The sequence below is a fragment of the Aplidium turbinatum genome, chromosome 7 (genome assembly GCF_918807975.1).
Source record: "Aplidium turbinatum chromosome 7, kaAplTurb1.1, whole genome shotgun sequence".
NCBI lineage: Eukaryota > Metazoa > Chordata > Ascidiacea > Aplousobranchia > Polyclinidae > Aplidium > Aplidium turbinatum.
In genome coordinates, this window is record NC_137478.1 from 9,584,801 (window position 1) to 9,645,605 (window position 60,805).

Sequence of the window (60,805 nt, forward strand, 5' to 3'; positions counted from 1 at the left end):
TTTCATTGTATCTGTGTGCAAATGGAACAAGAAAACTTAGAAATTGTCATATGCTACTGGCTTCATTTGTTCGTGTTTTCAAAATCCAACTTGTGAAAATTGATTTGAAGGAAATTCAAAAGTGATTTATGCCAAGCGTATTCAGTGTTGACGTGAATGTTCAATATATGCTACTCACGTTTAGTTAATGATTACATTTGTGTAAGTTTTGTAAAAAGATCGAGTAAAAATCGATCGAAAGAAAAAATCAGGAAAAAGTAGAAGTAATTCGATTGGATAACGCGTTAAAAATCGGCAGTAAAAAAACTGGTAATCCTAGTCACTAGTGTTACGGACATGGGAAGTAACCAGCTCGATGACTACTGCTACAGTTTTCCGCTGCTTTTGATCTGTTGAAAACTTAAGTTTTCTTATGTTGCTATTTTTTGTTCTTTTGTATTGATTGCTTGTACTGTGCTATTTTCTCAACAGACAGAAACACAGTTTTTTTCTCGCTTTCTTCAAATGCAATGAAGAAAGAAGTGCCTAGTTGATGTTAACGATGCAATCGAGTGGTCAGTGGATTACAACACGATAACCGTGATAGAATGGCTCACACTGAATTTACTGTACTTTAGCTACTAAGTATGCATGTCTTTTTTTTTGTTAGCAGGTGATCAAATGTGAGCTACGATTGAACAAATAATTGATATGATGCCCCATGCATTGTTGTGTTTACAACATTTAAAAATTTACTTAGGTTATCACCTATTGTTACCATGGGAGACCAGTTAAATAAGCAAGGTGCGAATGAAAACACAAAGTTTGTGTCAGAATGTTGGTATCAAATGACTTTCTACCTTTGAGGATACAGTAGCTAACTGCTCTTGGCTGATGCTGAGCTGTGTCGGAGTCTGCCTCGCTTTCTGACCTAGTCTTATTCTGAAACGATCCCTGTTCCATATCTAGAAAGCTAAAACCTCAATTGCTAAGGTAACAGGGATCAGTTCTCAGTAGATGTTACAGAAAATATATTTCGCACTTATTCAGTGCATCGTCAGTTCTGATAAAGGGCAGTTAAAACCTACAAGTAATGTTTTAAATAACATTACAGTGACGCAATAATGTCAAAACATGAGCGTAAAAAATTGAAAAAGCATAAGCTTTTTAAATAAATAAATAAATAAAAATAAATAAATAAATAAATAAATAAATAAATAAAGCTTTGAGGATACAGTGTACAAACAGGAATTATATTAAAACATAACAAAAATGTACGATGCTTTACAATATATTGCGTTGCTTATTGGGAACAATATCACAAGAGCTACTTGTAAAAATCGATACTGTGTGTAGCCTACCAAACTTGAGCATATCGTTGATTTTTTTTACTGAATTTTTAATTTTAGGTTGATTAACATTTGCAGACGTTAAAAGAACGTAAAATTACCTTAAAAGTTCAGAAACGCTTTGTTTATTTTTAAATGTAAACGAAACCAAACAGGGTAGCGTAAATAGGTTCATTGCCAACAGTTTCAGAGAAAGATATGACATGTTAAGTTTAGAATTGGACGACACAGTGACAACTCGGTCTATGGTATTTTCAGCTGTTTTTGATATCAGGACAGTTGGCAATCTTTGTTCCATGCGTCGGAGTGGTCACAAATTTGCATTTAGGTCGATTCTATTACCGCATAAAAAAGTGAGAAAGAAGATAGAAAACCTATCAGGCTCCTCTTTTACCTTCTGAGATACCAAGGCTTATTGATCTTGCTTGAAGGCTAGTATTGATTTTTTAGCAGTTCATGCAAGGCAGGAGTTATGCTTGTAGAGATTCAGGATGGCAAATATCGAGTGCGATTTGCTAGATTAGTCATGTGATTCCAAACGCTTTTTTGTACGAATACAATTAAGCAAAAGCTAAATCTTTTTTGTCATGACAAATCGCAATGCTCAGCTAAACACTTTGATTACTACTATTGCGTCAAAATGGTAGATGCGAACGATGCTGTGCATTCTAATTGATTGCCTCCGGCCATGGCCTTCTTATGCCTCCGGCTAATTTTACCATCACTCCCAAGACAATCAGTTGTGGAAACATTTGAATACAAACACCCCGCAGGTAGAAGAGGGCGTAATGATTACAAATTCATCGAAAACTTTTTTATTTGTCGTTCGACAGAGTGCTGTTGTTGCTTATTTGGTATATCTGGTAAGACAAAGGTGTTAAGACTAACCTAAACAGACAGACTATAACACTTTTTAATTACAATATTAGCCTGCAACTGTAGATATAAAGAAAGCTTCATATAAATTAAAGGAAGCATTACAAGTATTACATTAATAAGCATTGTCTGACTGGATAGTTCAGTGCATACATATTCGGTTCTGCAGTGAACAAACCTTTACTGTAGATAAACACCAAACAGTCTCTATACAAAGTCACCTTCGTCAACCGAGCCACTGCCATTGGTTTACAGCCTCTGCAAGACTCATACAGAATAGAAAACATTCAGGGTTAAACTTTCAACAAATATCTTCAGTCTATGAAAAAAGAATCTCACGTGATAAATCAAATCCCTCAGTACATATACAGACACAGTACATATGGGCATATTCTTAAGTACAGAGCTAGCAAATTAAGTTCTATGAGAAACGCATTTAACTACAAGAAAAATAACTTTATTTGTTCAGCTGGTCATAGCTCAGCAGTAGCATACTATAGCATTTATTGATATTGCTGACAATGCATGCAATATTACTGATGGAAAACAAGTGACCTAACTATCTTTCTTGAAAGGTCGCGCTCCACTTAGAAAGTCGTAGACTAAGGTATTTCACGTTTAACTGATGATTCATTTACGTCATACTATAGCGTAAAACCTTTTTTTTTATATTGCAGGTACTGTGTTGGAAAGTTTTTAGTTGAATTAATGCTTACATTCCAATGTTGAACAGCATTGCAAAAAATTTGAAAAAAATATTTTTGGCCGAAAAAATCCTGTTTTGCCATGACAACAAAGTATTTTTGTGTTACCTTAATTGTTTTTTCTGGAAGTATATCATACATTCTTATAGCAGCTCTCTTTCCTTATGGAATCCGAAGATCGTGAGTAGATTTGCACATTTGTCTCATCTAAACTTGGTTGTGCCTTTATCAATAAATTTTCATTGCTTCACCTTTTAATGTTTAATTTTATTTCAATTATAGCTTACTGGGCAAGACGGAAAATGTCCTGGGCAAGACGGCAAACTGCATTCAGTGTAAAGGCTCTAGTTTAGGAATCTTAGAGTTTTGGTAAAATTGTAGCTGCTTCTAATTTACATTACTTCCAGGCCCAGTCTGGTCGAGAGTGGTAGCACCTGTTAGGATCCTAACTACGTGTAAAATAGACAGCGATGATTTCTCAATAAACAGTCACCCTCCATTCTGTATTGGGCCAGTAGTGAGGTTTATGGCTCAACACTCCCCAAATGAACTATATCAATAAAAACATTACCTACCGTTCCGGTATATCTACAGAAGGAGGTCCATCCTCAGTACCTACAGTGCACAGGGGTGCTGTGTGCAAAGATAGGGACTGATCAAAAAAACATAAACAAAAGCTCTGTATTGCAACCTCCAATGTGAGAACTCTTTCTGAAGAGGTAACATCTTACTAATCTACTGGAGAAAATTAAAATTTTTAACTGGCATGTAACTGGTTCTTCGAAGTCAAAAGAACAGAGAAAAACTTACTGGAGGGTCACCTATTTTTCCACAAAAGACGAGAAAATATCGAGCAAAGTGGTGTAGGATTTCTCGTTCTCAAAAGTCTAAGGAGTAATGCAAAAGAATTCCACAGAGAGTCAGACTGGATAGGCAGCATAAATGTAAAGTTTCGAAACGATATGACCTTAGAATCATTCAAATATATGGCCCAACAGCACATAGCTCACAAGATAAGAAAATATTGAACTTTCTGATGACTTGCAAAAACACGTTAGACTGTCCAAAAAGTCATTTTATTATAATAATGGGAAATTCTAATGTAAAGATTGGTAAAGGAAAAGAAATTTGCCTTGGTCAGAATTCATATGGAACAAAAAAACGAACGTGGAAAAAAGTTAATCAATTTTTACTTGAGCAACAAATAATACCACTTCCAAAATTGGGAGACCTATTACTTGAGGTTAATTACTGTACAAATACACTAACTCATTAAACCATGCTGAAAATTTATATGGATGATTTTGTGATTTTGAGCAACTGACTGGTGTTCTACATCAAATCTTTGTGTATCAGTTTATTAAATCAGTCATTTAGTTACTTAATAAGAGCTAACATGAGTAGGCCTATGGCCGAAATCGTTTGTAATTTTTAGTTTATTTTCATGTTATTATAACTTATTATGTTAAACGCCATGTGGTTGTTAGGTTTTATTTGTCTATGGTTGAAGAAAATCTCATCTTGACCAACATTGTTTTGAAAAAAACAAAGTCGCAAATTTTCATATCGCAGTAGCCTGCGCTGTGACTATACGGCTGATATTTGACAATATTTTGATTTTCGACTTTAAAGTGTACAGTAGGGTGGGTCGTTTTTGACCTTTTTTTTTAATTCAAAAACGGATAGTCATAAAAAGTGACACATGCATAAAAAAGTTACGTGTGCAAATTTTCATCAGTTTGGGAGTGCATCTTCTGCCCCAGTAAGGAGTCAAACTTTCAATTTTTCGAAAAAAAGGGGAAATTTCACTTTCCGTTTTAACATAATTTTTTTTTTTAAATTTTTCTACTGGCTAGTTATAAATTGTAAGTGGGATGTACCCAGAACTTTCCTATGTAAAGACATGTTCGAAGCTTAAGGTTTACTGCCCCCGCATCAACGACCAAAATGCTGAATTTTTACCAATTTGAGATGCAATTTTGTCATTGCTCCATAAACAAACTTGTCGCAAAAGGGCGAGATGGTGTTAACGCAGTACGCTCATTTATATTCTGTCCATTAATTTTGCATAATGATGCGAATGAGGTACATCAGTTCACTTGGTCACGTTACTCTTGTTGGACTGTGTTGCTTTGCTTTGCTGACAAACTTTGCTGACTGGGTTGATTCGTAGTTACGAACTGAGATAAAAGAGATAAGCAATAGCAAGTTTGATCAGTTGCAGCTATAAAACGCAACTTATAAATTACAGTGGTCGGTTTGTTCAGATACTTTACTTCAGAATAAAAGCTATATGAACTGCAGGTTCCGTAAATACAGTGTAAACTTACGATAATCTATGAGGCTAGCAGACTAGTTAGGCTTAATATTGCCATGTGACATAGAAATAAGTCATGCAAAAAGCATAGGTTTTTTTTGATCATTTACAATATTTATTCCAGAACTTCTTTTGTGAATAAAGTGACTTGCGTTCTTCTAGTGACTAAAGGCTGATAGGTTACCTCCTAATGTTAAAGATGATACCTAGTTTTTATTACCGACCGACGTTTTTTCAGTCAGCACGACTGACTCCATCAAGTGGGATGAAACAGATAAACACAACCTGTGCAATAACAAAATGGCACAACACAAAAACATACTGACGAAATGAATAGCGTAAAGTAGCAAGAATCAGAGTTAAAAAACGCAACAATTTCACCGCTCAGTATAATTGATTAATTTCTCAGTGATGCCTAAAAACAGTAGGCTATCCGGCAGCGTATATTTATCTCTTCAACGTTGAAAATTGAATAGCACATTACTTTACTTGAAGAGCCAAGTTCTCATTTCATTGGTCATTTTACTGCAGCCAACAGATCTAATGTGTCAATAGCTACCGGGATTAATAGCAATTGGATGCAATGGAACCGCAGTAAATACAGGTCAAAAAGGTAACGTGATAAAGCTCTTGGAAGATCATTTCCAAAAGCCCCTTCAATGGTTAATATGCCTACTCCACGGTAATGAATTGCATCTTAGGCATCTTATAAAATAACTGAATGGCAATACTAGCGGACCTGATAATTTCACTGGGCCCATTGAAAAGCAGCTAGCCACTGTCACACAACTATATGTTGTAAAATATATAGCAGTTCCGGCACCAGAGATTGAAATTGAGGAAAATGACCTCAGCACTGACCTAAAATATCTTCTACACATGCACAGAGCAGTGAAAAGTGGAGAAATATCAATTCATTTCGCATTTAGGAGTCCAGGTATGATAAACCACTGAAGATGATTGACCACAGCCAATAGAATTCTACGTTGATATGTTGCATCTAACGAACCGTCAGCTGTATTAGTGGAGCTTGTGGACTATATTATGAATGTTTACATTCCAGTATGGCTTGCCATTAAAAAGGAAAGCAATTTCACTAATGGCCCAAAACATTTCTTTAAAATTCTACATTCTGTTCAGAAGCTATCGAATAAAGCTCGCATTATCGACAACAAAGTACTAAAGAGGAATGCGTTTTATGCCCATCCTGATTGCAATAATATGTGATACCGAAGAGTATGTAAGGGAACTTTTTCAATTCAAGAATATTATCATCTCACAGCATTCGTCAGCGAAAATTCACCCTGCCAATATTGCAGTTCAGTTCCGAACGTTACTTTGAGATGATGGACTGGCAAAATATTCCAGCTATGGAACCCCCGTGATGCGTGGTGTTGACAGTAGTGTGATAGAAGAGCACATCAAAACAAAGATGCCTACACAACAGTTGTGTCCTATGTTTCTCTGCCACATACAAGCCGTTGAGAGAGCCATTAAACTCGTGACAGATGCCTTTTCACATGTGGTAGACAGCATTAAAAGAGATGGGTACATTAAAGCAATGTTACTATCAAGGAAAAAACTTTCCTCAGTTTCAGTCGAAACAAGATTATATGATTCATTAGACTTAAACCAGAACTAAGTTTGAACAAAAATCTGGTGAACTGGTTAAAAGTCCTTGTTGTTTGTTGTATTTTTGACACAATTTCGTTTTTTTTTTTGTTTTTTTGTTAACACGAATTCATTTTTATCGTTACATTGCTGTCAAACCAAGTTTACTTTTGTATGTGGTTTTTATAGTAGTCTATCAAGTGAACGTTTAAATTTGGTTTGTAAATGACAAATTTGTGTAAACAAAATCATGATAACAATTCACGTCGAAACTGTACAGTACATTCCATTTACGGAAAATGCAGATCATATTGCTTTTATTCTGAAGTAAATTATAGGTTGCGTTTTATAGCTGCAACTGATCAAGCTTACTGTTGAATTTAATTTAAGCAAGACTACGTCTTACTAGTTTGCCAATTTGTATCATCCTGCAAAGTTAGTGGACAGAACATAAATGAGGGTACCGCGTTAACACCATCTCGCCCTTTTGCGCCAAGTTTGTTTATTGAGCAATGACAAAATTGCATCTCAACTTGGTGAAAATTCAGCATTTTGGTCGTCGGTGCGGAGGCAGTAAATTTTAAGCTTCAAACATGTCTTTAGATAGGAAAGTTCTGGGTACATCCCACTTACAATTTATAACTAGCCAGAAGAAAAATTTAAAAAAAAAATTATGTTAAAACGGAAAGTTTAATTTCCCCTTTTTTTCGAAAAATTGAAAGTTTGACCTCCCTGTGGGGACAGAAGATGCACCCCCAAACTGATGAAATTTTGCACACGTAACTTTTTTATGCATGTGTCACTTTTTATGACTAGCCGTTTTTGAATTTCGACAAAAAAGTCAAAAACGACCCACCCTAGTGTACAGTGTACACAATAGCGAAAAGATCCGGTTAGGACCCAAAATCGAATTATGTCACCTGTCAATCTTTTCTTCTAGCATTATTAAGCAATTTTCTGATCATTTACTAAAAAAGACGCCCAGATTAAAATTGAACTTTTTTTACAAGAAAGTTAAGTGCAAGTATCTTGACTGCGTTATATGTGTAAAAAAGTAGCCCATACGGAAAATTAAAATTTTAAATTGCAAGAAAACCTGTTGTCGTAGAGAAAAACTGATTGCATTTATAGATTCAGCGCCCTCAGATTACCTCAAAACCGTTTTCAAAGTAAAATTAACTAGAAAAAGTTATTTTTATAAACCAGTGTAATAATTAGAATATACAATAGAGATTAATTTTTATTTGCTTTGTTCATAACATGCGTCTGGACACCCAGGTGGTGGTGACATGACAATATCACGGCCTTTCAAAAAGGCACTTCAGCAGTTGGTAGTAAACAAGTACGAGTACATTGTGTGCTGGATATGTGGTCAGTTGTTGTGAGTGCTTATAAATTATGCAATTTCACTCGGTGTGATCAGGCGTGGAAAGGCTGACAGTGCACTAGTTTAAAACTTCATTGATTGTTTCGTTTAACAGCAATGGTTTAAAATATTAATACAACTGTGGTTTTTGAAGATTTCAATAGCGCGGTAGAATCAGTACAGAAATTGACAGTAGCCTACCAGTACCAAATTACTTTTATATTGAATTAGCCTACTGTACAGAACTATTTTTTGGATACAATACCGGCTGCAGCATGTTTAGTACCATTTGTATCTATCATTTTCGAGTTTTGATACCAAATTAGTTTAACTTTAACAAAATTGATACTTCTGGTAAGCGCTTTTGTCTTTCTTAACAACATAGCATGTTGACTTTATAGCCTGCTTTCTGTTGTTTGTGGAATGAATAAAGATCCATGTTAATCTTCTTAAACAGACATCTTAAGGCTTAGTAGGCTATAGTGCTTGATAACGTTTTGTGTTCTTGCAGATATTCGTACGAACCTTTACTGATGGCGTTTGTTGACCCACGGCCACCGAACACTTACCTACGAGAACCCAAAAGGTTACTTGCTGGCTTGTGTGATAAAGAACATTGTCTGAAAGAAAAAAGTAAACTTTTGGTTTTATCTTTTTTCTATGCAAAAAGTGATATCTATATACAAAAAGAATATATACTTTTGAACAAAACATATCGTCAGACTAATAAAGTAATGGCGTAACTCACTTTTTGACGAAATTGAGATATTAGTGTTTAGTAGGTCCCTAAAATGTAGCGCATCTGCCATATAATTTTCTAAGACCTACGTTAACGAGAAAGTGGTATTTTCGTAAAAATGTCAAATGGCCTAACTCAAACGCATGACTTAGGCCATTTTACAAATCTTTTTAATCGTTTTGCTGGAAATAAAGCTTTCCTGCAACAGAGCAGATGGTCAGAAGACGACGATCTAACTTGTATAGAAATAGAGCTTCCACCTCATCACAAGTCTAGACAATTAATTTAGCACAAAATAATTATGTTTTTTTCTATTCTATGTATCGCAATCTTGGCCATTTCCAAGTAACTACCCTACTTAAATCAATTTGTTTTCTTTCTGTTCTTTTGAGAAGCTTCATTTTCCTAGCACTCTAGTAGTTTGACTTATCACCTCACACTGTGATACAGGTCAAATCTTCTCAATGCACCGTTTCTCGGAGTCTTCTTGCACCCATGGCAGGTTTTTGTAGAAAGCCATTGTTGGATACTTAATTAATTCTCAGCTTAATATCACACTTAGCAACTTTATAAGCTCATTTCTGGTTTATCGCCATCATTCTTGTGTTCCACTGATGCAGGGGTTCTTAACCTTTTTTGTCTCGTTTACCCCTTGCCGAATGAAAAAAGTAAAATTTGCCCCCACTTTTTTGGTGGCCCCTTGTGATGTCATCGCGTCGAATTGAAAGAAACTATCCATTTTTTCCAGAACATTAACCGCTTTGGTAGCCGTCTTTAAACTTTCACACATCAAGAATTCCTTATTCAACTCACCAGCCAGGGGCACCGGAAGCGAGGGGGAGGGGGGCGGCCGCCCCCCTGCCCTCAATTTTTTTTGCAGATGGAGGGGCAGGGGGGGGCAAAGGTGCCCTTTTAAATTCATGTGTAAGCTACTGCACATTTTGCAATATAACAATTTCTGCTATTCGCTTTTAGCCTAATTATAATCATTCATTTTTGCCTCAAAATAATATATACGGCACAAAATTTTGCAACAGAGTACAGGGCTTAAAACTCGTTTTTTTTTCGGCAGTTATCGTAGCCTACCGGGAGCTCCTTCTCGGCGCCAAATCTGCGTGCTTGGAGGCCAAAATAAAAATAACGATAGCACAAGTAAATAGAACTAAACTTGAAACAATGCAAAAATGATCGCTTAGCGTTGTTGAAGTCTGGGCCTGGGCGACGTCCTACAATAGAATCGTTGCACCACGCAATAACTGCTTTATCGGGATTGTAATCCAATACAGCGGGACTATCTAACGACACTCGCATGAGTGTCTCCAATGTGGCTAATTTTAAAAAAGTTCGCCACTCCCATAGAATTCTCTTTAGCAACGAAAAATAACGTTCGACATGTGTTGACGATGACGGCAAGGAAATAATATAAGTATTTCAATAATGTGAAAGACATTACTAAAAGAAGCATAATTTTTGCAAAATATGATCAAAAAATGTTTTCTCCTCGGATGTCAACTAACCTAGTTCTCCTTTCTAACTAACCTAGTTCTCCTTTTTAATGTCTGACAACATCGAATCGACATAAAAACGACAATATTGCCAGCTGATGTAAATTAGCACTTCGGATTAAGACTTTGTTAAAATAAACGTCGGGAATTACAAACAAGACTTACAGCGCTGGTGATCGCAGATGGATATATTACATCAATAACAAATATTCCTGCACAATGCAACAGTGGCGATTATGACGCGCTGACCTAATTTTGCGTCACTCTTTGATACTGCATATTTTCGACAGTTAATCCACGATCATTCTATTGCGAAATTAAAGAATTGGCTAGAAGAGACCGGCAGCCAAACTTGGCCGATTGAGGAGGTAGCACCGGCGGTCATTCAAGCGCTACTTAGCGGCCATGGCCGCAGGCTGCTTTAAGGCTTGACAGTAGGTGACATCATTATAACATAGCATGACGCCCTTCTGTGTATACCGGACACTTGTAGGCTATCATTACTCAATAGTGAGCTGATAGATGAGCATTGTCGCTATATCTTATCTTAAAAGTTTAAAAAAAATTGGCCTTTTAGTAAACAAAAGTGCCCTTTTTTCGTAATCTTGCCCCCCCAATCAAAAATCGTTTCGGCGCCCCTGTCACCAAAATGCACATATAGATAGTAAACCAACAAATATGCAACAGTTCGACACGTCAGTTTACTCGTATAGCTGAAGACCAATAGGCCTACTTGCCTTACTAGCTCGAATTTCGTCTGCTACCTGATTTAAAATATCCTGGTAGCCTACATGTCACTTATACGACAACGTACTGTATCGTTTGACAAAGAAATTTTCTCAGTTTTTTTTTTTTTTGTTCTACTCCACAAACAAGTTCAACCATGTCAATAGTGGACAAGTTTATAAGTCGTTCACAAATTGTATGTGGCTTCTTTTCTTTTGCTATTCTATAAGCAACACGATGCGATGCTTCCAATCCTGATTTGTCTTCGGAACAGAATCCTAACTTAGGTAGTCGTCGTCGTCGTCGTCTGAGCTTCTGGGGCCGAGGGTCTATCCTTTTACCACCCCAGATTCACGATGTTCCCGGACTACACTGGAAGGCTGCTAGAGAGCAGCCAGTCTTTAGTTTCATCATCCATGACGCGCAAACCTTCCACTCCGTTAGGTGGCTTGAAGATGGTACAGTCATTGATGATGTGGTCTGCGGTCTGTTCCTCGGCACCACATTCACAGGAGGAGGATGAAGCCATTCCCCATTGGTGCATGGTTGAGCGGAAAATCCCGACGCCCGTACGGAGACGGTTGAGGCGCACCCATGCCTGTCTCTGTAGTGTCAGGCCGATGGGGCGTGTGTCGGCGTCGGGGATGAATGAATGGAGTCTGGTGGTGCTTGACCTCCATTCAGAATTCCATTTATGGTCCGCCCAAGTAGCCGCAGAGATGTCTTGTTCATCAGCTTCGTTGATCAGAAGCCGAGCGGCTGGCACGAATGGGTGTCTTGATTTCAGTCGGCGGGGGTGCCCGTTTGGGAAGGTAGAGATCTTGTGGTGGAGAAGATGGTTAGGCTCCAGTGCCCGTCGACCGAGAGACAGAGTGGCTTCTTCGCGACGAAGCTCAGCAGGTTGGATGCCAGCAAGAATGGGGAGATTGTCCAATGGTGTGGGACGCAGGCATCTGGTCACTGTGCGCAGGGCGCTGTTTATGGCAGTGTCGATGTTGTGGCAGTGAGCACTGCGGCACCAGACAGGTGCACAGTACTCTGCAGAAGAGTAGAACTACTTAGGCAGTGTTCCTGCAGCACGAAATCGAGCACGTTTACCCAGCAAAGACATGATCGTCATGCACATGTTTGGAATGGCATGAAGTGAAATGAGCTTTTAATTTATAATTGACGACTTCATGGAACTATTACCAAGCATTTGCGAGCAAAAGATACACTGAGGTTTTTGAACGCCATCTATCGTAATGAAGTCGAACCAAAAGTCAACATATGATTCTAAATAAGTTCGTTTCTTCGACATGATAACTGTAGATTGTTTAACTTATTTACTCACTTCAAAATAATTCATTTGCGAAAGACGTTCACTGTGCAGTGTGCAATCTGTCCAACTTCCTCTAATGAAGTATGAGACTAATTGAGCTATGCCACGTTTTGACCGTTGCGAAAACAATGCACTTTATTGCGCAATAAAGGAAGTTGCAATCTTCGCAGAGTTGCAATCCACTTAGTCCTAATTAGGTTGTGTACAGTAAAAATGTAGCACACATACGCTGCTGAAATGAAACTGGTAGTCTACTTGCGTGGAGATAAAATAAAAAGACGAAAGCTTTAAGCATAAATTTGAACCAAAATCGAGTGCAACACTACTAGTTTTTTAATAACTGAAAAAATGAAGTTTACTTTACTTTATGATTCAGTAAATTTACCCCCTCGGTAGGTGAAATTTACCCCCAGGGGATAAATTTACCCCCGGTTAAGAACCCCTGCACTGATGGGAGGAGAACATAGGAAAACATAGATTTCAAAACGTTTGAATTGACTTTTATGTGTAAGTAAATGTGTTAAAATGAGAAAAGAGGAAAATCACCTTTTCGCGAAATTTCTCAATGACTTGCCTACTGTAGATTCCCATTAATGTAGAAAGGTCACAATGTACAAAAAGAAGAAGTTTTTGTACCTTGGAACTACCATAATCCAACGTCATCGGCAATACAAAGAGCTTGCTGAATCATCAGGAATACGATCATTGAGCACAGCCTATTTTAGTGAAGTATTTCATAAATCCAGTTAAGCGCGTCGTTTATTTGTTGGGTCTGTTCGCCCAGTGTGTAATTATTTTTTGCGAAACGCAGCAAGCTGTAGGCGTGTAGTATCGCGCAGTAAGACGCATTTAAATGTTTATGTACAATGATGACAAAAGTGTCTGTCATACGCAGTACCAATGTAAAACGTCTGTGTCATATGCACTGATGCAATGAATTTCCATGACATTGATCAGTGTCATACGCAATGGCGGGTGAAAACACCATGACTCAAATGAGTGTCATACGCGCTTAACTGGATAATGAGAACTTCTCCGTCTTCATCGTCGGCTCCAGCTCGTGTCCGAGCATTGGTTTGTCTTCAAATTGAATTTGGCTTTGGATGGTGATGTCGTATGTGGCTTTGGAGGCCCAGTCTATGACGGAAAAGACGTAGGCAAAAGGCACTGGGAGACAATCATCATAGATCCGCCGCCAATGTGTGAAACCGTGCTGGAGGCTTCCAACTCTTCCAAGCTTGCCCCTGTTACCTGTGATATCATCGCCATTGGGCTTTGTTTGGTCCAGGTCCAAATTGAGACAAAGGCCATTCGCTTGTATGGTTGTTTAAAGTGGTCGTAACTACACGAGGGCTACGCACACACTCTTGGCCAGCTCCATGTCCACTGCAGTCCAATAAGATCGAAACGTGCAGCTTCAGGGGAACTGGTTGCAATGGGCTGCCGGGTGCTCTATTCATACCACGTAAGGATCAGTGCGACGTGTGTTTCATTCAAACACAGTAATATTACCAAGGAACAATAGAATGACCATATCAAGTTGAAAAATGAAGCTTGAGATGAGGACGAAAGACAAAGAGTCTGCTAGCACAGTAAATTCCGTATGGACAATGGATTCACAGGCTGTACTTCTGTGTCCCAAAACTAAGGAAAGCAGTACGTACTATAAAACCAAGCTGCAGGTGCACCATTTTACACTATTCAATCTTGAATCAAAAGATGCTTATTGCTCTATTTGGAATGAAACAGAAGGTGATTTACGCAGTGAAGTATTGGCTTTCTTGCAGTTTAATAATTTCGAACGGATAATTTCTGGAAGCCCCGGTCTGGAGGAGATAGTTATTTGAAGTGATGGGTGTGGATATCAATGTAGAAACTCTAATGTTTCTAGTGCCTACTGTGCCCTTGCATGGAAGCATGGCATCACTATTACTCAGAAGTATCTCGTGGCTGGTCACACTCAAATGGAGTGCCATAGCATGCACAGTACTATCGAGCGAAAATTGGTAAACGACATTTTTACGACGAGAGATTACGAAATTGGAAATTATCATCCAGAATGCCAGGATCAGACCGCATCCCAACAATGTACAGAGGATGCAACACAGTGATTTTATGAAAATCGATGGATGATGCTTGTTGAGTATCAGACCTGGAAAGAAAGCTGTAGATTCCACGGTTCATGATCTTAAAGGCCTGGATCATGAAAGCAGTGGAAAGGTATTGTACAAGGTCCCATTATGTGAGGCTGCACAGTGGGAGGATCTGCCACAGCTGTCACAAACAAACTTAGGCGACACTACATGAATTCCTATTTTTTCAAGCCATCTTCCAATCAAATTGAGGAAACACAATGATCTCCAATCTATGAAACATGTTGTGCCAACAGGGTGCCTCTCTTTTTTTGATAATTTGCCTCATCACTGATAATTTATTCAGCTTGTCTTGCCAACTCTGAACTGTTTTTGGGCAAAATATGCAGTCTAGCATGAAATACAACTCCTATCGTTAGATTGGAGTTGCTATTAGGGATTTTCCTGTTAATTCTAGTTGTATTATTACTGTCATTATGTCACCGTTAGAAAACTCATATTGATAAACTCAAAATATCAAATGGCCTAAGTCATGTCTGTGCATTCGGAAAATGGCCTAAGTCATCCCAGCACATTATGGGATGCAAAATGAAGCAAATCAAAGTATACATGCTCATTGTACTTGTGTCGATATGCCATTTTCGTTTAACTGTACAATAAATACGATAAAAACAACTGTGTATACAGTTTTTTTCGATTATCTCAAAACAAGAAATAATGAGTTACGCCATTATTTTACTAGTCTGACAATATTTATTGTTTTTTTACAGTAGTGTTGCTTTGCTCTGCACTTCACGATTTTATGCCGTAGAATTCAGGGCTACTCAACTGGCGGAATGCGGTCCGAATCCGGACTTTCTGGGTTTTGATGGTGACCTTGAGCTTTTGAAAGAATAACCTCATTGCCACGTTTCAGGGCTTCTTTAAACAGATTTCTACTGGGAGGAAGCAATTTTTACTGTGATTATCCTAGTTGCTGGGGGGCTTCGACTCCCAGACTCCCCAACAATCACTCCCAGATAGTTTAACTTTCGTGGTTGCGTATGAAATAACTTATTTACCTGACCGCTAAAAATATTCAACTTGTTAAACTAGACCTTTGTTAAGACTAGTTGAGTAACCCTGCCGTAGATAACTCTTAGCTCTGTAAAACATGGTTTTCAAATGCCAAAAACAAAGTAGCCTATTCAGTATTCATTATGTATGTATAGTTGTATACTGAAAAGTGTTTTCATCGGTCTTTGGGGGACATCCCTAAGACGAAAATACCGTCTTCCATGTATAAGTTGTTAATCAGCTGATTGGCTTCCATTTATGCATGTTTTCAAGCCGACTGTTACTTCACTGCTGCGTTTCTTCGATGCTAACTGGATTAACAAAGCTTTGCTTCTACATATTGTTTTGCTCATTATTTGTTTCCTCAGCTGCAGCAGGAGCCTAATAACGTTTTTTTTTTACTTTGTTGCTTTGGCACAAGTAACAACTAGTTGGTTGTTTTCTTTCCAAAAAGATAAAAACTTAATCGACTGCTATGTAGTGGCGCACCCAAACATTTAGCTCAGTGTGCATCTTCTTGTTGCAATTGCGTGTCAGGCCGTGTGTGGTATCATTAGTGACTAGATCGTTATATACTTTCATCTGAATCATTGTACAATTGATTAAGTTGGTAGAAGGGATGTTTTTTTATCAAAGAAAACTGATTTTCACCTCAGTACTTTAATTTCTATTTAAAACGTTTTACCAGACAAACCATGTTACAAAGTGGAAGGAAGATTCCTACATCATGTATAGGCTATTGGTGGAAATAAGTTAAGCTACAAATGCAATATCAGAAAAACCAGTTTCCAAAGAAACATATCCTTCGTAAACAAAGCTTAGAACACTACGAAGCATACATTAAAACAGTGCAAAGACAGTGGCCAACTGCTATGAGTTGAACGATATCACATCCATTTGTGACAGCATGGATTTCAAAACATTAAGCAGGGTATCTTTTTTTCTGATTTAAAATTTTGTCTATTGTTTTTGACATGGTTTTAAACAACTAGATTTCATTTTAAGAGATTATTTTTCTTGCTACTAAGCACTACGTATAACCAAAGATTTCTTTTTTTAACATAAAAGTAAGTAAAAAGGTAAAGGTGCTCCCGTATTTGACACCAAGCATCAGATGATAAGGTTTAAACAGCCAATCCCCCGGCACACCCACTAGTTGGGGATCACCTTTTTCATCTTATTACAACCTGGGCAGAAGTGAACGTTGTTTTTCCAACACCCAGCTTACGCCGGAAATTGAACCAAGATCACATAATTGGAAAAGTGAGCACTTACACCATTCCCCGGCCATCATTTCGCTAGTAGGTTACTGAACCGCAATATAGCAATTAAAACAAAATTAGGTTATTTTAACCAAACATGAAAAATGCATGAATTAAATTATACTATTGATTTTCCTTTGTTCCCATGGTTCTAATCAAAAAGATGCAAAACGAATCTATTTTTCCCAGTAACAAAAATATGCCAAACGTTTTTCTGATTGTTTCGATGATATCAATGCACTTTGTAGATTAGCATAAAAGTAAAATTGATTTTCAATGATTATTTTCAAGTCTTCATTGAATGAATGTCCAACATACTGTACAGTAAGGTTAGACTTTTACTTGATATTACTTTACATTATTTATAACAATACATAGTGCTGAAATATCTGGTGATGTTATTGTTAACCAGTGAATCGGTCTTTTTTACATTTGCTTTATGTTAAAGTATTTAGGCTACTGATTAAATTAACGTTACCTGACGCTTGCTAAAGATCTAGTGATTCAGCTAACACAATAGCACTGTACCACCAGCATAACGTAAATTTATTATCTTTGAACCGCCAGCTTATACTCTTTTCATATTCATTCAGTTATACAGTATTTGTTTATGCACCAAAGACACAGTAGCAGCAAAACATTCCAGTTTAGACTAACTCAATAAGGTGCTGTAGGCTACTGTATTTCTGCGATACACCCATCTCAGCGGTATTGACACTAGACAGGGGTACATGAAACTATAGGCCTACTGTCTCAAGTCAGTTGCTTCCCTGTTAATTTAGATTTCGATGTTGAATCACAGTAATACTACACACGCACACACACACACATACACAGTAAAAAAGAAAGCAATATTAACATATTGCAAATACGAAACAAGCGTAGTAACATTTTTCCTGGTTAAAAATGCGAGTCATAAAGGAAGCAACTGACAGTTATAGTCCAGTCGTTGAAGGGTTTTACCTTGACTTAATTGGTGTAAAGCTGAAACTTTATACATTGGTTCTGTTCATTATGTACAATGACCAAAAAAAAATTCCCGTCAAAATTTTTTGGTGAAAAAAAGTTATCCGCTATTTTCGAAATTCCGCCATTTTTTTCAAAATGGCGGATATACAAATACTGAATTATTCAATTTTTATGAAATTATTGTTAGTGTTGGTGCTCATTTAAAAGTAAATTTCATAGTGCAATCATTTCACACTGGCAAAGTTTTGGTCCACCGTGATTGCCGGAGGAAGTTTACGGATATACGGAAAAAGGGTTCAGAAAAAATGCCTGCAAAGAAATTACGATCTGTGACAAGGAAATTCAAGCTTCTGAAGCCTCCAGTAGGCTATACTGCGTCAAAAGGGTGCTAATAGGATTAATGCTGCCAGTACTAATAGAGGGGACAACACTGTTGCGACAGCTGGTCGAAAAGTACACATAGACTGTCGTAAACGTTACACCAACCCAATCGATATACACTACAGCTTAAGAAGAACAGAGAGGAAAGTGGGTCCTGCGTCACGAGGAAACAAAGTGTTTGAATTCTTGATGGCAATTTCCACAGTAAGACTCATTGTTTGTTTTGTGGGACTCGAGGTCTCACGGACAGACCTGGCTTTAGTTTTGTTAAAACATATGTTTTTGCAAGGACTATATTAGAGTGTTGTGAGAGACGTTCTGACGATTGGTCATGTGCCGTGAAAGGTCGTATTGAATCTTAAGGTAGCGATTTGCATGCTGCAGACTGTTTATACCATCATTCTTGTAGTGTTAATTTTGTATGTGGATTTAACGTACCCTTGCAATGCGCCAGAGTACCTGAGGCAAAACGTCTAAAATCTGGGCGACCGAAGGATGAGAAACAGGATCAGGCATTTCTAAAGATGTGTTCCCATCTTGAACGGAATGATGAAGAACAGTTAACGATATCAGACCTCAGATCTAAAATGAAGGAGTTTTTAGCAAATGATGATTGCCTTCCTTAAGGATCAAAATATCTGAAGACTCAATTATAGAAACAGTGCGGTGAATCTATTTATATAGCTGAAGGTCAGGGCCTTCATTGCATTGTCACTATGAGAGAGAAGACATCCGAAATCCTCCGATCTCATTATCTAAAAACAAGACATGAGGATGATGAAGAGTCACAAAAGAGAGAAATAATTAAAACTTCGGCAAGGCTCATCAATAATGGTGTTCCATCTGTTAATGATCACTATCCAAGCACAGACGCACTCCTAAATAATAATAATAATCGTGTTTTATTTGCGCCCAATGCGATACATAACATACAGTAACACTGCGATCACAGATGTGATAGCCTACAACAGACGACAGGAAGCAGCGAAGTGACATATAGGCCTAGTCTTCGAGTCAGCTTCTCCCCTTATTTTGGCTTTGCCATTAAGTGTCTGTGCCCAGACACAGCCGCGTGCTCTGGAGCGGTGTCGAACCCACGTCTTTCGAACGTCGCGCAGACGTTCTCACCACTTCGCTACGCAACCGACACTCAATCTCGGTCCTGAAGACGCAGAAGACATCCTGAAGCGCAGAAGACATCACTGGCTGGTTATGTACCTTTTTCTCAGGATCAAACCCTGAAGAATATTGTGAATGGTGTTGTGGCCGAGGATGACGTTAATGTATAGGCATAAACAAACGAAAAAATGATTGACTTGATCAGTAAAAACACTTCGGGGTAGTCTAAAGGCTGCGAAGTGATCAATGCCCCAGGGGATGCTGAGGTTCCGATTGTGAAGGCTACTGTTGTTAATGTAGTGTCATACTCGACAACGTTGATTGGAGAAGACACAGATCTGTTGGTCCTGCTTCTTCATTATGCGCAACAAGCAAACAAAGATCTATATTTACGTTCCGACAAGGAAAATGCTGACAAAGTGTATCATATAAACGAACTGAAAATGGTGATGGGTGAAGAATTATGTTCCCAATTACTTTTTCTACATGCCTACACTGGATGTGACACAACATCAAGAATCTTTGGTGTTGGTAAGAAATCTGTCTTTCACAAGCTGGTAGCCTAAAGGGTGCCGCTACTCTGAAAGACTGTGCCAATTACTTCCTTCTTCCAAAGCAGACAGCAGCATCCATTGTGAACAAAGATTGTCAAGCGATGGTTGTGATTTTTGGGGGCACGCGGACGGATTCCCTCTCGTCATTGCACTACAGAGTACTAATAAAAAAGTAGTCTCTTCCCAATCATTTGTGACACCAGAACGCCTACCACCTACTGAGTCATCGACAAAATTTTACTGTCTAAGGGTTTACTGCCAAATAATGGTCTGGCCAGGACAGGAGGTGATATGGAAACTTACGGGTGGGGTTGGAAACTGGAAGGCAGTCAGTTTGTGACAACAGAGTCGGACATGGATGCTGACCCAGATTCCCTCTTATAGAACCCACAGCAACTGTAGCACTGCCAGGTGGAGCTGTAGGCAGAATAATCTACCCTGTACCGCAGCATGTGGACAGTGCAACTTGATGCCTGTAACAATACGTAGCCTACGATCAGTCATTACTGGATGAAGATGATGACCAGGACTAATTGATGGAGATTTTTACGTAATTTAACGTGGAAAGTAACCGCTCACACATCATTGGCCAGTTTTTAAAATATTATCTGTTATTTTTTCTTGCCTTCAACTGCACTGCAGTATATAACCTTGTGAAGTTTTACTTTGTATGTTATTCGCTCTGAGGATGTGCATTGTCATGATGCGCGAAACGTCAGTGAAGCAATAAACCATCCTGTTTGTTGTTGCTTTTACTTTCAATTTCATCAGATGAACGTTGCAACTAGTACTAGAAGAGATAATTGTTCTAATGAACACCCAAACTTTTCAGTATTCAACTGAATGTAAATAACTTAATAAGTGGTCTGCGATTCTTGTACTGCCAATGTTTCACTATATTGGTTTTGTTTCATATAAGTCTTTCCATTAAACTAATGAGTTAATTTCATTTTGAATTCTTTTAATGAATTCTTTACCACCTTAAACCTAGGGATAGACGCCAGAATTAGAGCTCTAGCATGAATATTAAGTGAATTATTGTCATTACACTATTTTGTCGGCCATCTTGAAAATGACAACTTTCCGGTGCTTTGATTCTCCTAGATTTTTAAATATATTATTCTTGATGATAATTTCTAGAAAAAACCTTTTGGAAAACCTTTTGTAGAAATTTTTTGGTTTTTTATTTTTAATTTTTGTTTGCAAACTTTGTTTATCAGCCAATTTGAGAAAAAAAAATGGCGGATTTTCAAAAAAGGCGGATAACATTTTTTCACCAAAAGATTTTGACGGGGATTTTTTTTTGTTCAATGTACATAATCAACAGAAACAATGTGCAAAGTTTCAGCTTTACACCAATTAAGTCAAGGTTCGACCCTTTTTTTCGCTTCAACGACTGGACTATTACCCGGACAATAGCTCTACGTTCTCACTGCACATTCCTCCCAAAATTGATAAAATGAAATATTTTACGGGGTGCGATTAGTTCTGAAGAAGCAAAAAACTAGAGTTTGTAAAATAAAACACCACAGATTCAAGTGGATGCGGTAATTTCCTGAAACTATAGTTTAGAAAAGTGAGTTTTTGAATCATTAACAACAACGTGGGAGGATATGGATGTAATTTGTAGCCCATTACAGAATCTATTTATATACACATTACCAGGCTTTTTTTAAGGTTTGGTTTGGGTGACTGCTAAGTAGTTTTAAGAGACTGCAAGTGTTTCATTTAAATACCAAAAAATAGCCATATTTGCTTAAACAAATTATTTATTAGGCTACTGTAGTTGCAAGTCCAAATTTTGGGAAACCGCTGGAGAAATTTGGGGGACCGTTTCGCTCCCCCAAAACACCTTAAAAAAACACTGTACACAACAAAGAAACTTGAATGCCTGCGTACAGAGTAACAAGTTGAAAAACAAACAGTTCATTTATCACGAGAAACATCTTCATGAAAGACAATGTGAAAGAAAAACTTAAAACAGGTTATATCTTTGCAACACTAACATTTTATCTCAGTTGAAAAATTATTTTTAGATAGCTTGGAATACCAATGTAACCAATTTCTCTAAAACATGAATTTTGAATACAAATTGAAAAGAGCTGGAGATGGCTCAGCTCATGCTTGGTGTAGGCCTACTCCTCGCTGGAGTATAATATTATAAAATAAATCTTTTTTAGTACGAATAAAGCACAAAGTCAAATGCCAAGCTATAATAAAAAGTAGATTTCTGTTATGCAGGGAAAGAAGCTGTGAATCAATGTCTCATATAATTAACTCCATCAAATGCTTTCCCATAATCAATAAAGCATGCGCATTCGCAATTACAGTTCCATGACAAGTAATAGAAAGTTGTAGGCTACTTTTAAATTTTAAAACTTTTTAAATTTGGTACGCTTATGAAGCTCACCAACCTGATTTTAAAAAGATTATTTATTCTTTAAATTAAACAAGAATTGACCACTTTGTTGTGTTAACATGCCTATCCTCAGAAAAATCCGCCAACTTTACATTGATTTAACGTCAGACGTGGAATCAATATAAAATGACGGATTTTGCTGTTTGAAATATAGCCAAGATTTGCTTTATGTTGCAGCTGTAAATTGGACAATGGTGACATTCATTAAATCAAAAACGGACTATTTTCGTCGAAGAGAATTTGTACGACGAACATGGGGTTCAATTAACTACATGAACGGTGCTAAACTTGAAACCGTATTTCTGATGGGGAGATCGAATAATCCACATACAAAAGCCTTGCTTGATGAAGAAGAGGAAAGATACAATGACATTTTGCAATTCGATGGCCCTGATGATTACGAGTAAGTGAACTAGCTTTCAAACCCTTGGTTAAATTGGATCGGACTAAAAGTTGTTGTCCACAAGGCTGCTAAATGCGTAAACTTAGTAGCCTAACTATGATCAAACATTGAAAACATGAAATCGTGAACCAAAGCATATCTACAATTTTACATGGTTACAAACTCCATGTTAGCCTACATGGTTTAAAATATTAAACTTTGTTGTTATGGTTAGTCTACGCAATTTGAGGAAATACAATAAAATAAAATTGGTAGAAAGACAATACAAGGTCATTACATCATTACATGGTCATTACAGCAGCTTTCACTTTACTATTCGAAAAGGTTAGAAGAAGTGGATAGATGACTGTCGGATAAATCAATTCATTTTGAAAGTATCAAAGAAAGCTCATTAAAAAATTGAACCTTCACTTTTGCTACTCTTATTGTCTCAAACTATCTACATTACGGGATTTACAATCAAATTTGCAGACCGGCCTGTCTTCTTTTGTCTCACAATGAGAAGTTGCTGAGCAAATCTTTGCTTTTCGCTGTCCATATTATTTTAATATACTGTATGTGCCATTTCTTTGCGCCTAGATTGTCTTTCTCTTGCCACTGATTCACCATTTGGGGCAACGGCCAATTAATTTATAGTTAGAACTTTAATTGTGATATTCGAAGCTTTGAACTTCCTCTCAAAACGACTATTTTAATTTGAAGTTATAGCCAATCAGCAAGCGACAGGTAATCAACCAGGTACACGTCTGGTCATGTCAATGCCTTGTTCTGAAAAATAAACTTAATCGTTAAAATATTATTTTGTGTAAAGTGATTTTGTGTGCAACCTCATCGCTTTACTGCAACACACGTTAATGGTTGCAACGCGAAAGCTTACTAGTATATCAAGCCAGGTAGATATAATGCAAGGCCTATGAAATGCAAGGGCTGTCACCATGTAATCGTATTCAGTCAGACATGAGAAGATTTTGATCGGATCTAGGTATTCATTTTAAGGACATTAGATTGTGACAACAAGTAAATCTCAATTGGCATTCATTGCTATGTCAACTTTTTCTGAAATCTTTTTATTGTCAATTTTTGTACAAGCAATTACAGCTTTTTTGTCATTTACCAGTGTCAAGTTGAAGACACATATTTGTAAAGTTCGCTTAGCTTAATTATGCATGTTCACAGTATGCGATAAGACTAGTATTTTCTGATACTGGCTGTTATACACTTTGGCAACAAATTTGTATGTGTACTACAAAGAGGGCATAAGGTAATGTAGAATTGCAGTTTATGAAACGTGAGTTAGTGTTTGACTCAACTTCATCAGCTATACTGCTCCTTCTTAACAGCTATTAAATTATTGACGAAAAAGTCTTAGAAAAAAAATGAATTATTAAATAAAACTCTACTTAAAACCTTTGGCAACAACTTCTTTCCTTTTCACAGATCCATTATTTTTTCAAATCGGTGAAATTTTTAACTTTTTTCTAGCAATTTTCTTTCGGAAACGAAAAATATTGCTGTGCATCATTTTTTCGAGAGAGACCAACGAGGCACAAACCAACTTTACGCTTTCACCTTTGTTTGCTAAAGTCTCATTTCATCAACTCAAATTTTGTTGGTTAAAAGCAAAAAAAGCAAAGTTGCAAGAATGCAAGTTGCTTTTCTTTCTTGTGCAATGTCATTCAAAAACAACTGTGGTGAGAACCTATAACACAGTGTGCTGTACACCAAAATGTCACTGGGGAGAGAAGCACCGTTTCTAGCTAATTTGGGGTCGCTGATCACGAATATGGCCATTAAAAGATGTTCCTGTGTACAGTTTTTTCGAAAAATTGAATTTTCGTTTGCACTGCACTGCAAACTGTAAATGCGGAAAAGTTTAGGGGGTACCTAAACTTTAAAGCATCATATATCCGAAGCTATAATAGATATTGAGCTAAAATTTGTAATGCATGCCTATATCATGCTAAATAACATATTGACCTAGTTTGAGAAAAATCGAAGTGGGTGAAACAGAGAACTTTATGATTGTCAGGACGTTTGGCATGGAATGACCCAAATACCCCAAAAAATGCATTTTTTGAATTATCTCAAAAACTAATGCATTTAGAGAAAATGTTTCTTTTATGACATATAGAAACATAAATATTTTGCATCTTTTGACATCAAAACTGACTTTTTACTATGAGTAGTTAGAGAGTTAGAGGATTTTTTAATAAATTTGACCTTTCGTGACTTTTATTGGGGGGTAGGTGGCTGGGTTTTGGGGCCTACCAAAAAAAAGTTGTGTAAATGTTATTTTTTAAAGGTTTGCAGAACTCCATGTTGAAATTGCAAAAAAAATATTTTTTAAAACCACCATAATGTATTGGACATGTACCGGTACCTAAATACATATGTGTATTGTGTATGTCTTCTAGGCCTACATCATATTACAAATTTACCATGAAACCCTCTACATCTGACTCTCGAAAGTGATCCTGTGTTAACCATCCAGATAAATTCTCTTACATATGCGCCTATGCGGCTTATACATTGCAGTGGGCAATAGACGACCAGTGACGCTACATATTTCCGAACTGTATGCGAAATATTTTGAGATCAAGAACAGAAGCTGGGCTCCTCACATCGTTTGTGCAGATTGTTCATCAAAGCTAGCTGCGTGGAAAGCAGGACAGAAGAGAAGTTTGTTTGCCGTCCGCATGGTGTGGCGTGAACCCTTTAATCATGCATCTGACTGATACATTTTTTGCCTCACGAAACTGCCCCAACTATTGAATAACGCAAATCGGGCTGCCATTGAGTATCCTCATTCCTCATGTTCCCACTGCAATACGACTTGTGCAGCATTAATGCATTATGCTGATGACCCTGACTTATCCATTCCTGTATATCCAATGACTGAACAAAGTGATAGTGACTCAAGCACTGTATCAGATTCTCATGCATCCTCATCTGACTGCCATGAACCCAGACCACGATGCAACCACCACGAAATCTTATGACCAGAGTTCAACGATTTGGCCAGAGCACTGGAGTTGTCAATGAGACATACAGAGTTACTTGCTTCACGGTTGCAACAGTGGAAACTTACAGATAAAGCTGTCACTGTTTGGGGTGTTCGTGAACGAGGAAAGGAGTTCATTGACTTTTTCCGAACAAGGTGATTGATGATGGGTCCAGCTGACATTTTGCAATGATGTTGTGAGACTGATGGGTGATCTGGAAGGTCAACATGATCCAGAGGACTGGGGACTCTTCATCAACTCTTCTAAGGAAAGTCTCAAAGCAGTACCACTGCATAATGGGAATAGAAAGCCATCAGTCCCTGTTGCATATTCTAGAACAATGAATGAGTTAAGAGAAAATATGAAAGCTATCTTGGTAGCCATCAAATAAGATACATTCCAATGGTACCAAGCAGTGTGGAGACTTCAAAGTGTTGAACATGCTGATGGGAATGCAATTGGGGTATCGTACACAAAGTACTGTTGTTTCTCATGTCTATGGGACAGTCGGTCCGGACAATACCACTACATTCAACAGGAATGGCCGGCTAGGACATCATACAACTCTGGAGAGCACAATCTGGCTAACAATATAGTAGCAGATACAAGGGCCAGGATAGCCGGGCGATGTTGGCGGATTCTGCTGGTCGAGGAAGAGAGACTTTACTGGTGAATACAAGCGCAAACCTTCAGAACAACACTTCTGAGTCTTGCCTCAACTGGATTTAGTCACAGGCGCTATTAGCTCTGACTTTACCACGTTTATGTAACACAGTGCACCCTAACTCTGGTTATATATTATATAGAATAATACAACTTATCTAATATTCTAAAATCTATTTTTCTCAAAAATGGTACACAGGAGCTCATTTTAATGGTGAAATTCGCGTTCAGCATTGTCGATTTGACCATAAAACATGTATCTATTACCAGTGACAAATTTTTTAGTCAAAATGTACAGTAGGGTGCCACAGGCGCCCCTCAAAAATTAATATTGCGTCCGATACACCTGAACTTTTTTTTATATGTGACACTTGGTAAAAAAAGCATATGTGAGAAATTTCAATAAGTTTTGATAAAATTTGGACGTGCAGATTAAGTTTAAAGTTTTTAAAGGTAAATTTTCACAACTTCAATAGTAAAATCCTCCTAAAATCATCAAAACTCAGACGTTTCTCCTCAGTTACGGAGTATTTGACCTTCGAACACTTTCTGGTGAACTTACTTACTAATTTACAATCGTACAGACCATGTGTCAGTTGTATATGTTCAACAATTTATGAAAAATGCTTAAAAATATGAGGTTTCATGCATTATAAAAAAGGATCCATGTAAAGAAAATGCCTATTATGAAATTACTACAGCATTTGAAGAATCAAAAGTAAAATCATTAACTAATCGTTTTTGTTTATTGAAAACTTTTTGGTCTTTGAAGATCAAAATCTCAGCTATGTTTGTACGGAACTTGGACTCAAAACAAAAATTTGGATCTTTACGCACTAAACATAGTCAGTAAAAACGTAACACAGAAAGATAAACACAAAGCACAATGCTTAGATACCAGACATCCACTACTTAACAACAAAATCACAATAGCATAAAATTTATGGAAACCGACATTTATTTTAACGCTTTCTAAGGTTTCTAAGGAATTTCAAGTACAATTGACACAAATTCAAAAGTTCTAAGTAGTCGCTTCTTAAAAATTTGGGTGATTCTGGATGGAGCTTCATCTGATTTATCAGCTCAGACAATTCTTCCCGCTTGCTGGCAAGCAGATCAATTTCCTCGTGCGATTTTGATGTATGAAAACAACCTGATGCGCTATCAGAAAGAGTTTGAAAATTGCTTTTAAAGCGTTGAAATATGGAAATGTTGGGTCCACTACTGCTTTCTATTTTGAGTTCTTCCCAAACATGTGTCAGTATTATCTCCCCAATATGATGCCTGCATGCTGCCCAAAGTAGGTCTTTTCCAAGATGATCTTGTATTTGGATGCAGGCCTCAGTTTTGTGGCCTGTATTGTTACTTGTGGTGTCAAACACCATTGCAGCAAGACATGCAGTACAGTTCCAATTGTTTAACAATTCCATGCTTGCATTGGCTATTTGCTTTCCGTTTGGTCGGATGTTTGTGCAGGCAATTAAGGAACACCAAGCAGTTTTGAGCCTCCAATACCTGATAGTAATATCGGAAGCCTATCAACTTGCTTATTACGGTTTGTTAGTGACTCCATCATTTTACCATCCCAATGAATGGTTCCAACTTCAGGAGGTACCCAACCTTTTTTAACCGCTTCAAAAATATTCAAAATCGTTTTAACTCTATACCTTTGAGCCGTCATGTGGTTTAAGTTTACGCGAATAGTTTCACCAGAACAACTCTTGATTAACGAGTGTAGTGTTGCAGATAATGCAGTTGGTGTTATTCTGTTTCGTAAACTTGTGGCCACTAAACCAGGTGATCGGAAAATGTCGTGTGGTACAAATATTGTGGTACCGGTTTTTACAACTCGACGGTGACTTCTTTTACTTCCTGTGGATGTAGAAGGCTTGGCAGTGTTAACTGCAGTCACTTCATCACTAGTATCATCGCTAGAAGAAAGCGAAATGTTACTTTTGCTGCTGGATTCAGCCTCTTGACGTTTTATTTCTTTTTCTTTCCTTTGCACTTCTGCTTCTTTTCTAGAATGTTTTCGTTTCAACGTTTGTCTTACGCAAAGCATTGTCTCTCCCTGCCATTGACGCCTCTCTGGTAGTTTGCATGCTCCACAAAAATTCTTTATCTTCCTCAATTGACATCTTCTTCATTACATCGCGAGGCCAGAAAGGAAAGATCAATTGAAGTTTCTTTTTAAATTCCTTAATCCTTTCCGATTACTTTCCATCACTCCTATGGAAGTATTCGATCTGAATTTTGAAGATAAGACTCATTTCATCTCGAAAAGATTGAATTTTTTGAGCCATTTTTTTGGATGAATTGTTGGAATATTAGCTTTGTAGTAAAACGTTAAGATGTCCTTCACTGTCTCGTTTGCTGCATCTACTGATATTTGGATTTTCCTTTTCGTGGGATTTTGAGATTCAAACTCCTGCTTAAAGGCAAGAAAGCTTAAAATCACTTGATGATAAGTTGGCAGTTTACTTCCCTTGATTTTCTGATCATCTTTCGTTGGAATAGTAGAAAGAAGAAGATACTGTTTCTCAGCATTCTGAGACTGGCTGTTCATTATTGTAATACTAACCAGACCGATTTGTAAAAGCACTACCGTATCAATTATCATTAGTAGAATAACCTAAAAAACTATACAACCATAGGGGTTGCAACATTATTAGCCTTTCCTGCAAGAAGCGAAGGTAACATAACTCTTTCTTACAGTAGGCTACCTGCCTTATCTTTGCTGTCAGCTATATTGTCCCAGATTAAGTCACAACTTGCATGGGTTTAATACTAAGCTTTCCAGGGCGCTGCAACACTGATTCAACAGAAGAAGAAATACTAAAGTCATTATTCCAAGACTCTGAGTGAGGTCAAGCCAGCTATGTTGATTCAATGTTGCAAGGTGGTGGATCAATGTAACAGGCGCGGAGCTGTCATGCTTGACCTCAAATGAGATCTTGACATACTGGCACTGGTCTCCTAACCTAATTCTTGAATTTACCTTGTTTCAAAGTTGAGAAAACGATGAGAAATAGCAAAAAAACTGATGTTCAAACTAGGGAAATCCCCTAATTTTACTGTATTTCAGTTTAGACTTTCGTTTTCAATCTGCACATCCAATTTTTGTCCAATCTCAATCAAACTTTGCAAAGTGCCTTATAATGTGAAATGTCACACCAGAAAAAAAGTTCAGGTGATTTCGGCCAAATGAGGGCGCCTGTGGCACCCTAATGTACAGTTGTACACACTGTGTAATCTGTCAATTTTCTAAAATCTAAAATATCTTTTGCTTGTTGTTATTTGTAACTACTTCGGTTGAAGTAGGCTACAATTATTCTCTAGTTGTGTATTTTAACTAAAAAAGATTGGTCATCTATAACAGGGGTATGCAACGTGCGGACCGCGGGCCAAATCCGGCCCGCGAAGAAAAATTGTGCGGCCCGTCTTAAGATGTGCCAATTTTGAATTGTCCACGTCCCGCGAAATATGTTTATAATTTAGTTTAGTCTGGTAGGCCTACGTGTGAACAATTCATTGTGGAGTGAATTATTGTACTGTAGATTTAGCACCTTCTGTTAACCATTTTAGAAATCTTCCACCAGCCACCGCAAATCCATCGTATTTAATCATTTGGAACGTAAAAATGTATGGTCACATAAAAGGCTTAATGAACAAATTACGACTTTGGAAAGCTCACATACAGACCGAAAATCTTTTCCACTTTCCAACTTTGAGAGACTATGGAATGCATCCTGAGAAGAAAACTGAATTTGCAGACCAACTTGAAAAATTGTTGTATAAATTTTTGGCTCGTTTCAAGGACTTCAAGTCTCATGATTCAAATCAAATCTCTCATCTCAATCAAATCTCATTTCATTTGTTATTCTCTTCGCCATTCAACACAGACATTGACAAAGCACCAGCTGATATCCAACTTGGACTGATTGATCTTCAAGAGAAAACGAATTTGAAAACAAAGTATTTAGAAATGATTCTTGGCGATTTTTACCAAAAACATCTCAACCAAGATAACTTTCCACATTTGAAAAAACTCATGGCTTCAAAAAGGGCTTTTTTTGGCTCAACGTAGCCTAGTTGTGCAAACAATTTTTTTCTAAAATAGGCGTCATGAAATCTCCCTATCGATCGGTTCTGACAGACGAACACTTGGAAAATGGACTTCGAATTGCGAGCACTTCCATTAAAGTAAATTGGGAAAAAGCGGTCGGGAAAAGAAGCCAGCTGCAAATTTCTCACTGAACTCGTATAAAGTCGGTGTGAATAAATTTGAATAGCAGTTTTCTTCAGAAATTTATGCGTCTTAACTTATTATTTCTGCAAAGAGATAACCCCTAATAATGCCATAAGAATAACATGAATAATCAAAAACTAATTTTTTGTGCCTGTAACTAGGCCTACTAGAAATCATATGTTAAATAAACTTGCAGCCCGCGGTTTCCCCCAGTTATTTATATCTGGCCCTCCTGTAATAAAGGTTGCACACCCCTGATCTATAAAGTTGACCTGTGATCATAGATCGTTGTTAAGCAAATAGCACACAATTCGGTTACAGAGACTTCCAATCTTGCATATTACAAAAACTAAAATGTTTTGACGGGTATAAACAATCAACAGATTTCATCCAATGAATGGTTCTAATCATATATTACCTACAAAAATGTGAGGAACTATTCAAACCTATAGGACGTGTAAAAGTGGTCAAAGGTGATCAGAAGTTTTTCGAAACCGTTGTAAGGAGAAACTTTTTTTCGCTTTTCAATCAACCATTAGAAAATTATTTTTAACTACACACAAGTTTGTTTTTTTGCTCTGCTTTATAAAGACACTGATCGTGTACTCTCTTTCCCAAGCAATGTGTTTGTTGCAACTACGCGTCCACTTTAAATATATTGCTTCAAGGACTCTGAAGGATGTTGGAATTTTGGCAAAATTGCGCAGCAAACTGAAAAATATCCTTGTGACTGAGATTTTTATTTATTTAATATTTAACACCAGAATGCTTTCAAGCGCCTATCAATGTGCCAAGTGTTTTATTAGTTGCACAATGAATAATAGAGCCAACGCCAACGCAGAGAATTTAATTTTTTATTATGGTTTGCTTTGGATTTTGTTCAAACTCTGCAGTCTGCATTGGCTACTTCATTAAAAAATGTCGATATAATTGTTACAAAGCTTTATTGAAATGTAGCTTATCTACAATACTACTAAGATTCCATACTGTACTTGAGCTTTAAAACAAAAACTCGATTCGATGATCTAATAAGATGTAAACCACAAATTTTTCATTTGTTGGCTATATAAACTCTACAACCAAACTTTTATTTTTATTTTTTTATTGATAATTGATTCGACTTATTAACTCCTACAGTTTGCGTTGTAGTTCACATTGGCATAGCTGATGATCGGAAGACAAAGTATAACAACAGATCTCTTTTTATTTGCTTTTAATTTTTAGTTTGCATCTGTTTCCTTTTGAATATTTGCCTTTTGACACAAACGTCAGTTGCATTAGGGTTAAACCTACAGCCTGATAACACTAATGTAGGCCATAAGTGGTTCTCAAACTTTTTTCTGTATGACGCACTGGAAGAATATGTTGAACTTGCGTCGAGCTTACGACAATTGATAGCGTAGGTACGTATTGGCGACGACAACAAAACCTACATGTGGACAACCATGATCAAAAATCGATAATCTGCATCCCATTTTAATGTTATTCTGAAAAATATATAAAAAATTAATAGAACTTTTGCAAACTTTGGAATAAATTTCTCACTTGTTTCAATTATGATCAATATAGTGTTGCATCCACAGTCTTGGAAAAACTGTAAGTGCTACTGGACTGCTGGCTAACGTATGCCATCTTTAAATATAAAGCATTGATCAAAAATCTGTCCCACTAAAATAATGAAGCAAAACATACATCGTCTATAATATAAAGAATTAGCTCTTTCATATAAAATCTTTTTTATTTAGGAAACCTATTCTTCAATTGTGTGACTCCCTTTAACCCTATCTGTAGCGACAGGGGGTTTTATGAGAACCCCCCACTCTAGTAGTGAAATATTTTTCAGAAGCCAAAGGAAATATTCTAGAAATGTGAAATTTCTTGATATTTAGTTTTTGTTCTTTGCGAATTTTCTAAACCTACTCTGGCAATTTTTCTACGTTCCTGCCCTTCACATTAAGCATTTCGTCTCAGGTGGCTAGACATTTTCGTGCAATGCTAGATATACATAATTTAATGTAAGTGCAATTACTTTAAAATGTAAAGACACCTAAAAATGCCTTATATTTATGAACAAAAGTAATTTTTTGTTTAGTTTAGCATTACTTTATGTTATAATTAGCGTAAATGCGTATCGACAACGACGACAAAACCTATTGGTCACAGCGGTAAACCATAATCTCTTCGTGGGAAAATTGTAACGTAAGATTCCCAAATCCGTTCGTCTGCATGCAATGACCCAAAAATAAACACACTTTCGAAACGTCTATTCAAAAGTGTATTCCAGTAAAATTAGCCCGAGGCTATCGAAATGACTGGTGCAACGCCGTACACCTAAAAACTGTCACTACAATACAAATTACTTGGATAAAAGACGGAACCTTTGTCCAGCTAGCAAGCACTAAGCCAACAGTTAAATGTGCGGCCAACTTTCAAACAATCATTTTACGAATGACCAGAATAGATAGCAATATCTCAAATTCACGTATGCAGTACTGTGACGCAATAATGAAAGACAATTATGAAGTCATTCCAACAGGTGTTTAAAGCTGATGTAATATTTCCTGTTTAAACAGGCCCAAACAGGCCCAAACAGGTTTGACACAATTCTTATGAACGCTGGTGCAATTTTGGCACATTTTCTAGCAACTTCCATGACGTAATATTCAGTAGACTTGAACGGTTTTATATGACGTTTGATTTGTACAGAGATTGGCCGTAACACCTATATGTGGACAACCATGATCAAAAATCGATACTCTGCATCCCATTTTAATGTTATTCTGAAAATATATCAAAAATTAATAGAACTTTTGCGAACTTTGGAAAGAATTTCTCACTCGTTTCAATTGTAATCAACATATATAATTGTTGCAACTACAGTCCTGGAAAAACTGTAAGTACTACTGGACTGCTGGCTAACGTATGCAATCTTTAAATATTAAGCATTGATCAAAAATCTGTTGCATTAAAATAATGAAGCAAAACATACATCCCCTATAATATAAGAGTTGAATCACATTTGTTTTGCTTAAAAACATTAATTGCTTCAATGCTTCAGGCGAGATTTAGTAAACAACTGATGGGGAGTCGATTCTCACAGATGCTTTGTTTAGATTTTATCTCGAACCACTTGCATTTGCAAACCTATCTCTAGTTGCTTGAAACAAAGATATTTCGTAGGCTAAGCTTTTAATTTTGAAATGAAACTCAAACAAAACAAAAAAATGTAGTATTTTTGTTCCAAAGACAAACTATTTCTTTAGTTTTGTTTTGATTACAATACCTTATAGTCATCTATTGGTATAGTCTGCATAACCGTTTTCAATTGATATATGTATATACTTTCAGCAAAATGCCTTACAAAGTGCTAGCTGGAATGGAATGGGCGAGCAAGCGGTTAAGTCGTGATTTTCTATATTCTTCAGCGGACGATGACTTTTTAATCAACATGAGTATGCTCGTGGACAGCGTTACGGGTATCGTTAAAAAATCTAAAGAAAGTGGAAGCAATTCTTCTAATATCACCGACTACAGATACAATATTCCTATTATGTGCATGTTTATAAAAGGTGCCACAGAAAAGCCTATGCGAATCCAAGGATATAAATGGTATGTTTCTTACCGTGAGTACAGAAGTGAATATTACCCCCCGTATTGCCACGGCGGAATGTATGTTATGTCCATGCCAATAGCGACAAATCTTTGGGAAGAATCTAGAACAGCCCCGATGCTAAGGCTAGATGATGTTTGGATAACTGGAATATTACGAAAAAGGATGAATTTTTCAGACAGTTTAATTTATGAAATGCCTGATTTGACAAGGCACTTCGGCACTGTAAGTGATACGATAAGAAACAGAATGAACAAAGAATGGCTAAAAATGGAAGCAACTTTTGAAAATGACACAATTTGCAGATGTATGTTATAGCAACGTTGTCTTTTAAAGTAATTGTCTGACCGAACATGCAGCACATGTAAGGCTACAATGCTCTCAACACTATACACTTTTGCGTGCAATATGTTCGTCACCAAAATACTTTCTTTAGACTACACAAGTACACATTGTGAACACATAAAAATTCAGATTTTGTGTGTGAGGAAACGTTAAAAAGATTTTGATTCCAGTGGTTTTCAAAAGCATTGTTACCCTCAAAAGTCAGTGGAAGTGTTCTTTGGGTTCACAAAACTTTCGAATTTACAACATAATATTTCATTTAAAATGACTTGCGGATATACCTTGCTTCCTTGCTGTTCTATTTTTAAATATGGACTTGTATTAGTTGCAAATCGCATTGTGATGTGACATAGATGGCCTAAAGTTCATCTTGATACATTTAATTCAAGAACGCAGCTGCAGTTAGTCAGAACTTTCGTTTGACTTGACCGTGCATTGTACCAAATTTGTTACATGCGCCGTTTTCAAGTTCCGTCCAGAAGAAAACCAACCAATACGCGTACACGGAGATCCACGATTCTGTTGGATGGACATGGTGACACAAATTGTCACAGACCTTTGCATGATCGTTTCCATAGCAAAGGAACTTGCCCAGTATTATCTTTCCTCGAAGTTATCACATTGACACGCTCTGATACACTGGTCGCAGTAGAGGCACTTGGCGATGACTTACAGTACACGTAAGCAATATGGCTAGATCTAAAAAGGAATAAAAAACTTATCGTGGTGGTGAGACATGCCATTGAAAAAACGTAATGCACTTTACGCTATCTTACATATTATAAGCTTACTGTAACAATGCTTAGAATTGGCACCATGAATTGCCGAATTGAAAAAAAGTCAAGTAAGACGTTGTCATTGAAAGAAATAACCTACATTGAACAATGAAAAATTCATGTTTGCGATTTGAGCTTTGTACGCGTAATGTTTTGCACTGCAACATATTTGGTACTTAGTTTAAGAAAAATATACAAACGTCCACCATCGGGCTACTTTGACAGCAAAAAAGGCTTCCTCTGACGAAAAGGGTCGAAAACCACTGGTTTGAAATATAACACATATGCACGAAAAGTGATTTATGATATTGCGCAGCAGGGCTTCCCGAACTATGGGTCGTGACCCCAAACTGGATGGTAAATCATAACTTTAAGGCCTCCAAACAAATTAAACGTAGGCCTACAGTGGGTAGTTTACACAGTAAACGGCCCACCAAGAAGTCGCATAAAAAGTATTTTCTGAAATAGAGTTGCACAAGAAAATAATTTAAGAAGCCCTACCATGTTTAGAACATTTTTGTACAAAAAATTGATCTGAGCTTCACCTATTACAATGTATTGGAGAAAGGTGTGCAATCTCTATCTCTCTATGGTCTATGATTTCATGCTGTAAATTAAAAAGTGTTTTTAATGCAATGAATCGTGTCTATTTAAATTATTGTATTCACGTGATATTTATTTATTGATTTTATCTTTACTTCTCATTAACATGTTGTAGGAAAAATATTGCCACCTATCACTGTAGGAATGAGCCGATGCTTACAAACTACACCTAAAATGTAAAAATATTGCTTTTTTTTCATTTGCAAGTTTGTATGATTCAAATTGGTTGCGAAAAGACAGTGGGTTACGAAATGCCGGAGAGATAACATGCTGGCTTAATTCTACCTGATATAATTAAGATACAGTATAGGTTAATTTAATTAGTAATTATGATAGCTAGCTATCACTTCACTCAGGGCACTTCACTGTAGTACAACGAAAGCTTACTATGCTGCAAACGTGTGTCCATAGGTGTAGTCTAGCCTACTTATATTTTCAGTTTACGAAATAAACTAAAAATTTTTAGTCGAAATAAAAAAAACTACAGTATTGATTTTTGTTTTGAATATTCCTGAACAATATGCCATTTTAAACTCTTCCATTTAAACTTTTCTGCGTTTACCACTGCTTAACTAAGTAACAATAGAGAATTGGGTATGGAGAATATGACATATAAAAACGCATGATGGATTTTACAAGAGTGTTACTTCCATTTTGGTCTCAACCAGTCGAAAGTGAATGTTTTTCAGAAATAGCTGCCAATTAATATTTATAAAATAAAGTATTTTTTATGAATATCTGAGCATTTTACGCCACACAAATAACATGAAACGAGGAATTTTTGCTTTTTGTTAATGGTATCCAGTACGACCCTAAATGTATTGTCTTCCATCGTTTCATTTTTTGTGATGCTTCAGTAACGCACATTGACGTAAGAAGACGTCATTAACGCTCATTGACGTAAGAAGACGTCATTAACATTGATGTCATTTTCAACATCTGCTTACATGTTAATTACATTCACTGATCTGCTGTCGCACCCTAATTATTTTAACCCAGTATCAAGTAAGTTGATTAACGATTGCTTGTTTTTAAAAAGGGACACATTTTGATGAAACTTCCCAAAAACAACTGTCAAACGTCTACGTAAACCAATGGGACGAGGTTAAAATAGTATTATTTTTTGATTTGGTGTAGTATTTTTCTTGAAGTGTTTTTGTATTCCGTTTACAAACGTTGTCTGCAATTTTTCGAAATATGTGTTCTAACGGTGTTGCTATACAAGCATAGAAGTCATGTAGACTATTCTCTCTTTTTTTTTTGTGCAATGTGCCATATTATGTAAAAACATTCTGCATTGCATTTTATTGGTCTCTAAAAGTAGTGCAAACAGCATAAAAATGTTGTCAGACGTTCTTCGAATGTCTAACTTACATACTATAGGCTATTAAAGACCATGCAGTCTAAGTTTATCAAATATTGCATTAACTCTTGACACCTAAGAATTAAAAAAAAAACTAAAATTCGTCTGCCAGGCGTAGGCCTATTGAGTGTCAAATGCTGATGCAATATTTTATAAACCTGATAGTTATTACTATTAGATAGATTCCTGTAAGAAAATTAAGAAACATCATGGTGTTTATAATTTTAGAAAAGTTAGCTTTCAAATAAATTTGTAACTGATTGTTTTATGAATTTTTGGGTTGCCGTTGGGTGTTTTTAAATGGATAAACTTTGAGCTAACCTTAAAAAGAAAAAAAAGTGAAGAACGTCGGGCTACACTTCTGTGTTGCTTACTTCAGTGTTGTCGGGCGCAGGACTCTGTTCCAAATTTGAAAAAAAATTAAGGTTGTTGGGGACAAGAAATTGTAATTCTTGAATTTTCGAAGTTCCTGGCAAGAAGGGTGAGAAAGGAAAACTTTGGTCTGAAACCTTGAAGCACCTGCGTTTGATTGGGTGAACAGCTTTCCTCATTTTCTTTTTAGAAACGATCTGCAATGTAGTAAGACACATGAAGGAGAAAGCTTTTAAGAAATGTTTAAAGTTGCACTGAAGAAATTTATTTTACAGCGTCTGGCAACATAGTCTCATCGTACTCTTGGCAGAGAGTTAAACTATCGAAAAATTTTTAAATCCCTGAAAATTATTGCCATACTGTAGTTTCATTTTGATCAAGCAGTTTGGTATACCGCATTTCTTAAAAAAACGCATGTAGACAAAATTGTTGACACTCCTGATTTGTACCTGGCCTACTTTCATTTGACTGATTATATTCAATTTTCAATTGTGTATGTAGGCTACAGTATTTTGTATTAAACGTACTTCAAAAATCTGTGGTAACAGACAAGCTACATCTTTACGTGGTCTGTGCCACTATATTTTTTGAAATATTGCACATGGTATAACTTTCGTACTGTGATCACTTTACGTTGCCACTTTTATACAACGTCATAATGTGCTAATCATGCATTGGTAGTTTTTATTTTTGCAAAACCACTAAAATCCATTAATGGTGTGTGATGAGAAGAATGAGTTAAGAAAGATCGGAAAAGATGTGACTTTGTACGATAGAACTGCACTTAAAGTCAGGGCCGTTGAGAGGGTAATTTAGACTCGGCAACAATAAAATACTTCTACCACAAATTAAGACACTTGGTTGATTTTGAATCTTTATCCTCGGATTGACAAAGCCTCGATAGGTTATTCCTGGTAGTTTCGCATACTTGTAGACTGTAGAGGCTCTTGACAGGGCCGGTTACCGAGATTGACAGAGTGAAGTTTTCCGATTGTTGAAGTGTTGTTGACGGGAAATTATTCCATCCATTAGTAGCCGCTGATTGGAGAGCAGTCCTGAAATGCGTTGCTTAAGCGCACACCCCCGAGAGTCGAACTTGCGCCGCGTGATCTTGAGCCGAGCGCGAAACCGCTGAGCTAACGGGGCGGACTGAGCTAACGGGTTTTATAACGCAGGACAGTTTTATAACGCAGGGGTACTGAAGGTTGGTTTGGTGGGTTGGTTTTGAATCTTTACCGTGTACTTCTCAGAAAAAAGCACTATATTCAACAAAAACTAGGCAGTTTCTTTAAATTCCATGCCACTTGGAAAGGTTATCGGCCTCTAAAATCATTCCGGGTATAAAAGTACCCTCTGGACACTCCCTGTCAACCTTACTGCACACAGTGCTACATTAATCAACATTCGCTGCCAAAGAGAACCGTGCGCATAAGCAGAAGTTGCTTTTATGCCAAAGAAAACCAACTGTGAAAAAAGAGAACAACGGCTATCGTATCGTATGATATAAATAGGGCGATTTTTTGTCACTAAAGTTACTTTTTTTTGGTTGCACCAATTAACAAAAGTAGGCTAATGCAAAAAAAAAATTCATGGTAGTGGGGTCAACAGAAGTTATAAAGTTACTAAAAGTCACTTTTTGTGCTTTTAGGTTACTTTTCATTTGTTAGGTCACTTTATTTTGCATACTTTTTTGCCTAATTCCCCTACCGTATTTATTTATCTTTCATTGCTACCGGAGAGATGAATTTAGATTCTATGTAATGCCAAGACTTTCAATATATCTTCTACTAGGCTATGATTCGGATTTTAGGCTTGCACAAGCCCATGCTTGTTCATATCGCGTGTATTCCCAAAGTTTCATAAACGTTAGTATTTTTTTCGATTAAACAAACCGTGTTAACCATATTTAGCCACTTGTTTTCCCTGCTACAGCTGAAGTGTTTGATTGACAAAAACTTAGAGAATGTAAAACATTAGGCCTACATATGTGTAGGTTAATTATAATTTCAGCACAAATTGAAACTAATTTAGATACTTTTTATGTTGAATTGCTTCTAGCCTATTTCTTTAGCTTTCTTGTTTTCGTTGAATAAAGTTACTTTTGGTTACTTTTTCGCAAAATTAAAGTCACATTTTTTAGTTTTTAGGTTACAAAAAAATAAAATACAATCCGTTTGCCTATGGGTTTTGAACAACTCATGAATTGCACGATCTTTCAAAGTTGGCTTGTTTTAACAAAATTTTACTTCCAATAAATTTGCTTGTGAATGACAATGATGTCACTTCCCGCTTGGCTAGTTAATTTACAAAACATCGTATTGCCAATAAAACAGAAATAAAGCTTCCTAAAATTTTAGTTTTATCCAGGAATTTCATTGGGACTTAAACTGGGTTTAAGAATGCAAACACCTTTTTCTACTTACTTTACAGTGTTTGTTGTCCATGAATTATTCCATCTACAAGGTAGGCTACTAGGTAGCCTACCGCTTGTTTGTCGTATATAGGCTTACACCTGGTAGTTGAAGATTTAGAATAAGTGGACGGGAAGGCAAGGAAGCCAATCTTCGTGACCACCTTCAGACATGCCTTTAAGTGTCTTGACAAAGATACAGTCGCATGCTCTTGAGCGGTGTCGAACCGGCGCCCTTTCGATTGCCGTTCCAGCGCTCTCACCACTCAGTTATGTGGCCGACAGCCTACCGCTAAATGGGGAGTTGTCTTTGAAGTGTGTAGCTCCAACCAGGCCCGGATTTAGGGAGGGCAGAGGGTGTAGGTGCACCGGGCCCCCCGACTTCTGAAGAGCTCTTCTAGGTGGAAAAAAATGTGATTTTGTGTTATTACTTTTCTTTTCAGCTTTTGAAGTTTTTGCAAATTGCAGTGCAGTGCTTGATTAATGCTACTGTAGACGTAGAGGTGGGTTTGCGCGCCGTAGGCGCGAAGATTTTTTTTTGCACGACGGCCCCCGATCTAAAAGTGCCCCGGCCCTCCATAAGCTAAATACGCCCTGGCTCAAACATACACCAAGGATGTTGAAACATACTTTGTTTAATCTTGTCATTTCTTTGTTCGAATAGTCGGTTACCCGACTATGCTATTGGTGCAGTCTGGTAATCATACATTTAGGAAAATACTATTTTTGTGGTAAAGTAGGCTAATGTTTGAGAAAATTTAATCAATTATTGCCCAAATAAATTTTTTGGGAAATAGTTTACTACTGATGATTTGGTGCTACTGTATATACTGTAACTTATTACATAAAAAAGATGATATCGGTAGAATATAAAATTAATATAAAAATCTATTTTTTCAATTTGTGTCCCTCCAACACTGTACAACTCTTTACTCTATATACCTACATTTAACTTTTCTGCAGCCTTAAATGTTTAATCATTCATATCTTTACAGGAATATATGACAACAGAAAGTTAGGCCTACTTGCATTAAAACCAGAAAGAAGACTACCGTGGGCTACTGAGAATAATCAACAAGGCCACTTCTTATATTTAGCTGGAACACCTAAGTAAAAAAAAAATTCTTGAAAAGTTCAAAACCGATTATCATACAGCATGAAATATTTGGCCAAGTGTTCTGAAGTCAATTATGCTGTTCTCGGCTGCATGGTTGAGATATGAGAACACCTGTTCAACGGTCGAAAGAACGTCTGTACGACACATCTCCGGAGCATGCCGCTGTCTCTTTGACGACACTCAGTGGCATCAGGGTTGTCAGACAGCTTTTGAGAAAAAGAGCCAAACAATGTCAAAAAAAGGGCCAAACGGGGTGTACTAAAACACATTAGTTTACTTTGACCTTTGTAAGGCTTTAATTAACTGGTTGTAAACTTAACTCTATGGAACATAAAATAACGATAATAAAAGACGCGCTCAAACTAAACAGCATGCAAGCTTCCCAGCCACTGCACTACAATGTGAGTGGCAACTCATCGAGTAAGCAGAGTCACGCAGCAATTAATCAGCCAGAAGCAAAGTAAAGGAAACACAGTAGCAATAATAGTACGCAATAATAACGCAATTTTACGACATTCTTCCCTACAACAAAATGAGAGCATATACAGAATTACAGAAGTATAACTAAGCATTTACATATAAGGTACAACTCCATATCGATCTACTCCTTTTCGAACTCTAGTAGATCGACGCGGTTCTTGAATAAATCCTTCGGAGCATGCCGGCTGAGGATTATTGGAGGGTTGATCTGCCGGTTCGTCTAAAGCATTTGGGTGCTCTTCGGTAGGGCCGTTGTCAACACTCGTACTTTGACCAACACTCATACCGCTGGGGTTAGTTGTTTCATTCAGAGCAGGTTCTTCTTCCATTCTCGGAGCGATGTCACGTAAAGAAACAGTTGTTTCCCGTCCACTTGGCAAACGGACCACGGCATAATTCGGTGTAGTGTGCACCACATCAACCTCGTCTACTAACGGGTCGTATTTGCTGTTTCGGACATGACGTTTCAGATAAGCAGATCCTGGACTACTCAACCATGTAGGCACAGACGTTCCAAATGAAGATTTACGTTTGTAATTGAATAAACGTTCGTGGGGAGTTTGATTGGTCGCAGTACAAAGAAGTGATCGGATTGTGATCAGTTTCTATCACAAACGGCGAGGTTTCGTCAATTATCTGTAAGGCAGCAGACGCCAAGTCGTTTTTGAGTGTATTGAAAGCTTGTTCAGCTTTACTACATATAGGATATCTATCGGCATTGATAAGAGGCTTAATTTTTTCTGAAAATTTTAGCAACCACTGTGCATAATAAGAAAATGTACCAATAATGCGTTGAAGTTCCTTTGAGCTATTTGGCACAGGTAGATCAAGAATCGGTTTTACTCTATCGGAATCCGGTCGTAAAATGCCCTCTGAGATTTGATAGCCCAACAGTTTGATGGAATTCGTCGCAAAAATACTCTTATCCTTGTTCAAGGTGAGATTACATTCTTTCACAGCTTTTAAAAATGTGTTCAAATTAGCATCGTGCTCTTCTCGTGTGCGACCACAGACCGTAATGTCATCCAAATAAGCAAAAGTACCCTTGCAGTTAAATTTTGCAATGACTTGATTTACCACACGCTGGAAACAAGGAACTGCGTTTTTCAGGCCAAATGGTACTCGCTTAAATTGATACAGTTGCCCATCCGCTTCGAATGCAGTATACTTTTTTTCTTCAGGGAGCAACATCACTTGGTGATAAGCACTTCGCAGGTCTAGTGTGGAAAACCACTTGTACCTAGATACCTCACTAATGATGCTTTGGATTTTTGGTAACGGATATGCGTCTAGATAAGTGAATTTATTAATTGTTTGACTATAGTCCACGCACATGCGTTTTTTATGATTCTCGTTTTTTACAACTACCACTTGCGCACGCCATGGCGATGAGCTAGGCTCAATGATGTCGTCCTCCAACAGTTGAGAAATGTGATCAGAAATAAATAACTGCCTCATGGGCGAAACACGTGTCTATCGCTGTCAATTCTTGCTACAAATCGGCTGCCGAGAAACCGCTTTAGAGTAGTTACGTCTTTTAGCTGCAATAGGTCGGCAGTCGGAGGTCAGATGTTCAAATAACCGTACTGGTTTAAGACCTCGAATTGGCTTTAAGACACCGAGTTGCAAAGGTAACTCAGGACCTCCAAAATTAAAACTCACGGTTTCATGTTGTCGTAAGAATTCTCGTCCCAAGATTATATCCCATAACAAATCATCCATGACTGAAAAATCAACATCGGAGTATTTGCGGCCTTGTAGTTCCACCGATGCAGTACAGCAGCCTTGAGTTTCAACAGTAGCACCTTTAACAGCCAAATCAATTTTCATGTTGGTGCTGGGACTGGCAATGTCGATTTTTGCCTTACGACAAAATTTGCTGTCCATGTGGTTGAGCTTAGCTCCAGTATAGAGGAGACAATTGGCTAATGAACCATTCACGAGGACATACAAATTCACATTTTCTCCATTTTTAACTGACGTCGATAGCGTAGATAGTTCAAAGTTTGGTTTCTTTTTGTCAAAGTCAGACGCAGCAGCTTTTATCCGTGGGTTTGTTCGCTGTGTAGATCGGCATTTTCTAACATAATGCCCCATGCGTCCACATTTGCAGCACATGGATTGTTTTGCTGGGCAGTTAGTTCGTTTGTGTAGAGCTTCTCCGCAAAACGTACAAGTTGCTTGATTAACGGTGGCACATTCAGTTTGAGGTGATGCGACATCTTGCTGGCTGTTGCAAGGAGCGATCGAATTTTCTGGAGTCATGCTACTGCTTACCAAATCATAGCAATCAGCACTCTTGCGAGCTTCTTCAAGCCTTCTTGCTTTATCAAATACGGCAGTAAGCTGAAGAACGTTGTCTTCGAGTATTCGCTGTCGGATGTACCCAGATTGAAGACCAGCGATAAAGGCATCCCTGATTGCCGCTTCTTTGATTTGCACGGAGGTAGAATCCATGAAATTGCAATTGCCACTTAGCGCTTTCAATCGTTGTAAAAAATCTTCTAATGACTTTCCAGAGTTTTGATGGCAAGTGTTGAGCTGGTGTCTGGCGAATACTTTATTTACGGGCTTCACATATGCACTTTCTAAACGCGCAACTGCTTCATCAAAGGTAGCGCATTCACTGATGTAGGAATACACCGATGCATCAATCAAACTGACCAGAATATCGAGCTTATCTTCGGCTGTAGCATTTTCGATCCGACGTAAATAATTTTGAAATGTTTTCCTCCAATGCTTCCATTTCTTGGTGCTATCTGAGGCATTTACATCTACGTCGAAGGTCGGCGGTCTTAAGCACTTGCTGTCCATTAGTAATCAGTTTACAGTTAATTAAATTGTACTAAAACACATTAGTTTACTTTGACCTTTGTAAGGCTTTAATTAACTGGGTGTAAACTTAACTCTATGGAACATAAAATAACGATAATAAAAGACGCGCTCAAACTAAACAGCATGCAAGCTTCCCAGCCACTGCACTACAATGTGAGTGGCAACTCATCGAGTAAGCAGTCACGCAGCAATTAATCAGCCAGAAGCAAAGTAAAGGAAACACAGTAGCAATAATAGTACGCAATAATAACGCAATTTTACGACACGGGGTAAAAAAGAGCCAAATTGTTCAATAGTGTTAATAACGTTGCTAATAAAACATAATAACATTAACAACGTCAATAACGTTACAATGCAAATAGAAAAACAATATTTTTGATGACAGCAGTGGCAGTGGCCGAGTGGTTAGAGCGTTGGGCTCGCAGTCGAGAGCCTGCATGTTCGACTCCAGCCACCCGTACTTGCTGTTGTTTATCTGGGCAAGAAACTTTACGATAATTGCCTCTACCCAGTGATCAATTTTGAGTAGGTAGTACCAAATGGGTAGTACCAAATTAACACTAGAACGGCCGAGGTGTCGAAATCGACATTTTTAGAAATTTAGTTCACTATTTTGGGCCTTAATAATTGTTATCGCAACGTTTTCAAACTTTCAGTAGCTTCCCAATTATGCTTAAATTTTATAGTTCAATATTAATTTTCTAAAAAATCTTTTTATGTTATCTACCATCTGCGGATATACCTCCAACGGCCGAGGTGTCGAAATCGACACCTCATACAAATTTCATAAGATTTGTAAAGTATAAAAGATTTTCTGTGTGAAAAAAACTAACTCAATAGTTTTCCCAATTAGCCTACTTATAGCGTTTCTCATGGTAATTGTCCAACGCTCGGCTTGATGTGTGTTATCGCTCGGCTTGATTTTAGGTCATCCTACTGAGTATACAAATACCTTCCACAAATCTATCAGCGATTTGCAACAGATAAATTTATTCATATTCGAGAGCCACTGGAAGGACTTGTTGCTAATTGCATCAACAATTACACTCCGGATTGGAGCCTACCAATCGATGAATTACTTTTCCAATGGAAAACAGATGTCCTTTTATCGTGTTCATGCCAAACAAACTAGACAAGTTTGCCATGAAATTTTGGGTATTAGCCGAGGTTCATTCAAAATACATATACAATACCGTACCGTACTTATCGTACCTCGGAACTATTGAAAGAAAGCAACGGAATGGAAGGCTTCTCTCTCCCGAGGATGTAGTTATCAACATCACCACCAATTTACACAGACAAAGCGGGTACAACGTTACAACAGTTAACTTCTTTACTAGGGTGAATCTTGCTGGTTTACTACAGGAAAGAAATGTAACCATTGTTGGAACTGTTTGAGCTAACAGTAAAGGACTGACAAAGGAGATGACCAAGGGTGGAGGAGAAAGATTTTCCAGTAAATTCTTTTACAATTCAACGAACAGCTGCATGCTTGTAAACTATCAGTGCAAAAAATGCAAATCTCGTTTCCACTATGCATGACAGCCCCAGTATTGAGGCAACAGAGAAAAAGAAACCCTCTGTGATCCATTTTTATAGCGAGAATAAGGTAGCAGTTGATGTGTTTGACCAAATGGCAAGAAAATACATCACGCATGCAGCAAGTACACGATGGCCTCTTGCAGTTTGGACAAATATGCTAGATATTGCAGCTTTGAGCTCTTGGATTATATTTAGAAAACGTTCCGGCAGCAACATCAGCCGACGTGATTTTATCCTCCAGATTGAGAGCTTGAGAACTGCTCATGTGCTGAAACGAAAGGCGACACTGCAGAGAGAAGAAGAGCAGGGACGACCATCTAGAAAACGCGGAAAATGTGCTGGATGTTATTGCAAAAACAATACAGTTACCATTTGCGGCCACTATCGAAAAGTGGGAAGTGTGATAATGGTGACTGGAAAGTCACAGAGTGCAAAGGCTGCACTGCGTAATGTGTTTGTTGGTTTGTTTGATTTTTTTTCACCTGAATAAGAAAACTTTGTGCTATTTTTATGATAAATATGCCTTCGCTCTGTTAAATTTTTAGATCATCGTACAGAGTCAAGATACAGATAGGCCTACAGTCAAGCTTCGAACTGATCAAAGCCTGATAGCATACGTCATAATTTTCGTCTAAAACCAGCAAATGAACAGCGCAAATAGGTGACAAAAGTAATAAGTGCTTCAGATAGTTTTATCACTGTAAAATAAAACGAAATCTTACTGTTAATTTTGCAGAAAAATAAAGTTTTTGTGAAAAGTGTCGATTTCGACACCAGCGGCCGTTGGAGGTATACTTTTTATTCGGCCGTTCTAGTGTTAAAGTCATAAGTAGAGTAGATAACCGGAAACAGACATTGCTGTCGGCTGCAGCGTGGGTCAGGTGTACGTCGGAAGGCGGACACCGATGCATAGCCGCTCAAGCGCGAAGAGCGCGAAGCCGCTGCATAGCTTGAGCGCGAAGCCGATGCATATAGCGCTCAAGTCCGCTTTCCCGCAATGCAGGATAAAGATATAACAAACAAAAACAGCTCAATTGGTTAGCGCGTCACTTCTGGAACGAAGAAGCTTCAAGATCAAGACATTTCTACTCCTTCCAAACCTCCTCCTACGGTCAGAAGAAAGAAGAACCAGTCGAGATCCACTCTTCAACCGCCCTCTCAGTCGTCCTCGGTGCTAAGGATGACTGATTGCAGCGGTGGATCTCACCAGCACAGTACGGTCGTAGATCATCTTTGAAGAAGCTTAGACAGCCAAGGGCGTAACAACCCACCTTTAACCCGTCCCTCTCACTCATCTACAACGGCCTGATGCCGGAAGAGTGATTGCAGCGGGAGATCTTTAACCGTCCCTCTCCGTCGTCCCACTCGCCCTGGGATGATAGGATTGCAGCGGCCCATTCCAAGATGACTCTGGGGTCAGCGAAAGCTACCCTCCCTCTGGCCGCTCCTCTCTGGCATCTCCGCCAAATGAGGTGTCAGACTGCAGTGGCCCGTCTCCCACAAGCAGGTGCCCTTCTTCAGCGGGCAACAAGAAGATACACACACACAAACAATTTCAAATAAAATTAAAATTAACTCTCTACCAAAATGCGCTAGTTCTTGAGCTTGACCCGCCATCTCCTAGACTGCTCCAAGATCAGCAAGAGGAAAGTTGAGACAGGCAGATCAGCTTGAGGCAGCCACTAACCAAACATTTACATCCACAGATTACCATCTACCGCGGTGGGTCCCTTCGGTCGTAGTGAGTCCCTCGCCTCCCTGGTAGGTATCTCCCATGTAAGTATGGTGTGCCTGCTGAGTGTTTGGGTGAAAAAAAAAAGAAAAAAAAGAAAAAAAAAATATCAAGCGGCGTTGGTTCGACTCTCGGGGTGTGCGCTTGAGCAACGCACGTTAAGGACTGCTCTCCATTCAGCGGCATCTAATGGATGGAATAGTTCCTCAGCAACAAGACTTCAACAATCGGAAACTTTACTCTGGCAATCTCGGTGACCGGGCCTGCGTCAGTGATTCAAAGCCTCTACAAGTATGCGAAACTGCCAGGATTAAGCTCTGCAAGAAGCTTTCCCAGTCCGAGGATAAAGATTCAATCAATCAATCAACAACACAGTCTACATTCTACAAGAACAATTTCAAATCTTCCACTTCTATAGTGTTTCCACTCGAATCTTTGGCATTGGCATAAACATTGTCAGCTAAACACTGTCTAAAAAATCGTAATAACACTTTTCAGTCTCCATTCTCAATTTGCGAAAGACATTTGTTTAAATAGCTAGTTTGATAGTAGGCTATGTGCCAACTGCTTCCAAAAAGAGCCAAATATTGAAAACAAAGGGCCAAGGGGCCAAACAATTTTTTTTGGGGCTAACTATCTCTAAAAAAGGCAAAATTTCACAAATTTGGCCCCAAAAGGGCCAATCTGGCAAGCCTGAATGACATGTAAACATAATTGGGAGCAGCTGACTCAATGATTACATTTTTCTTTCCATCTTTTAATTGTGTATTGTGTTGCACCTGTGTTTCGCAGTGTACTGCAGCCTACGTTGTCGCAATGGGCGCGAGATAAAGCATGATTATTATAAAAGGTAGTATCAGAAATTCAGTGCCATATACCGCTAAGCCATTGCGAAGTTTATTTTTAGTGTCTTGAATGATACAAAACAATAAAAACGAAACTTAACCAAGCTTGTTACGTAGGCTTATAGAAGAAGCTAACATCGTCAGCCTCAAAGTATATGTAGTCATGACATTAATTTACATAACTTGCAAACTCATTGCTTATTTGATTTCAAACAGGTAGCATCCAGCACCATATCCACATTTACTCTAAACCTTTAACTAAATCTGCAAGTAGGCTACAAACTAATCAGCCCTACATTCACAAGCATAGAGAAGCTAAACGTCATTTATACTGTAAGTTAGATTTATTGACAGCTAGGCTATAAAGTTGTACCTTTAATCGCAGTGCTAAAGGGAAAGAAGGAAAAGGGACATATTAACTTCAAAGTGCTCTTTTTGAAAGGACAAATCAGATATTGCACATTTATTGTGCTGGTTGAATTCATATAGGCTAGGCTACTTTTAAATTTACAAAAAATGGTTTTGTTCTTTTTGTAGGCTACTGTTGTGGACTTCAATGTTTAGGGCAAAACAGACATAGCAAGACTATTTTTCTGAGGCTTACCGCTTGGTTTTGTTAATTAATTGTCTAGATCAAAAATGGTTTAGTGCATTGCTGCTATAAATAGCCTATCATACTCCATGATATGAAATAATTCAAGCTGATCTTGAGTTACAGTTGGATTTGAAAACGAAGTTATAGAGTGGGTCAAAATCTTTTATAAAAATCCTACATGCATAATTACCAACAATGGTTTTTTCTCAGAAAAGTTTGATGTTCAGCCAGGCGTGAGACAAGGCGATCCTTTATCGCCGACAATTTTTGCCCTATGCATAGAGATGCTTGCAATAGCCGTGCGATCCAACGACGATATAAAGGGGATTAAAGTGCTAGACAATGAGATAAAAATCTCTTTACTGGGTGATCACACTTTATTGTACACTGATGGCAACGAAGAAACGATAAGTAATACGTTAACATTGTTTGACAAGTTCGGCTCACTTTCCGGGTGTAAAATAAACCAAACAAAATCTACAGGTTTTCACATTGGTACAAACTTTGGAAATAGCAAGCCTTTAGCTTGCCCGAACCTAATTTTAAACAATTTTACTTACCTTGGCATTATTGTCCCAGACAGACAGGCATCACCGACAACTATTGGCACTCTAAATTTTGACCCTTTTCTACAGAAAATTTCAACTTTGATAAACATATGGTCTTCGCGAAGCCTAACATTATTGGGGAAAAAAACAATCATTAAAAGTTTGTTGACGTCCACGTTGATGTATAAACTTAACGCTCTTCCTGTTTCGATGCTTAAAAAACTTTTGTCTAACATCAACAGAAAACTTTTCCAATTTCTGCGGGGTTCGTCTTGGGAACAAGTAAGTCACATGACTCTTTGCTGTGATATACATGAAGGAGGCATAGGAATGCCAGACATACAGCCTCACATCTATGCGTTCCAATCTCGATGGATAAGCAAACTGCTCGATGAAGATTATTCTGCTCCTTGGAAAATTGTGGAACAAGCTTTGGTATCTCCAACCATGCTCACGTGTCTAGCAACCAGCACCTTTACTTCAATAAACAAAAAAATCAAAAATATTATACCTTTCCAGTTAACCTCTGCTTGCATAAAGTCTCTGCAAATATTATATTGTCACCACAACGCATCACACGCCGAGACTTTGCATCAGCCCTTATGGTTAAATAAGTCAATAAAACTCAATGGAAAATCTCTGTATAATAAAGAATTAGCTGAGGCGCAAATTCTCTTTTTTGGCCAATTGCTAGACCATAACGAACAGTACCAGTCTTATGATGACATATTCTCAGCTTACAACTTGACACCCAACAACGAAACATTTATTAAATTTATCGAACTCATCTCATCATTACCTCCTTCCTGGGATGGAGACAACGGCAATTTAAATCGCCCAAACTACACCACCAACATTTCCACTCTCACATCCAACCTAAACACAATATGCGAATCAACAAAAACTGCATATCACTTTTACCTTGACAAAGTCAAACTAATTCCTACAAAGCAACAAAACAGATGGCAGCACATTGCTGGAATGAATTGGAACCTGACGCGGTGGGAAAACATTTACAAATCTGTACACTACAGCACGCTAGAGAGCAAACCACGAGCATTCCAAGTAAAGTTGAACCTCAGAGCAATTGTGAGAAGGAGAGTAACCTCTGTACATTTTGCAAAATAGCTACGGAGAATACCTTTCATTTGTTTTGCGAATGTCATGTTGTAAAGAATTATTGGGAAGATGTTTTTTCTTGGGTGTCAGCAAAACTGAGATACCCTGTTATAGCTAATGACCAGTTGATTCTGTTTGGAACTGTGAATTCTAATTTGTTGAATTGTTTACTTTTATGCGCAAGATATGTTGTTTATCGACGCAAATATGCCGAAGCTAACCCGACAATTTCCCAGTTTATTCAAACGGTGAAAGAAACTCGGCAATCAGAGCGAATGATCGCCGTTAAGTCTAAGAATTTAAAAAAACACCAATTGAAATGGAACCACGTGACATAGATAGTTTGTGAACTAGAACTTGCATGCATCTTGCTGATGTGCTGATGAGTACACTATTTTTGTGTTTGTTATCTGTGTTGTTACTGTTGTGTAATAAAAAAAAAAAAAAAAGATTACGCAAGATTTGTTAAATGACCATGCTTAAACGACATCAATAAAAGTTCGTACACAACCTTTATATTCATAACTTTGGCGATGAAGGGGGCCCAAAAATAAACTGGTACCGGGCCCGAGAAATCCTGTCAACGGCCCTGGCCTATTCAGCAAAATTTTGAGATAGCAACCTCAAACATGGTACAGTAACCTAACACGACTTGTAATTTAACCGTTTCTCCCGTGGGAGCGGCCCGGTGGAGATTTGGTACTTAGGCCAACCAAAGCAATATTGTGACGTTTGGCTTCGATCACCGCAAGCTCGCGCGAGAAACTAAATTAGTCTCGCGCTTGCCTTCAGATGATCTCACATTTTTTGTAAGTTACACGTTTCATTTTTGACTACGTTGAGCAAAATTCACCAGTTTTTAGTTTGGTTGAGGTAACGAATGGTCGTTTATTTTACTTATCACTAGAGTTTAAAAAAGGAAGAAATAAAACGAAAAGTGCACAATTGTTTCTATTTATTTTCATGGCGTCAAAAACTTAGACCAAAGAAAGGAAGGAGAAGTAGCCCGTTTGCGCACAATATCACTAAAGAACTACACGATCCACACATTTGAAATTTTTGACAATTCCTAACAATTATTTAAGTATTCATTCCGCTTTAAATGACGTTGCTATTGTCTATAGTTTTAGAGACATGACATGATTTTCATAACATACAGTACCGTACTCTGTTATTTTAGCTTGCTACTACTAGTCCTTTTGTTTTTAAAATTTGGCTAGCGGTTGAATACTGAAAAGTAAGATAGCCTAATGGTGTCACATGGTATTTAAACAGCAACCCATCCAAAGGTAGTTACTTGCTTCGATAGGAGCTCGTTCCAACTTAGGGGTTCATGCACTCCAAAAATAAACAGCGTCTAAAACTCCTGACTGATAAACTAAGTCACGATGCATTACAAAAGTGATATGTTTCCATACTTACCAACAATGATCACTTTGAATGAAGTAATTTTGCAAACAGTTTTGATAAAGTGTAGTGGTTGGCTTGGTTGGTTGGTTTTGAATCTTTATCCTAGGACTGACAAAGCCTTGATAGGTTATTCCTAGTAGTTTCGCATACTTGTAGAGGCTTTTGACGCAGGGCCGGTTACCGAGATTGACAGAGTGAAGTTTCCGATTGTTGAAATGTTGTTGCCGGGGAAGTATTCTATTTATTAGGTGTTGCTGAATGGAGAGCAGTCCTTATAATGCGTTACTCAAGCGCACACCATGAGAGTCCAACCTACGCCGCTTGGTCTTGAAGTTTCTTCGTCCACGAAGTCACGCGCTAACCAACTGAACTATCGAGGCGGACGTCGGCTATCTCAAACGCTATACCATTATCAGCAATTTTTTTAAAAAAAATGTTGCCCAAAATTCTTATCCTTCCACAGATTGATCTTGTTTGATCAGCTGTGATCTCTCACATGACCTGCCTTCATTTTGTTCTGTCTTTTGTGTCCATTAGTGCTTCCGGCATGCTTTTTATTCTCCAAATTTGATTGATATTGTCAAAATACTTCGTTGTTTTGTCGTCCTTTTGTTCGTTTACCTTGGACCCAATCAACATAGAATTTTCACAAAATACATAACCACAAAATACATTATGGGTTAGTAAATATCATTTTTGGCTGAAAAAATCTGACAACACTGTCATTAAACGCACCATACTCTAAGTCTAAAAGTAGTTCCAGATACTTTAAGAATTAAATAAAATCGAAACTATGGTTGATTGAGCGACATTTCGTCGAAAGAAATCAAATATTTTCTGGTTTCTGGTGTGTTCCATTTACCTTTCATTACCTGTTAACGCAATTAAAGACTAAAAAGACTAGACTTAAACACAGCACAGCTAAAACCACTTTTACGCCATTCCACGTCAACAACAGCGAAACTGGCAGTCAGTTGTGAGTCACTTTGCATGGTACCTCTATCCGACACGACCCCTGCCCTTCATACCTAGGAATGACCCTGGATCAGAAACTCACATATAAAAACACTGCGAGTCAGTTTGTGCCAAAGCATCCGCGAGAAACAATCTTCTCAGATGCCTAGTTGGATCGACTTGGGGATTGAAAACTTCAACGCTGCGTACCACTGCCCTTGCGCTTGTGAACAGTGCTGTCAAATATCCTTCTCCACTCTGGTGCCGCAGTACACATACAAGCAAGGAAGATATCGCTCTTAACCCTTTGACGCACATAAGGAATTGGATATAATTTTGTGGCACACATGCGTGCCACTGTACTTCAAAGGGTTAATGACACTACACGTATAATCAGTTCACTGGATGCCTGCGTCCAACCCTTATGGGCCTATTACCGGTGCTTTCAGGCATCGCTCCACCAAAACTACTCAAAGAAAACCCCATCAAACTATTCGCATTAAAGGAAAAGGAGAAGGAAGAGGTCAATGAACGTCATCTTCTCCACACTGTAGTCCTTGGACACACACGAGTTCACACTTCCAGGCAACCTTTTTCTAAACACATTGCGGCGCTCCATGAAGATCACTCCGACCTCCTGCAGTCACAGAGAGACTGTTTGATATTAAACACCTGATCACCTTCAAGTTACATAAGACACGAAAGTACACCTGGCTCAGACCTGCCAAGAAAATAATGTGTAACTTTAAATCGCCTCCTTATTGGTGTTGGTCGCTTTAAACACAATATCTTTCACTGGGGTTTGTGTAACTCACCAGCCTGCGCTTGTGGCAAACCTCAAACATCGCAGCACATTATACATCCTTGTTCAGTTTTCCGCCCTGCAGGACATGTAGACCCAATAATCCCCAACACTGATACAGTGCACTGGTTGAAGCAGTTGAGAGATGTTGCCTTAATTACTGCCTCATAGCAAGAAGAAGAAGAATTCATTTATTTGATAATTGAATACGTGAATTCGAGAAGGGCTCAATTTCCATAAAAGTGTTTTTGGAATAAATGCATTTTGATAATGTCGGTCATGTACATTTGTGGTAAAACTTCGATAATGATTAGGTATATGCTTAGGTATACTGGTAAAAAGTATTATGACTGAAAATTTTACTTGGTAAAGGTTCGGTAGAGAAGCCATAGGGAAGTTGAAGCTTAGGCTACTGGAGTTGAGCCCTTTTTAAAATCAGTAGAAGTATTGACGATGTATTTTTTATGTATAGGTTTGAAAAATTTAGCCGTTTATTTCATTTATCATTTAGAGGGCTTCCCAAACTATCGGTCACGACCTCAAATTGGGTCGAATATTGTAATTTTAGAGTCACCAAACAATGTAAAAGTGTGCCTGCAGCGCGTAGTTTTACAGTAAGCCTATACATGGACTTCTAAATAGTATAGCATCTGGACTGGAAACGCAGTGACCAACAAAAGGCCAAACAGTTGGTACAACAGTTGGCCAACAGCCAAGTAACTAACCCTGTTGGCCCACTGTTGGCCAACTGTTGTACCAACTGTTTGGCCTTTTGTTGGTCACTGCGTTTCCAGTCCAGATGCTATTATTTAGAAGTCCATGGCCTATACATGGTAAACTGACCACCAAGGTGTCGCATGCAAAATTATTTTCTGAAATTGGCTTGCACAATAAAAAAAATTAACAGTATTGATTTAGAAGACACTGAAAGAAATCTGAAAAGCACAAAAATTTATAAATTATTTGAAAAACTAGAGTTGGGCCATTTTCGACCCTTTTTGATTGCCATTTGAAGATAACGAATTTTTTAAACAATGTAATTGTTATAAATAATATATGCAGGAAAGATAAACTGATATACTAAACCATAACTTTTGTTATAAAATTTTGATGCAATAATTACGATATCAAAAGAACAACAAAGCATGTTATTTGAAGCAGTTGCAAAAATTATTTTTCCTTCTAAATTTGTTAAAAATTTCTGCCCATTCACTTTTCATAAAGTTTCTTGCTGATTCTCTTTCTTTACCCTGGTAGCCAATATAATGCAGGCCCGGTTCTATACCAGGTGAATCAACTACCATGGAAGCTGGCATTCCGAGTTTTTGACGTAAAATTCCTGTGATCCACATGTCATCCAAATGAAAAACATCTTCTTTTTTTGCCACTTCAAGCAACTGCTTAACAACTTTTAGTGATGTAGTGTACAAACCACCATGGCAATATGTTGGAAGAGTTGTCCATTTGTATATGTTGCGAGAAAGAATCCACTTCTTCTGGTGAGGTAACGCTCCTTCTCGGATTGGTTTTTCGTTTTCTCCTTTTGCGAAGCCACAGTACAGAGGAAAATCTGGCCAATTAATCTCTTTCATTTTTTCAAAATTGATATCGATTTGTTCTTGCAAAGCAACAACATTTATCATAAAATCATCATCTACTGAGGAATATAAACTATTCTCTTCGAGGTTTAGGCTTGCCCATTCCATACCGGCCAAGGTCTTTTTTGAAATATTTCTGTAATTAAAAGTATGGTAATCACAACTCAATAGTATAACATAATCATAACGTAAACGTTTCAAACAAGGCTACTCAGAACCAAAGCCAGCCAGAATATTGCATTTTTTGGACAAATTTTTATTTATATTCATTATTAAAGTTTAATATTTTTGGTATGAAATGCTTTACAATTTGTTTACATTCTCTAAACCTTCCATTATTTGATCATTAGAAGATTTTGTTTATTTGCAGAAAAACAAGCACGGAAGAAGATTTTACAGAATGCAATATTTAGACCAACACATGTTAGGAGGCTTCAGTTTTAACAAGCTCAGTGATTACGCGCTCGACTCAAAATAGCGCGGCACTGGTTCGACTCTCGGGGTGTGCGCTTGAGCAACACATTTCAAGAAGTGCTCTCCATTTAGCGAAACCTAATGGATGGAATAATTCTCCGGCAACAACACTTCAACAATCGAAAAACTTCACTCTGCCAGTCTCGGTAACAACTCGTCAAAAGCCTCTACCATATGCGAAGCTACCAGGAATAAGCTACTCAGGGCTTTGGCGGTCCGAGGATACAGATTCAAAACCACCCAACCAAGCCAACCTCCAGTAGCCCTGCGTTATAAAACTGTCTAAGTAGTCAGGCAAATTCAGTTTACATTGAGAAAAAGTTCTTTTGAAAAACTATGACTTAATAAATGCTTGAAGCAAAATTGATGATACTGTAGCCGAGCCTACAAATTTGAAATACAGTCAATTTAACACTGTATGTTCACCTTAGAAACTTACTGATAGCTATCCGGGCCATCATATTGCAATAGGTCACCATACCGACTGTGTTCTTCGATGAGAAGATTTTGTATGTTTCGATTATCCTTTTTCCCAATCACAAACACAGTGTTAAATACACCTCCACCAACAAAACCTATGCGACCCCACGTTCGTCTGACTAATTCTCTTCTTGCGTTGTTTTCAATGGCAGATTTAACAAATAAAACCATTTTCCATCGAACAGCTAAATAAAAATTTTCTAATGAAAAACTAAAAGCTTAAGCAGTGCTGTCAACGTTCTCCTTTTAACGATATTTTTAAACTGGAGCTACTACTGTAGTAACTCGGACTCACAAGTAAAAAGTTTAACACAGTTAGCAGCGGAAGAACACTCAGCATCCTCCAACAAAATTTAATTATTAAGCTACACTGTGTGTAACAATTTTTCAATTTTTTTTTTGTCTGTTTGTTTCTGGATGATTTAGAGAAGCTGATTTCAAAAATGAGATTATTTTTTTCTATCAACCATCATTAACTGTCAATAAGCCAATTTGCATCAACTGTGGTTAGGCGCTCAGCTAACCCGTTAAAAGGTATAGGCCTACTTCACAATAAAAGCAAAATCACAAACCCTCCCTCAACATTGTTGTTGTGTAAATTGAGGTTTCCTTAACATAGTTTAAAAAAAAAAACGTCACAAACAAATTAGTGAAATTGAAAGGGGTCGGAAACAAAACTTTTAGAACCCCTGATAAAGTGCCATAGCAGCGCTACTGCCTTTTTGCTAACTTGTTAACGTATTTTTTCCTGGTATAAAAGTCGCAATGGTTAGTAGACAATGCAAAATGCCACCTGATTATTTTTGTTATGATTGTGAATATGGTGTTGGTGGAAACCACAGTTAACAAAAATATATTGAAAGATGGTAAGCAGGTCTACTAGACAGCATATGAATTGTATTTTGAGATGCTCATTGGGGACAATGACAAGGCCTGGGCTCCCCGTGTACTTGGAGGCAGCTGTAGATCTAACCGTAAAGGTTGGAGATTGGTGAAGGGTTCTGAAAGAGCTTGGTCATGTACAACTCCAAGAGTTTTGAGAGAACCACAAAACAATCATACCGACCGTTGCTTCTGTTTGATAAATATTGTGAAGTATCGCACACAAGGTCAACGAAAAACAGCAATGACATATCCAAGTACGTATACATACAATCATCCATTGCATCCACTTCTCACAGTGAAACTTTAGCAGTTCTTAGACCATTTCCAAACGAAAAGAGTTTTGTGTTTACAAAATAACGGTAACTTTACTGTACGTTGATACTAACTAACTTTCTCACGCCAAAAAAGTGCAATGCCATTGTCACTTGTAGAGCCACTTGTAAACCTGAAAAAAAATATTGCTAACCTCTGTATTGAGTCTAAAATTGAGTCTAGTGAAACAAATTGCTAAAGCTTTGGATTTCAAAGAAGTTTTTAAAAAAATCAAAGCGTTATTTCCAGAATTGTCAGAGGTCAATAAACTTAAGGAAAGGATATTTGTTTACCCCCAAGTAACCACCATGTTAACGTCAAGATCCCTGGAGGGAAAATGTCTGAAATAGAAAGAAAGGCGCGACAAGCTTTTAGAGGTGTTGTTAACGTTTTTTTATGTTTTTTTTAAACAATAAAGATCCAAATTACAAAGAGATAGTGAAGACACCGTTCAAAAGTTACCAAAAAATAGGATGTCGCATGTCATTAAAACTTAATTATCTATACTTTCATTTTGATTCGTTCAAGAAACTTTTGGGACTTTAGCGAGAAACATGAAGAGCGATTTTATCTTCATATCCAGCCAATGCAAAGATATTAGGCCTATAAGTTATACTTTTGGTCATACAAGAAAAGTTGGTTTAACAGTGGCCAACGTTTTTAAAGTTCTTAAGTTTTTGAAGAAAGCATGTTTTTCTATTTTTAAAACTTGTGAATTACACATTGTGTCTTAATTGTGATTCTCGTGTTAATAGACCTACAGTAACAGAAAATCACTAAGAGTAAAAATCTATTCCCTGAGCAGCATGAGAGGTATAAAGAGAACAAACAACGCAAATTGTTGGAAATACCAAAAAGTGTGATTACATCAAAAAGCATCGATGATACAAAAAAAACTAACATGATTTTTCAAAACAAAAATAGTGTAACACAGTGTTATATTAATAAAAGCCAGAATAGTAACGTGGCCTAAAATTTGAAAGATAATCGCGTCTGAAAATATTTTAAAACAATCATGGCATTTAACATGGCATCTAACAGCTGGTTTAAACTTCGATTAAATACATATCGTTTGTATTCATTTCGTTTATAAGACATATCGTTTGGAAAAATCGCTGTCTCAATGAAAGTTATTTTAGCAGTACATATTTCTGTACGGTAGGCTACTATTAAAGTAAACCCAACTCTCGAAATTGGTGAGTATAGCTTGGATTTTAAAATTTGCAGCCGTATTTATACAATTAACAGGGTAACTATGTTAGATTGTAGCTGCACATCCCAAAAGAAATGAAGTTGTAATTTGGTTTTACTTCCATAGCCGAGCCCAATCTGTAACAGACGATTGAAGGGGCAAACGCATACACAAGAGGGCAGTAAACTGATGCTAACATTTTCAAACTTTTTGTTAACAGATTCTATGGTTTTACTTTAACAATCGATGACTATTTTTTAAGTTGCGTAAATGTAAATTATATTTTAATTGTTTAAAGCGTGAAAAATACATTTGGGCGTTTTTTAACGTCCTTACCTTTTGCATCTGTACACTCATTGTGACAAACGTCATTCACATCATATGTCGGCTCCAATAAAAAACTGTTACGTTTCCACATTTCTGTTTTCATTGAATTATTGTTGTGAAACATATATTTCAAATAATGTAACTTTGAAGAGTGGGGTGCTGTGTCATCTGAACGAGATAAACTTCTACGACCCAAGGATCTAGAAAATTAAAAAATCATTTTTTTTTTGTGAAACATCCTGTAGTCAAATCTTAAAATAAAAAGGCTATTTTGTACTGTAGTCCACAAAAATGACAACAGCCTAGCTACAAGAACACATGATCATGCTGACATAGCAATGTGCAGAAAATTACCTTGCGGCGGTGTGTTTCTCTATGAAGTATATACTTGCAATTGATATAGCGTTTGTAAGCAATAGCACAGCGAATAATTCTTTTGGTTTCATGACAGGATGGAATAATCTATTATTTCATTTCTTTTCCTACAAATTGTTTTATTTGAAAAAGAAATAAAATCTCTTGCGCCAGGCTACCTAACGATCTAGATCTCGAGATCTCCAGGTAGCCTGCGCTTACAAATACAGTATTAACAAACAAACTGAACAATTCGATTCGCAGTGCAAATCGAGTTTATAGACTACCTTTGCATAATTATGTTACCTATCTTCAACATGCTGTTAAAAAGTAATGAACTAACGACTAACTTTACTGCATGACAGGAGTAAACAAAGACGTAGCAACACAGCAGTAGCAACACAAAAAATACAGCTGGCGTATTTCTGAACATAGTGATTTCTTCTAAAAGTTGCTTGGTATAATTAGGTAAGCTAAGCCAATAATGTTGAACTATAATTGTGAATAGTAAGCCGTTCGTGCTAATGCCTTTTCAGAATAGTAATAAGCAGTAGGCTAGCTTATTAAGTCCTCCTCTGGACCGGACTATTTTGGGCTTATAAAACCGGTGGGCATATTAAGCAGAGGACAGTTCTCTGCTACTCCTATACATGGAGTAATTCCGACTTGACCAAATTGGGCGTGGTAAGAGGGGGATACTGTACTAGTTGAGGAGACCAAACGATAAATAAAGCAACAAGTTTTTTCCGACAAAAAAAAATTCATGAAAAAGTTACATCTAATAAGATCTTTCATTTGGTTCTTGGTGCAAAGAATAAAAACGAACAAAACCTTAATTGAATGAAAGAGGTATTCATAAAAAAATCGCATTTTCCATAAGTTGCAATATTTCGCAATGTCAAGTACAACTTTGAAAGACGTCTTGTCGCTGTCCGATACGCTGCACATGGCTGGCACGGTGATTAGGTTCAAGGTGAATTTTACAAATACACAGAATAAACAAACCAGAAAAACTTGCAACACAGCGACATGATCAAAAAAATCACTAACCATTTCCACTAT

General features: G+C 37.6%; 3 protein-coding genes across 3 annotated transcripts; 1 reads left to right on the plus strand and 2 right to left on the minus strand.

Moving 5' to 3' along the window:
- The first annotated feature begins 2,990 nt into the window (after positions 1-2,990).
- On the plus strand, positions 2,991-34,784 carry LOC145774877 (beta-1,3-galactosyltransferase 5-like). Its single transcript, XM_082586206.1, has 4 exons — positions 2,991-3,088; positions 8,714-8,835; positions 22,524-22,749; positions 34,012-34,784. The coding sequence occupies exons 1-4, from the start codon at positions 2,991-2,993 to the stop codon at positions 34,589-34,591; spliced, it is 1,026 nt and encodes a 341-aa protein (XP_082442332.1). The 3' UTR covers positions 34,592-34,784.
- Positions 34,785-41,831: 7,047 nt separating this feature from the next.
- On the minus strand, positions 41,832-44,553 carry LOC145773731 (uncharacterized). The gene is made up of 3 exons (XM_082584866.1): positions 43,272-44,553; positions 42,862-43,028; positions 41,832-42,344 (listed from the first exon to the last, which is right to left on the minus strand). Exons 1-3 carry the CDS (start codon positions 44,551-44,553, stop codon positions 41,832-41,834), a joined length of 1,962 nt encoding a protein of 653 aa, XP_082440992.1.
- Positions 44,554-55,269: 10,716 nt separating this feature from the next.
- On the minus strand, positions 55,270-56,844 carry LOC145773732 (beta-1,3-galactosyltransferase 5-like). Its single transcript, XM_082584867.1, has 2 exons — positions 56,633-56,844; positions 55,270-55,855 (listed from the first exon to the last, which is right to left on the minus strand). The coding sequence occupies exons 1-2, from the start codon at positions 56,842-56,844 to the stop codon at positions 55,270-55,272; spliced, it is 798 nt and encodes a 265-aa protein (XP_082440993.1).
- Positions 56,845-60,805: the final 3,961 nt, after the last annotated feature.

What these genes read in the sequence shown, in the direction of transcription:
- LOC145774877 (XM_082586206.1), top strand. Translation starts at nt 2,991, where the DNA reads ATGACAACAAAGTATTTTTGTGTTACCTTAATTGTTTTTTCTGGAAGT. An exon ending in ACATTGTCTGAAAGAAAAAA is followed by an intron (nt 8,836 to 22,523) that starts GTAAACTTTTGG and finishes TTTATGTTGCAG; the next exon opens with CTGTAAATTGGACAATGGTG. An exon ending in GATGGCCCTGATGATTACGA is followed by an intron (nt 22,750 to 34,011) that starts GTAAGTGAACTA and finishes ATATACTTTCAG; the next exon opens with CAAAATGCCTTACAAAGTGC.
- LOC145773731 (XM_082584866.1), bottom strand. Translation starts at nt 44,553, where the DNA reads ATGGACAGCAAGTGCTTAAGACCGCCGACCTTCGACGTAGATGTAAAT. An exon ending in ACCTATTGCAGCTAAAAGAC is followed by an intron (nt 43,029 to 43,271) that starts GTAACTACTCTA and finishes TCACTTATCTAG; the next exon opens with ACGCATATCCGTTACCAAAA. An exon ending in AACTGTATCAATTTAAGCGA is followed by an intron (nt 42,345 to 42,861) that starts GTACCATTTGGC and finishes CGTTTGTGATAG; the next exon opens with AAACTGATCACAATCCGATC.
- LOC145773732 (XM_082584867.1), bottom strand. Translation starts at nt 56,844, where the DNA reads ATGGTTTTATTTGTTAAATCTGCCATTGAAAACAACGCAAGAAGAGAA. An exon ending in GATGGCCCGGATAGCTATCA is followed by an intron (nt 55,856 to 56,632) that starts GTAAGTTTCTAA and finishes TTTTAATTACAG; the next exon opens with AAATATTTCAAAAAAGACCT.